Source organism: Papio anubis, chromosome X (assembly GCF_008728515.1).
Source record: "Papio anubis isolate 15944 chromosome X, Panubis1.0, whole genome shotgun sequence".
NCBI lineage: Eukaryota > Metazoa > Chordata > Mammalia > Primates > Cercopithecidae > Papio > Papio anubis.
Window position 1 is genome coordinate 132,585,989 of NC_044996.1, and position 72,089 is coordinate 132,658,077.

Sequence of the window (72,089 nt, forward strand, 5' to 3'; positions counted from 1 at the left end):
ACTATCATTTCTCATGATTCTTTGGGTAGACTAGTCTGAGCTGGGTGGTTTTCTGTTCCAGGTGGCATCGGCTGAGTTCACTAATTCTACTGTACTGAACTGGGGGCTGGGCTAGGCTGGAAGGACTGAGAAGGCTTTCTTCACATGTCAGACACCTTGGTTCTCTTCTGGTGGCCTCTCCACATCACAGCTTGGGCTTCCTCACAGCATGGTGTCTTTGACTATGCAGAGACTTCTTATGTGGCAGTAGGTTTTCAGAGGGAAAGTGAAAGTTGCCAGACGTCTTAAAGTCCAGGCCTAGAATTGGCACAGCATCATTTATGCAGACTTCTAGTAGTGACCAATCCAATTCAGGATGTCAGGCCAGATTCCAGGGGAGGTAGAATGACTTCTTGCTGGGTGGAACAGCATGTGCATACAAAGGAAAAAAAAATTGATGGCAGCCATCTGGGGAGACTATCACACAGGGATGGGAATCTCAGTGTTTGGAATTAGAAGAGAAGGGAGATTTTTCCTGCTAGTTTTTGTTGTTGTTGTTTGTTTGTTTGTTTTTGAGACAGGGTCTTACTCTGTCACCCAGGCTGGAATGCTGTGGTGCACTCTCAGCTCTCTGCAGCCTCTGCCTCCCAAGCTCAAGTAATCCTCCCACCTCAGCCTCCCAAGTAGCTAGGATCACAGGCATGCACCACCACAGCCAGCTAATCTTTGTAATTTTTTTGTAGAGACGAGGTTTCACCATGTTGGCCAGGCTGGTCTCAAACTCCTGAGCTCAAGCAATCTGTCTGCCTCAGCCTCTCAAAGTGCTGGGATTACAGGTGTGAGCCACCACACCTGGCCTGCTACTTTTTGTTTGTTTTTCTGTACTTTCAAATTCTTCAATGAGCACCGTTTTAATAGTCATACTTTTTAAGTGGTGCTGTTTGTAATCATAATTTATTAAATGCTGCCAAGTTGAATGTCTGGAATAAATCAATTAAGGGGAAGATGTCAGTATGCATTCTAAAATGCGACATTTGCTGGGAAATAATGTCTACAAGAAATTCTTGGCTTTGCCTCTCCCGAGAGTAATAAAAACTAGCCAGAATGGTAGCTGAAGAATAAGAGGAAAATATATATTTCTTGCTGTTAACTAAAAACAAATCTCTGCCTCCTTAAGTACTCTAATTCCTAGTCACGTAGCTTGGTGTGTGATTGCTTTCTGTCATATTTGTATGAAGGCTAGAGCCTTCATCCTTGAGAATAAATAGACTTACCAGCCTAGTGGCTGTGAGCATTTTTCTGCTTAAGACCTTGCTCCTGGCCAGGCGCGGTGGCTCACAATTGTAATCTCAGCACTTTGGGAGGCCGAGGCAGGAGGATCACTTGAGGTCAGGGAGTTCGTGACCAGCCTGGCCAACATGGTGAAATCTCATCTTTACTAAAAATACAAAAATTAGCCAGGTGTGGTGGCGAGCACCTGTAATCTCAGCTACTCAGGAGGTTGAAGCAGGAGAAGTGCTTGAACCTGGGAGGCAGAGGTTGCGGTGAGCTGAGATTGTGCCACTGCGCTCCAGCCTTGGCGACAGAGCAAGACTCTGTCTCAAAAATAAAAAATAAAAAAAGGCCGGGCATGGTGGCTCACGCCTGTAATCCCAGCACTTTGGGAGGCCGAGGTGGGTGGATCACGAGGTCAGGAGATCGAGACTATCCTGGCTAACATGGTGAAACCCCATCCCTACTAAAAATACAAAATATTAGCCAGGTGTGGTGGCGGGCACCTGTAGTCCCAGCTACTCGGGAGGCTGAAGCCGGAGAATGGCGTGAACCCAGGAGGCGGAGCTTGCAGTGAGCCAAGATCGCGCCACTGCACTCCAGCCTGGGCGACAGAGTGAGACTCCGCCTCAAAAAAAAAAAAAAACAACAAAAACCCTTGCTTGTTCAGAATTCAATCCAGCTAATAGTCATTCTGGGGACCAGGAGTCTCCTAAAATGTGAGGTCTGTTGACTGCTGCTCAGTAAAAGTACTTTAATCTCAGCTGAAAGGGCCTGAATATTCATTTCCTGCACTGAGCCAGGCATCAACGTCACCTACAGTCCAATTGCTCTGAAACTCACACAGATTGAGATCAGAAGAGCTCCTTTCATCCAAGTGACTTCTGTATGCAGTGACTGTGTGTCTTCTCTGATCTTCCCAGCTTTGTCTCCCACTGACTTCTCTGCCTTGGACCCTCCAACCACTTCTACCAACTCTGTCTTCCCCTGGAAGATGCCCCTGCCCCAGGGTCAAACTGTTCCGAATGACAGCATTGCCCTTTCCTTCCCTCTGCCCCTGGCGAGGCCCAATCCCCTTCCTCCAGGAAGTTTCCCTGGATCTACAGGTCAAATTTGTCTCCTCCACCCCCATGTTCGCCAGCACTTTGCTCTGCCATTCTGCCCTCAACACTGGAAATGCAAAGAGGGCTAAATCCTAAATCCCTGCCCTCAGGGAGCACTCAGTCTGGGGTAGAGAGACTCATGTAGTGTGGTGATGGCTGCCATGGAGGTCTATTTGGGGTACTATGAGAGCCTAGAGGAGGGGAATATTCAGTACAGCCTGGGCCTCCAGGAAACCACCTGAAGGAGGACAGCATGCCAGACAGAGGGTTCAGCAAGAGCAGAGGCACAGAGGCAGGAAACCACATGCAGTTTGAGGGCATAGGACACACGTTGGTTTCATAAGTCCACAGCCACATCACAGGACGCCCTAGGTTAGAGTAGGCTGCATCACTCACCTCTGTAGCATTAAGGTCCCTTGAAAGGCCAACTCTCTTGCTTTGTGATACCATTCCACTGTGGGGAGCATGCAGAGAGGGAGTTATATATTGTCCAAGCTATACCCTGGGGGCACCCTTGGGGAGTGCCAAAACCCAAGATGTTATTTGCCCTTTTCTCTCTCACACACAAGTGTACAGTGGAGTTTCCCAGAAGCTACAGGACATATGTCAAGAGACTGAATACACAGCAGATAAGGGAATCCAGCTGTCTTCCATTCAGTCAGACATTAAAGAAATGTGCAACAATGTAAAACATTGCCACTCAGGCCTGAGGCAGTGGCTCACGCTTCTAATCCCAGCACTTTGGGAGGCTGAGGCAGGAGAATTGCTTGAGCCCAGAGGTTTGAGACCAGCCTGGGCAACATAGCAAGACCCTGTCTCTACAAAAAATTTTAAAATTAGCAGGGCATGGTAATACACAGCTGTGATCCCAGCTACTTGGGAGGCTAAGGCAGCAGGAACACTTGAGCCCAAGAGGTGGAGGCTGCAGTGAGTCATGATCATGCCACTGGACTCTAGCCTGGGCAACAGGGTGAAACCATCTCAAAACAAAACAAAACAAAACGACAACAACAAAAAACATTGCCACTCTTTTCACTACATTTTTAAAGAAAAGTATAGTTTTTTAAAATAAAACTATGTCACATTAACATTCAATGGACTTATTATTGTTATATTTAAATTAATTCATCAACAAACATTTGTCAATTTCCTCAGTTTAATTTCTACTATTATAAGTTTTGAGAGATTTAGCGCCTTGAGGTGCTAAATAAAGACAGGCTCTTTGAGACACTCAGTTAATTCTAAGAGTGCAAAGGAGGGCCAAGAACAAAGTGTTGAGAATCACTGGTATGGTCGGCTCTGAAGCCAAATTCCCTTGGTTCAAATCCCAGCTCCTCTAATTACTAGCTGTGTGGTTTTGTATTCGGTTCCAAGCTTCTCTGTGCCTGTTTCCTCTTCCATAAAACTGGAATAATGATAAGAATATAGGGGGCCGGGCACAGTGGCTCACGCTTGTAATCCCAACACTTTGGGAGGCTGAGGCGGGCAGATCACTTGAGGTCAGGAGTTCAAGACCAGCCTGGCCAACACGATGAAACTCTGTCTCTACTAAAAATACAAAAAATCAGTCAGATGTGGTGGTTCATGCCTGTAGTCCCAGCTACTCAGGAGGGTGAGGAATGAGAATTGCTTCAACCCAGGAGGCAGAGGTTGCAGTGAGCCAAGATTGCGCCACTGCACTCCAGCCTGGGTGACAGAGTGAGACTCTGTCTCAAATAAATAAATAAATATTTTTAAAAATAGTGATGAGAATGCTGTCGTGAGAATCAAAGGAGTTCCTTGGGTACAGTCCTCTGAAAAGGTGGCTGGCACAGGGGTTAGCATTCAACAACTGTTAATTAACATTAATTTCTTCAACAAACTCTCACAGAGCCACGATTGTGCAGCAGGCACTGTGCTTGTCTGCAGTGATGTAAAGATGACTAATTCACTTTCATGATCCTCAAGGGACCCACAGCAGGGAGAAAGAGACCCAGATAAATAGACCACGTCTGTGCAGACTTGGCCAAGACCTGGGGGACCACACAACCAGGACCCTTGGCAAAGGAATTGAAACATCTCCAGTGAGATGCTGCTGAGAAAAATCCCTCAGTGAGTCCAGAATGTTCTGAACTAACATATTTGTCAAGAATGTTTACAGAGCTGAGACTTAATGAAAAGAGGGCTGGCTAGGAGTCCAGTTACCAGAGAGACTCCTTTTCTGACTGCCTTTAGCAACTTATTTAACAAATAGCAAACATCTGCTGTGTTCCTGGCACTCCGCTAGGATTGAGTGACATCAAGATGATTAAGATATGTCTCCTGCCTTGAAGGAGCTCCCAGAGCTGAGGAGACACACTGAGGTTGTGTACCACAAAAATGCATAAAAAGAGATGCTGAAGCCACTTAACCTCTCTGATTCCATTCTGTCCCATACTAGATGAGTATAATGCCATACAACTAGACAAATTTCTCCCAGATCTAACATCCTAGTACTCCATTCAAATGTTAGAGGTCCTCTCAGAAATCCTGTTTGGAATTTGAGTGTCATTCTGGCCACCATTAACCTTGGGGTAGTTGTGCCATGGTAAGCAATACTGTTCCCACTTTATAAATGGAGAAACTAAGACCCAAGAAGGTTAGAGATTTGCCTCTAGTGATTCCTGGCTCAAGAAATAGAAGAACTCAAGAGCAGAAAGGGCTTTAGGCCTCTTCAGAGTTCATAAGAAAGATGTTTTTCAGCATGAGATGAATGTTGCAAATTCCCATTTGAGATTTAAAATTTAAGCATGGTAGCTCACACCTGTAATCCCAGAATTTAGGAGGCCTAGGCCAGTGGATCATTTGAGCCTAGAAGTTGGAGACCAGCGTGGGCAACATGGCGAAACCTTGCATCTACAAAAAATGCAAAAATTAGCCAGGCATGGTGGCACATACCTGTAGTCCCAGCTACTCGGGAGGCTGAGGCGGGAGGATTGCTTGAGCCCAGGAGGCAGATGTTGCAGTGAGTCAAAATTGTGCTACCACATTCCAGCCTGGGCAACAGAGCAAGACTCTGTCTTAAATAAATAAGTAAATAAATAAAATTTAAGCTTGTGCCAGGTGTGATGTATCACACCTGTAAACTCAGCACTTTGAGAGGCCAAGGCAGAAGGATTGCTTGAGGCCAGGAATTCGAGACTATCCCAGGCAACATAGCAAGACCCTGTCTCTACAATTTAAAAGAGAAAAAAAATTAGCTAAGTATGGTGGTACACACCTGTAGTCCCAGCTACTTGGTAAGCTGAGGCAGGAGGATTGCTTGAGCCTAGAAGTTTGAGACCAGTCTGGGCAACACAGTGAGACCCTGTATCTATTTAAAAAAAAAAAAAAAAAAAAAAGGAAAAGAAATAAAAATAAAAATAAAATTGAAGGTCACCCAGATGGTTGTTGCTAACAATTTCCCTAGCCCTTATTCCCACATTTTCTCCCTTGTATATTGATATGGTTTAGCTGTGTCCCCTCCCAAATCTCATCTTGAATTTCCACATGTTGTGGGAGGGATCCAGTGGGAAGTCATTGAATCAGGGGGCAAGTCTTTCCTGAGCTGTTCTCATGATAGTGAATAAGTCTCACAAGAGCTGATGGTTTTATAAAGAGGAGTTCCCCTGCAAAAGTTATCTCTCTCTTTGCCTGCTGCCATCCATGTAAGATGTGACTTGCTCCTGCTTACCTTCTGCCATGATTGTGAGGCCATGTAGAACTGTAAGTCCATTAAACCTCTTTCTTTTGCAAATTTCCCAGTCTTGGGTATGTCTTTATCAGCATCGTGAAAACAGACTAATACAGTAAATTGGTACCAGTAGAGTGGGGTGCTGCTGAAAAGGTACCTGAAATGTGGAAGGGATTTTGGAACTGGGTTACAAGCAGAGATTGGAACAGTTTGGAAGGCTCAGAAGAAGACAAGAAAATGTGGGAAAGTTTGGAACTCCCTAGAGACTTGTTGAATGGCTTTGACCAAAATGGTGATAATATTATGGAAAATGAAATCCAGGCTGAGGTGGTCTCAGATGGAGATGAGGAACTTGTTGGGAACTGGAGCAAAGGTGACTCTTGTTATGTTTTAGCAAAGAGACTGGCAGCATTTTGCCCCTGCCCTAGAGATTTGTGGAACTTCGAACTTGAAAGAGATACGATTTAGGGTATCTGGTGGAAGAAATTTCTAAGCAGCAAAGCATTCAAGATGTGACTTGGGTGCTGTTAAAGGCATTCAGTTTTTTAAAGGAAGCAGAGCATAAAAGTTCAGAAAATTTGCAGCCTGACAATTTGATAGAAAAGAAAATACCATTTTCTGAGGAGAAATTTAAGCTGACTGCATAAATTTGCATAAGTAACAAGGAGTCAAATATTAATCCCCAAGACAATGGGAAAATGTCTGCAGGGCATGTCAGAGGTCTTCATGGCAGCCCCTACCATCACAAGTCCAGAGGCCTAGGAGGAAAAAATGGTTTTGTGGGCTGTGCCCAGGGTTCCCATGCTGTGCACAGCCTAGGGACTTTGTGCCCTGCATGCCAACTGCTCCAGCCATGACTGAAAGGGGCCAACGTAGAGGTTGGGCCATGGCTTCAGAGGGTGCAAGCCCCAAGCCTTGGCAGTTTCCATGTGGTATTGAGCCTGCCAGTGCACAGAAGTCAAGAATTGGGGTTTGGGAACCTCCACCTAAATTTTAGAGTATGTATGAAAATGCCTGGATGACAAGGCAGAAGTTTGCTGCAGGGGCTGGGCCCTCATGGAGAACCTCTGCTAGGGCAGTTTGGAAGGGAAATGTGGAGTCAGAGCTCCCACACAGAGTCCCTCCTGGGGCACTGCCTTGTGGAGCTGTGAGAAGAGGGCCACCGTCCTCCAGACCCCAGAATGGTAGATCCACCAACAACCTGCACTGTGTGCCCAGAAAAGCCACAGACACTCAATGCCAGGTTATGAAAGTAGCCAGGAGGGAGGGGCTGTACCCTGCAAAGCCACAGGGGTGGAGTTGCCCAAGACCATGGGAGCCTACCTCTTGCATCAGCATGAACTGGATGTGAGACATGGAGTCAAAGGAGATCGTTTTGGAGCTTTAAGATTTGACTGCCCCGCTGGATTTCAGACTTGGATGAGGCCTGTAGCCCCTTTGCTTTGGCCAATTTCTCCCATTTGGAATGGCTGTATTTACCCAATGCCTGTACCCCCATTGTCTCTAGGAAGTAACTAACTTGCTTTTGATTTTACAGGCTCATAGGCGGAAGGGACTTGCCTTGTCTCAGATGAGACTTTGGACTGTGGACTTTTGAGTTAATGCTGAAATGAGTTAAGACTTTGGGGGACTGTTGGGATATATTTCACTGTTTTGAAATGTAAGGACATGAGATTTGGGAGGGGCCGGGGTGGAATGATATGGTTTGGCTGTGTTCCCACCCAAATCTCATCTTGCATTCCCATGTGTTGTGGGAGGGAACTGGTGGGAGGTAATTGAATCATGGTATTAGGTCTTTCCCATGCTATTCTCATAATAGTGAATAAGTCTCACAAGATCTGATAGTTTTATAAAGAGGAGTTCCCCTGCACAAGTTCTCTTTCTCTTTGCCTGCTGCCATCCATGTAAGATGTGACTTGCTCCTCCTTGCCTTCCACCATGATTGCGAGGCCTCCCAGCCACATGGAACTGTAAGTCCATTAAATCTCTTTCTTTTGTAAATTTCCCAGTCTTGGGTATGTCTTTATCAGCAGCATGAAAACAGACTAATGCATATATTTTCCCTCTTAACAGAAAATCACATAGGCACACTGTACTATCAAACACAAGTTATTGCCTTAAGTATTTAGTTAATATCCTCAGATAACAATAAACACTAAGTTTATTCTCTTAGCATAACCTTAAGGGTCACACAATTAGGCATAATATTATTCAATTTTATTTTAGAATTTGGACTTCAACACCCTGTATATTATAATGGTATTGTTGGAATTGTCTGAAATTAGCTGATGTTTACAGAATTCTGCCAGAACTTGATTTTATTTCTCCCCTATATGCAGAGAAACATCTGAGCTATCACTTATACTTGTATAGGAAACATTGATTCTAATTACTTGAGTATTGTATTTCCAGCTTAAATGTCCATATAGTAGTGGCAAACATTTTGCTAGTGTAATGCTTTGGTAATCAGCCAAAAGAAATTTAGGTCAATCAAATGGAAGAGAAGCTCAACAGACGTTTCTAGGCTGTCATTTCCTTTTATGAAACCAAATGTATAAATTCGGAGAGACCTATTTGGGATTTAGTTCCAGCCCCCTAGATCATTACTGGCTCAATTCCATGACTTGTGTAAAGCCTTTTTCACCCTTCATCATCTCTACTTCTTCATCCCAAAGTAGTCAATGTTATACTTGATCAACAATGGCCTACTTTTTTTTAAGTACTAGAGGATTCTTAAGGTCAAGTCTTGAAGTTGGAAGTGCTCGATTTTTACAGCTATCTTTACGTTCTCACCTATCCATTTTTCATCATCAAGGAATGATAAGTTCCACATAAGCAAATTTTCCAGAAATTTCTGTCAATTTTTGCCTCTTTCACTGTGCCTGTATTTGCATATTTCTCTTGCTCTTGCAAATTGCTTCTAATCAGGTGCTTCCCGTTTGCAGTGGCTTGAGTAATCAGATAATCAATCTTTTTGGAATTATTCATAGAATAAGAGCAATCAAGGTCAGAGTCAAGGCCAAGTCCCAGTCAGCTTGTAGGGTGCCCAAGTTATTTTATACACACACACACACACACACACGTATAAATTTACAGACTGAATCTTGCTATGTTGCTCAGGCTGGTCTCGAACTCCTGGGCTCAAGCAATCCTCCCACTTCAACGTCCCAAAGTGCTGAAATTACAGGTGTGAGCCACTATGCCTGGCCACTATTTTACTATAATGTATAAAGTCTCAAAGTTAGACATTGTACTTGGGGAGATCATCCAAGTGGCCTGGCCATTTCAATATCAGTAAATCATCTGTTTCATTCTGCAAGTATTTATTGACCCAAGATCATGGTTTAACTTAGTCAGACTCACAAGACTGTCTCGCTCTATCAGCTCAGGCTAGCCGACCTCTTGACCCTTTCCTTGGGTGACTCATCCTAAGTTTTCTGTCTGAGGCTCAAGATGTAACTTTTCAGCCTCAGATAAAAACTGCTTTCTCCCCTCACCACAAAGCACATGTCAAGATTTTATCTTCATCCCTCCCTAGGAAAGCAAATGCAATGACACCATGCAGGATGCGTATTTGGGAAGGGAGCCTCCTGGGTAGGTAAGACAGAAGGTAAGGATGCTGAAGGATTTGCAATGGAGAACGTGGGTTTAGGGTACGAGGTCACAGTTCCATACTTCAGTGTGCATCAGATCCCTTGGGATAGTTAATAAAAATTCAGTTTCCTGGGCCCCACTCTTAGAAATTCAGATTCAGAAGGTCTAGGGTTGAAACAGAAAACTGCCATTTTAATTCATAGTCTGGGGAATGCTGATACAAGAGGTCCAAGGACTGCTCTGGGAATCGGGTTTCAAGTGGCAGTACTGCTCACAGAAGGCACAGAGTACACAAATCAAAAGCAGACAGTGATTGGGCCACCCTTGCAAGGGGGTAAGAAGCCCTTGCTCTGATTCTGAGCAGTATTTGTAAGAAAGCCAGAATAATATGCTTGCTAAAAAGAAAAACATCAAAGATGAAATTAAGGAGCCTGTAAATATGAAGTATTGTAACCTCATTTAATGAGAAAATTCTGACAACAAAGAGAGCTATCAGATTCAGTTCCAGATTTGAAATGACACTAGAGAGGGTTTGTGTGTCATCTGGGAGATGGGGTTGAAAACAAAGTACCCAACAAGGGCAAAGGGTTTGGGAGTCTTTAACACATTAATAGTACAAAAGACAAATTTGAACGGAGAATGGGAACCCTTTGATATGGGGCACATTCAGTTTAACACGGTTACTTTATGTCAAGAGATTCTTAGCTCAGAAATAATTCTCAAATGGCATATCTTTTTTGGGGATCCCTCACCCATCTCCCAGCATCAGTGGCCACTGTCTTCTGAGGGTTTAAAGTCCCTCCAGGACCCACACAGCCACCATTTCAAAGGCAGAGCCCCCATAATCCAGATGTCCCCTGCTCCTCCCACCTTTACCCCATTCAAATTCCTGTCTTTTAAGAATGGCTCTATCAGAGAAACAGCACTTGATAAATGTCCCCATGCTACATGCCAACTCCCAAAAATATGAAAAGCAAGTAACTTACTAATCCAAAGAAATGGCCTTTGATGATCATTTTAAATTTTATGGAAGCGGCTTCTTCTCCCCGACCCTCAAATTGTCCTGCCTACATAATGTTTACACTGTCTTGCAAGATAAAGAAGGTTAGTTCTAGCTAACAATCACCAACATCCATTGTTTACTCTGCACTAGGCCCTATTCTAAACCCATTAGTATACTAACTCATTTAATCCTCATATAACCCTAGGAGAGGCATATGATTATTGTCCTGAATTTACAGATAGGAAACTGAGGTGAGGAAAGTTTCCATAACTTGCCTTACAAAGGTTAGCGTGGGATGCGTATAAGGAGTGGAATTGGAATCTAAGTCCAGGTGGTGTGGCTGGAGTTCCAGCTCTTAGTCACACCATCTACTATCTTTAAGATTGAAAGTAGCTGTGGATTTTTCTAAATCAATTGTATCTACATTTTTTCTATGCCAAAGAGAATTATGATTTGCCAATTTTTCTAGACAGCTTTGATTACTCCTCTTAAACTTAGAAAAGAATCACTTTGATGTTCTACTGCCAATTTGCACAACCTCTTTGCTACCACCAGCCCAACATCATCTCCAAAGTGATCCTTACATATTCCTGCTCCATTCTGGATGGTCCAACCCAATACTCAGCCTCAAAATAAAGGTTCTAAGAGTTACTCTGCCCAGTCTCAAGCTAAGTTCCAGTTACGTTTCTCAGGCTAAAGAAAGGTCAGGCCCACTGGTAATTATGTATTGTTAATTGGATCCCTGCTGGTGTTCCTCTAGTTCCAGCCAGGCTCAGCCTTCCCCTAGGCCCTTTCTCACTGTGTACATTGGTGCCCATGAGACTGTAATAAGGGAAACCTGCAAAGCATCAGCCCTGAAAGCAGCAAGGCTGGGATATAGTTGCACTCAAGCAAATGGCCTAAACAAGGGGCTGTTGGCCATGGGGAGGATGGAAGGCTTCCTCAGATAATGCAGCCTCAACCTTCAATTTGGCTAATGCTCATCCAGATGACCAGGAAGAAAAAAATAATGGTGGCATGTGCAGAATGGCTTGACACTAGTAAGGCTGATTAAGAGTTCAGTTTAACCACTCAAAACTTAGTATGTCCCCAGAATGGTCAAAAACAGTTAGTCAAGAGCATGAATAATATTCTACTTCCCCTATCCTCAGCTCCTAATCTTTCCAGGGTAAGATGCTCTACAGGCTCAACCTTGTGAACAGATTTAAAATCAATACCACTGATGTGTTAAAACAATGTTTTTTGCACTTTTAATTTTAGATACTTGAATATACACAAAAGTGGTCAAGATAATATGAGGCCCCAGTACTTATCACCCAATCCAACAGCTGTCAGTCCTTGGCCAATCGTGCCCTATCCACACCCATATCCTCAACCACTCCCTACCAGATATCTTATTATTTCGTTGGAAAATATGTTAGTATGTATCTCTAAAACAGTGGTTCTTAACTGGTGGTGAAGTTGCTCCTCTGGGGACATTTGGCAATGTCTGGGGACATGTTTGATTGTCACGACTGTGGAAGGGGTGCTTTGGCATCTAGTGGGTAGAAGTCAGGGATGCTGCTCAATATTTTATAATGCACAGACACCCTCAGCCCCAACAAAGAACTGTCTCCAAATGTCAGTAGCACTGAGATTGAGAAATCCTGCTCTAAATGATAGACACTTTCTAAAAACACAACCACAATGCCATTATCACACATGAAAATAACAAATACTATTATATTTTAATAAAGCATGAAGTGCCCAGGACAGGAATTAGGCATTTCATGCTTATGGTTTTTATTTGAAAGCTAAAAAGATCTCCATGGGCATGTATATTAAGACCTCAAAGGAGCATTCAGCAGTTAACTCACATGGTGTCAATGAACTCGAGTCCTCAAGCTACTTTGAGAATATCAGTTATGATTCTCATTTTCAGATAAAGCCAGTGAAAGAAGGAGTTCCCCCCTTTAATGTTGCTTTGAGTACCCTCCTCTATCAATCCCACTTCTGTTCATGGAATTTTTTAAATATATAGAAGGTTACAGTGGAGGAAGAAATCAGAAATCACCCAGCTCCACATTCAGCTTTCAGGTAAGTAATCTAGGTCCAGAAGGCTTCCCTACTTTTCCAAAGAACATACAGCTGGTTTTAAAAATAAAAATAATACTAATAAAGGCATTTTTTTTTTCATTCAAAATACAGGATCTTATTTCCATTGAGGCCAATGGGTAATGCATGTGGTAAGACCCAGGACTGAGCAGGAGGGACCCCGCTGGCTGGATGAATGATTTGTGGTGGTAAGCAGTGGTTTGATGGACAGGACAATATGGGAGAAGGAGGGTCCTGAAATCCAAGAACAGTTAAGTCTTCATTCCGATGATTAATATGGTGCTCTCCAATGTTGCTGAGAAAGCAGTGGGAATGGCCAGGTTAGGGTTTGGAGAGAGAAGGGTTAGAAAAAAAAAGTCACGTCCAAAAACGAACAAGACACGGAGGAATTATCCCCACTACACAGTGGGTGATTGAGCACATGCTGTCCTACGTGGAAAAGCATCTAGCAACCTGCAAGCGCTAGGTGATCACGAAGCATTCTTGTTATTGCTGAGAATCTTTAAAAACAATAATGCTGGGAGCCAACGCAGAGAGGTTAGATCAGGTTACAAAGAGCTAATCTGCTGCTTTTAAGGAGGTGCCAATAAAGAAAGTCAGAAATAAATTATAACATCATTCCAGAAACAGAAGTGGAGACCTCAGAGTGGTGATCAGTTCTCGTTTCTCCTCTTTATTGTTTTTGACTTGTTTTGGCTATGAGGCATTGAACTCTCTATTTGGAGACAATTCGCCATTGTGCAGGTGTTGTTAGATTTTCCAAAGGGGAAGTTAAAGGACCTCAGACAATTCCCTCTCCCAGAGTTTTCTGTGGCTGGGGCTTGAGCACATGACCTAGGCTCATCCAATGAGAAAGTTGCACCTAGGACTTTGTGTGTTGAGGGAGACAGGTGTGAGACTCTTCTAGGTGGCAGTAGTGGGGTCAGGAGCCCAGAGGTGTGGGGAGGCCCAGGAGTGGTGGTGTCAGCAGTGTGGCCTTAACCAAAGCACAGTGTGAATTGTTTTGCCCTTGGTCATCAGGCCTGCCCCTGGTTCCTGTTTGTTTTCTGTGTCTGACCTTTCACTTTTCTAATGATTATATGAACTACCTATGTCCTTTCAATCAACTCCTTTTTTTGATTGGGTTATCCAGAGTTGGACTCTATGTTCTATAAATGATTCTGACAGCCAGTGTCATTGCAGAAAGATGATCCTATGGACATGTAAAATGGCTTGAGTTCTGAAAAACAATAATATAGGGCAAAGACTTGCATGGTATCTGTAATACCAGTAACAAGGTTTATTATTCTACATCCACGTGCCAAATCAGCAAATTCACAACAGTTTTCTAAATAGCGATCTTAAGAATTTATCTTGTCTTCTCTGTTTTCCTGAAATCATCAAGCCCATCTTCACAAATTAAAGTTCAGTGTCTATGTGAACAACGTCACACAATCAAGGATAAGGATGAAATCTGGTATAATCATCACATGCAGTTTGCCACTGAGTGCTATAAATACAAAATGTCTGCTAATCTGCTCACAGAGTCTATAAAAGAAAAAGGGAGAGAGAAAGAGAGAGAGAGAGTGCATGCACGTAAAGCCTCTATTCTAGACTATAAGAGTAACACCTCTGTTAACACAAGTGCCTTCCCTTATAAACACTAGGATTGGCTTTCATGCCCTGTGAGTGAAAATATATACTGGGACAATTTTGGAGAGGGCAATAATTGAGAAACAGATCACAAGATTTTTAAATAACTGGATCTAGTTGATTCAATTATTTTATTTCTAGGCATTTTCACAACTGCACAATGATATAAAAATACAATGTTTATACCAGCCAAGGGGAAAAAAAGCTAGAATCAACATAAATAGCCATCAAGAAGGAACTGGTTAAAATATATCTCCATACAGTGGAATACTGTGTAACCATGAAATGAGGAAGATGTATGTCTAATAATACACAGGGATGTCCAAAGTACATCATTAGGTTAGGAAAGAAGGCAAGTGCAGATGTATATTATGATCCTATTTTTTGAAAACAGATTTATTAGTTAAAATGCTTCCACTCACAGGGTTGCTGAGGAGCAAATCAACCGATTTCAGTTATATTTTTATAAGTATAGTATAGTAAACAATGTTCTGAAAGCTTACATAAGGTAATGTTAACATCCTTCTGAAGAATGAAACTGAGAAGGGGTAAACTGTCATTTATTTATCCTAGGCCCATATAATTTTTAGAATTATAAAAAAAATTTTTTAATGCTGTGATTGTACTAAGTAGAAAACATTGATTTGAGCCTGCAGGCTACTCAGGAAGCTCTTTCAAATGGGTAATTGTTACTTATAGTGTGATGAACGGATTATACTGATTTAGAGTGATATTTATTTGAAATACATTATGATTCTGATTTTATGGGACTAAACTATAACTTCTTGATTTTTATGATGTTTTAAGATTATCTTGGTAATTTCCATGGTGAATACTAATGGCCAAAGATTATCTCTGTGTCTCTGTTCCTTTTGTGTTGAGGAACCAATATGGATTCGAAGTTCGAATGTGTATGTGAATCCCGACCCACTTGAAATCTGAACAGAATAAACTGGTGATTCAGAGATGGTTCAATATTAAACACTGATAGTGTCTAACTAGTAATCAATTATTTTAAACTATAAAGAGGACAGCAAACTTCTATGAATAAAGCACCTTTAAAGAAAACATTTCTGGCATGGCCTTACGTAAATACAGAAAATCTCCTTAACTAAAATATTATTAGGGGCCGAGCACAGTGGGTGACTCATGCCTATAATCTCAGCACTTTGGTAGGCTGAGGTGGGCAGATCTCTTGAGATCAGGAGTTCAAGAACAGCCTGGCCAATATGGCAAACCTCATCTATACTAAAAATACAAAAAATTAGCCGGGTGTGGTGGCATGCGCCTGTTGTCCTAGCTACTCAGGAGGTTGAGGCACGAGAATCGCTTGAACTCGGGAGGCAGAGGTTGCAGTAAGCTGAGATGGCACCGCTACACTCGAGCCTGGACCACAGAGTGAGATTCCGTCTCAAAAATGAAATACAATTCAATAAAATAAAATCTCATTAGGGACCTGTTAATGACTACCTATATCACTAAACTGTTGAGGGATATTTAGCAAGACAATGAAGGGTGTGATCACCATAATGACTGCAGGTGCTCCATTTCAACTCAAGGACTTTCAGGTGATATCACCAGGTTTCAGAGTGAGCTGACCCTGTCATTGTAGTACCAGGGTTACACACCTTTTACCTTAAGTTACAACAACTAGAGAGCTCTGTCTTCCCCTTCAGGCCACCTGTGTGACATCACACCTCAGATCTGTTCTCAGAGGTGTACAGCTCTTGATAGTCAACCTAGACAGGAATGACCAGGTCTAAGAAAATGCTTCTCTTACAGGAGATTCAGGAGTGACAGATTACAGAAATGCCATTACCCTAAATAACGCATCTTGGCTCGAAGGCAGTAGCACTTCAGATACTCTATGGATGCCTTCTGAATTTAAAATCAGACAATGTGGTCACTATATCCAAATGTTTTTTAAAGAAAACCTTTAAGGTACTCCAGGTCTAAAGCCCTCACATTCTAAGGAGGCTTCAGAGACTCCTGCCTTCTTCAAGGGTCTAATTTTCAATTGTTGTGACTGAAGGCCAAAACCATTCATGTCTAGAATGGCTGCATGGGTCTTGACCCAAAGTTCAGATCAGTGAGCTAATTTCATAGTTTCTATAGCAGTCGAATTCACACAAAGTGATCTTGGCAGCCCCTCTAGTCAGCGAGTTTTCTAATCCTTCCATAGATGCACCCGCCCCCACCCCACCCCCGACATTCTGCACTGAAAGATGTAATCACAATCTACTGTAACCCTCTGAGTTGGCTTAGCAAGCTCACCCCAGAAAAAAGCTATCCCTCTTGGGCATTACTTGGAAGAATTTTCAACCATGCCAGAACCAAAGTTGTGAGCAGGTGACACTGACATGCTGAGTATTCTGGGAGTTGGCTTTGGCCTTGAAGGAAGATTACAGGGGCCACGTGGGTCCTATGCCACAATTTAAAAAGGAGTGTGGGGGATGTGTCAGGATGAACAGGGAAGAGTAGGGTGGGGAAAGTCAATTATAGCACCAGTAAGAGGGACCTTTTTATGTTCAAACAAGGTTAATGGGAGGAAGTTTGATCCCAAGGTATTTTTAAATATTCATTGAAAAATCAGTACGAATCTCTTTTTTTCCCCAAAAACTATTGTTCCACCAACTTTGTGGGTAGCCAATTACAATCTTAAAAAAATGCCCAAGTATTGAGAATTTTTTCTGGTTTCTCTATAATTAGTTGCTAGGATCAACAAAGAAGAACTTAGGAAGCTTAATTTAATTTTCAGCAGGAATCTTAATAGAATAACAACCAAAAAAAAAAAAATAACAGGGGTGGGGAGCAGAGACAACACAATAGAGAGAGTGCTTTGACCCCTCAGCATCAAACAATAAAGCAAACAAAGGCGCTTGGAGCTGGTCTGGCCCTGGCAGACAGCCATTTTTGTCTTTGAAGCTCTCAGTGATCTTGTTGAAATACATCTTCAAAAACAGGAAATTGTGTGATTTTGATTTTCTGGCAACCTCGCCCTTTCTTGTGAACTGCCAACCAGACCATGAGCTATTAACTTTGATTTACACTAAAATAGGTTGGAGGCAGAAACAAAAGTATTTCCTTCTCACTTAAATCTCAAGATTTTCAGAAGCAGTTATAAAGCTAGGTCATTTCTGCTCATTAATGTCCCCAACAAACATTCCTGAAATGAGGCCTGTATAAAGGATGGAAGTGCATTTAGCTTTAGTTTTGGTTTGCAGCTAGAATGGGGAGGAAAATTCACCTTGATGAGAGTAGAAAGTGGTGACGCTTTGCATGAAAGTTGTATACATAGCTCTTAAAATTCAGTGGGTGATGACGCATATACTACGTAATTAATAATTCCGGTAGACACTTCTGCTTTGTCAGAACACGAAAGCAAATGAACATAGAAATGGAATGGAATGTCTGTTTCTCCATCTTTACATCAGGGGAGTTGACCTAGAACAGTGGTTGACAAACCTTCTCAAAAGGACCGGATAGTAAATATTTTTTACTTTGCTGGGCAGGTGGTTTCTGCTGCAACTACTCAACACTGCCACTATAGTGTAAAAGCAGCCATAGACAATAGAGAAAAAAATGGGCATGGCTGCGTTTCAATAAAACTTTATTTACAAGCATAGGCAGCAATGTAGATTTGGCCCAGGGGTCGTAGTTTGTTGATCCTGGTCTAGATTATTACACTTCATTCTCTCTGTGAAAGTATAATTTTGAGAGACAGAAGAGAAGAAAAAACACCAGCTTGTTCTTTCTCTCTCTGTGACCACTGATTCCTTTTCCTCAACTTATATTCTAAAATGTCCTGGCCCTGGAGGGAGGAACCCTCTCTCTCCCTGTCTGCCTTTATATCGTTTTTTTTGTTTGTTTGTTTTTGTTTTTTGAGACAGAGTTTTGTTCTTGTTGCCCAGTCTGGAGTGCAATGGAGCGATCTTGGCTCACTGCAACCTCTGCCTCCTAGGTTCATGCCATTCTCCTGCCTCAGCCTCCTGAGTAGCTGGGATTACAGGTGCGTGCCACCATGACCGGCTAATTTTGTATTTTTAGTAGAGATGGGGTTTCTCCATGTCGATCTCCTGACCTCGTGATCCACCCGCCTCGGCCTCCCAAAGTGCTGGGATTACAGGCATGAGCCACTGAGCCCGGCCTCTGCCTTCATATCTTTTATCCACTGCAATCTGGTTTCTCCCTACATCACACTTGAGAAACTACCAAAGACCTTGGGTACCCTCGCGATGGTCAAAGCTTATGGTGGCCATCCAAGCCTCAACCTTCTTCATCCCTCTGAGGTCTTTGAATTTACTGAACTCTCCACAACTCTAAAATCTCTGTCCTCTTCTGTCCCTGGACTCAGCTCTCCAGCATGTCCTCCTATCTATTCAGTCTGTTGTGCTGGCTCCTTTTCCTTTATCTCTGCCAGGTTTAGCCCTTTCCAGTCCCAATCTCCGTGAGACCCATTGACCATCTCCTCTCTCATGGTATTTACTTGAGATTGCTAGCCTAACTGCACCTTCATCTGCCCATGTCCCTGAGGTGAGAGTCTTGGAGTTATCTTTAACCCCTCATTTTTGACCTGCAAACTGGTATGTTCCCACATCACCAATTTCCTCTCCCCTCTCCCACACCTTGAGTCAGTCCCTTGTCATCAGTTGGTTGTAAAATGTCCTCAGTTGCCAGTCTCCCTCCACTGAAGGACCCAGATAGTCACTTAGATGATGAAACAAAGTTCTCTTAAAAAATTGAAATCGGGCCGGGCGCAGTGGCTCACGCCTGTAATCCTAGCACTTTGGGAGGCCAAGGCAGGCAGATCACGAGGTCAGGAGATCGCGACCACCCTGGCTAACACAGTGAAATCCCATCTCTACTAAAAACACAAAAAATTAGCCAGGCATGGTGGCGGGCGCCTGTAGTCCCAGCTACTCAGGAGGCTGAGGCAGTAGAATTGCTTGAACCCAGGAGGCGGAGGTTGCAGTGAGCTGAGATCACGCCACTGCACTCCAGCCTGGGGACAGAGTGAGACTCCATCTCAAAAAAAAAAAAAAAAAAAAAAAAAAATTGGAATTGGAAGCTAATTAATGGTCATGTGTGGTGGCTCATGCCTGTAACCCCAATACTTTGGGAGGCTGAGGTGGGGAGATCACTTGAGGTTAGGAGTTCGAGACCAGCCTGGCCAATGTGGTGAAACCCTGTTTCTAATAAAAATACAAAAATTAGCCGGGTGTGGTGGCACATGCCTGTAATCCCAGCTACTCGGGAGAGTGAGATATGAGAATTGCTTCAACCCAGGAGGCAGAGATTGCAGTGAGCTAAGATCGTGCCACTGCACTACAGCCTGGGCGACAGAATGACATTCTGCCTCAAAAAAGAAAAAGAAAAAAAACCCAAAAAACTAATAAATAAAAAAGCTATTTGAAAAGAGTAGGGCAGTGGAATATAGAGAGGTGACATCCAGGGCCACTGCATGACATTGATAAGCTATAGACACATTTTCCTTCATGAAGCCCTTTCTCCATCAAAAAAAAAAATTATATATATAAAATAATACATGAAATAAAAATTATATTTTATGACTCTGGTAGTATAAAGATAATATAATCCATACTGAATTATATTAATATTTTCCCTTGCTATTTTTAAGAGAAATTGAAGTAATTTTGTGGTCCCTCAACTCTGTGCCTAAAGGAGAAGTCAGTCCTGTAGATATTGGTCAGAGGCTGATAAAAGCACAAAAATTCTTTTTCAGAAATCTAATAATGTCAAATATTTCCCATGTTAAGCTGTTTATCCTTCTTTTAAAGAAAAATATAATGTCTACCAACAAGATTAGAAATGTTGATGTGAGTATCGGAATTATAGTTATCCATATAATATAATATTTGGTGACACTATTAGATACCAAAATAAAAATGAGAAAATAAAAATTGATATGCTCTATTTGTGCTTTAATAATAAAATGAAAGTCAGCTATTACTCTTTCGGTTACCACTAGAGAACATATCAATCTGAAATAAAAGCACTCTAGATCTTCCATTCTATAAATCTCTTGAATATGTTACCTCTTATTCCGACTCATTTGATTACTTCATTGGTTCATCCAGCAAGCATTTATTAAGCACAAACCTTATGCCAGAAATTGTGCTAGGTCTGGCAATACTCTGTGTAAGCATGGTACCTTCTATTATAACTGTGACATTTACTGTTATATTAATAGGCCTATTGTGAGATCATTCATAAGTTGCCATTCCCACACAGTTGTCTCAATTATCCATGACAACAAAGATAAGCCATAAGCCATGGTTACAATAATGTGAAAGTGATTAGAACTTCACCTTAAAAGGTATTTTGTGGATCCTTAGTGGGGTTGAGGAAGGTGGGATTACAAGGAAAGGGTACTGGTATGTCTTGTTAATGATTAGGCTTGAATGGCACATCAATTCCATTCAATAAGAGCAGGAAAGAGGAACAATGTATTAGGCTTGAGTTTCTCAAACAAGGGGTTTTGAGAAACATAGGGCATTATTAATTTTATATTAAGGCAACCTATTAAGGATCTGAGGCAACTTCTTGTCTTGAGCTTGTTGTTAAAGGTTCAAACTCATAATTCAATGTATGACCTTGTATAATGAGTTTAGTTTTCAAATTTAGAATCTCTCCCTCTCTTTCTCAAGATTGCTGGGAGGAACATATGGCCATGTATATAATGTGCCTGGCACAAAGGGAACACTCATTGAATGTCAGCTCTTCATTTGCTGGAGCCAATCCAACATGTAACATCAACAGTTGACTCAGATGTACTCTGGGATAAATGGTTGTGCAATTGTCTGTCTTATACAGGCCATGGGCACACAGTGCACAAAGGAGATTACTTTGGTTAAGAAAGCCCTAGCTAATCAAACAGTTACCATAGACCACGGTGTGTCAATCTCAACACTGTTGGCATTGGGAGCCAGATAATTCTTTGTGGTGGGGCTGTCCTGTGCATTGTAGGATGTTTAGCGGCATCCCTGGCTTCTACCCACAAGATGCCAGTAGCACCTCCATCCCTAGCTATAAAAACCAAAAATACCTCCAGACATTGCCAACTGTCTACTGGTGGGGGGTGGGGGAGTGGAATTACCTCCAGTTGAGAACATCAACTTAGATGATAACCTTCAGTCCTGGAGACCTGGTAGCTTGTCCTGAGAATCAAAGGAAAGAAGGTGAGTGAAAATGAAATTACCTGGTGGCTTGTAAAGTCCAAACCCTGGAATTCTCAGTGCTGCATGCACTTTTCTATCATCTGGGGAGATTTCACCATCCTGAGACCCAGGCCAAACTCCAACACAGTTAATCAGAAACTCAGTGGGTAGGATGGAGGCAGCAGTGTGTTTTGAAATTTCCTGAGTGATTCCAGGAGACGCCAGGGTGAGGCCCCTCTGCTCTAAGCTGAGATGTAATTCTCAGGACTGGGTGGTAGACTTTGCCATTTGATGAGAGGGTCTGAGCCTATGTCTCTACATGTATGCACAGCATTAATTCACATATAGCAAACACAGCATTTGCTGACGGCACACCATGTGCCAGTCATGGTGCTGAGTGCTGGAGAAGCAAAGTTGACAAAGAACTGCCCTTGAAGGAATTATAATCTGATTGGAGAGAGTCTTGAAAAGCCCATTGAGAACGGCCCTGATAGAGTCTGCACAGAGAAGATCATAGGTGAGCGTATTTGTGCAGAGTACATCAGATAAGCCTTTCTGAAAGACATGAATGTTTTAATTTACTATTAAACAGCTGGAGCCTAGAATTTGCTGCTTCATTTGAGTATAAACTTTTGCTAACAGTCTAAGAATTGGAGAAAAGACTGAAATGTAAATGAACATGAAGCCCTCAAACATCTGGAGGATTATCAGTAGAGAAACTTCCATCTCCTGTGCTACCAGCCCTGTCTGATAAATGAGCAATTTGATTGGCTATTAGAGCGTAAATCACTAATTCAGGCTACAGAGTATGGATGTATATAATCTTTAACCCAGTGATCACATCTTAGATTTCTAGATGTTTTCAAAATGAACAATTGCTTTCCAACATTTTATTATTAGAAATTTCAAATACACAGAAAAGTTGAAAGAATTTCATGGAAAACATTCATGTTCCCACCACCTAGATTCCATCATTGACATTTGGCCATACTGTTGTTGCTTATCACATATCCAGCCATCTGTTTGTCCCTCTGTCTGTCTATGAATCCAAGGGGTGCATTTCTTTCAGTTAGTTCTCAATGACAGCAATAAAAGAGCAAGGGTTGCTTTGAAAATTGGTGTTATTTCTACATTTGTTATGAAGCATTATCCTTACTTGTCAGTCGATTCACATAGGGTGGAGTAGGGTGTTGGGGGGTAAGAGGGGGTTATGCCTCCAGTTATTAGAAACCAATTCTCTAAATTACTGTACTTATTCTAATAACTCTTGAGAAATCGCCTTTAAATTTGCTTAAACATTTCCTGTGGTCTTTGTAGATAACCTCCAGTGGGGGAAAAAAAAAAAAATTGAAGTGACCATGTTTGCCCTAAAGGCTTTGGTTAGTTCACAAAACCTGTTTCCTCAGCGGAGAGTTGCTTCAAATAGACTTCCTCCCTTTACAAAGGCTTAATGATTTGTGTATTGAGTTGTTTCTTTCTGAGAGACATCTCACAAATACTCCAGCTGGGAAAAAGAGATAAATTGCTCCATCCGAAAGTTTAAAAGAAGAATTTTTTCAGGGTTTTGTAACTTGGACACTTGGTGTTCTGAAAAGAATGTCTTTGTGCCTATTTAAAATTGCAGAATCCTTTTCAGGTTGTTTCTAGGCGGTTATGCCAAAGAAGTAGCTCTGTAATCCCCATTTGTCTTCACCTGACATCAAATTCCGCTTTGCGATGGAGAATTGTTCCTTGATTTGACATTCTTTTAAAGAAAAATGAGCCGGCATTGAATTCTTAGCTGAATACCAGTAGTTGGTGTATGTGTGTATGTGTTTCCAATTATAGACAGAACCTGGTATAGTACTTTCAGCTGAAATCTTTGATGAAGCATATGAAAATTACATTGATCCAGATGGGATAGAAAGCTGTAAGACTGGTTGCACAAAGCCCTCTGCAAGATTTGTCTTCTTTCTTAATGTTACACATCTTAAGCTCGAAAGAGAGGGAAACCTGAGGCAATCATGGCTTAAAATTGCCCAAGATGTCTCATTGGCTAATTTGGGTACCAAGTAGATTGTGGGGAAATGGGGACAGCTGGTAGTATTTAGTTTCAGTAATTAGGGATTCTCTTTAGGTTATAGAGAACTCTTAGAAATAAAGGTGAGCTGCCTTGTCAGGGGAAGATGGCTTCCAACCCAGCCGTGGAAATAATCGGGCTGGGCACGATGGCTCACGCCTGTAACCCCAGCACTTTGGGAGGCTGAGGCGGGTGGATTGCTTAGCCCAGGAGTTCCAGACCAGCCTGGGCAACATAGTGAGACCTCATCTCTGCAAAAACTAAACAAAATTGGCTGGGAGCAGTGGCTCATGCCTGTAATGCTAGCACTTTGGGAGGCCGAGGCGGGCAGACTGCCTGAGCTCAGGAGTTTGAGACCAGCCTGGGCAACATGGTGAAACACTGTCTCTACTAAAATACCAAAAAAAAAAAAAAAAAAAATCAGCCAGGCGTGGTGGCGTGCGCCTGTAGTCCCAGCTACTCGGGAGGCTGAGGCAGGAGAATTGCTTGAACCCAGGAGGCAGAGATTGCAGTAAGCCGAGATCGCGCCACTGCACTCCAGCCTGGGCGACAGAGTGAGACTCTGTCTGTAAAAATAAATAAATAAAATAAAATAAAATAAAATTAGCCGGGCATGGTGGGACACGCCTGTAGTCCCAGCTACTTGGGAGGCTGAGGTGGGAGGATCCTTTGAGCATGGGAATTTGAGGCTACAGTGAGCAGTGATTGCACCATTGCAGCCCAGCCTGGGTGACAGAGCAAGACCCCATCTCAAAAAAAAAAAAAAAAGAAAGAAAAGAAATGATCACATCATGAGAAATCTAGACATAAAGTCTTTAACTTTGTATATCCACTACAGAATCATGCAATACCCAGTGTGAGAGAATGAAGTAGGATAGGAGAAAATTACCTGCCGCTGCTGGGAGTCAACAATTTTCTTAGATAAAACATAAAAGCACAATGCATTGATAAAAAGGATGCAGCTGGGCGTGTTGGAAGCACACAGGGCATGGGAGGGAGCCTGGGCCCCACCCGCAGGGGTGATGGCCATTCCACCCGAAGGGGCAGGAGTGGCTGGAACGAGCCTGGGGGAAGGTCCTAAGCCCCGTTCACTTGGCCTCCATTCCTTAGGGCAGGGTCCTCTGGCACTCCCCACTCCCGGGTCCTTGCTTCCTTCACCAGGATGAGGAGCTGGAAAATCGTGGGGACAGAGGCCTCAGAGAGCCACCCAATCAGTCCACAGCAGCCATGGACAGTCCCTGAGCGGGAGGGTGTGCCGGCCGGGGGCGTGGCCCTATGCCGCACGCCACCTGCATGCGCACTGAGCCGACCAATCAGCGAGGAGCGCGGGCCGCCAGGCCGGCTGCTCTCGCGAGAACCCAGGAACCAGGCAGTGAGCTTTCGTGGTGCCAGCCTCTTCAGGTCCTCTGAGGGAGCAAGATCAGGGATCCCTCAGGCGAGGTGCCTTCGGTGGATATGCGGGGAAGGCGGGCATGAGGCTCTTTGGGGAAGAGGATGTGAAGGGCGGGGCAGCCAGGCTGACCTGCGAGGAAATGGGCACAGCAGGGAGCTGGAGCTGCCTGAGTGGTCCCCAGGGCCCAGGAGGGTCCCGGAGGCCTGTACATGTGTGCAGCGTTTGTGAGAGGGAGGTTGGGGGGGTCGACATGGGTCCGTCTTGTCTGGCCGCCCATCAGGACGGGATACTTGGGGTGACCAGGGGTTCCCTGGGCGTTCAGGCTAGCTAGTGGGCAGTCCCTGCCCCTGTCAGAAACAGTTGCACACCGGCTCAATCCATGGAGATGGTTGGGGAGATCCTGTGTCACCCCGCGGCCCTCCTGACTACATGGGGTCGCTGGGGAACCCAGGGGCACGGCCAAGCTCTGTCCCAAGGGCACTGCAGGAATCCCGCAGAGGCCGCGGAATTCTGCGAGCTCTGCAGCCAGCCCCAGGGAAGCGCTGGACGGGCCAGGACAGGAAAGGATGATGGCATCTTCTCCGCGTCCCCTCCTGCCCCCACAGGGGACTCGGGGCGCCCTTGAACCCGCGATCCTGATGGCTTTCATTTAACACGCCTCGTTTCCTTAGTTTCCTTAGTGTGTCTTTGTACTCACCAGGTTCAGAGGCTGCCTCTAGCTTCCCAGGACAGCCAGCCATGCAGCCCGTGGGCAGGAAGCGCAGCAGGATGGCTGCCAAGGACCAGTTGGAGGCTCAAGTTACGGTCGCCCAGGAAATGGAGCTTGCGGGTAAACACAGTCCAAGGGGATCTGGAAGAAGGTGCACGCCTGACGGTCTGCCTGCTTTCTGCGCTGGGGGCACACGGGCAGCCCAAGGCCCCCGACCCCTTCGTGGCTTTGGAGTCCACCGTGCGTGTGCTAAGATGCCCCAGGTTTTCAACGCAGGCTCAAGGGCCTTAGGCTTCCCGTGGGAGGCTCCCCCTCATAGCAGGGTTACAAATGCTCTCAAAGCAGCTCTTCTCCATGGGTGCTGTCCTGACATCCAAGGGGTCTGACCTGTGAACGTTGTTTACTGGGACTTGAACCCGAAGGGCTTCCAAATCTACAAAGTCTACAAATAGTACGTTTCTCTACAAAAAAAAAAAAAAAAGAAAAAGAAAAAAAAATGTCCACAACAGCGTATTCCTCTAAAAAAGTTTGTCTTTTTTATTTTAATGCAGGAAAGGCTCCAGTAAGTTATGAGCATGGGGAAAGAAAACCTGTTACAGAGACAAAGAAGGGAGATGTAACTGATGAGCATCAGGAAAGAGAACCTTTTGCTGAAACAGATGAACACGTGGGGTAAAGTGTTTAAGTCACTTTTGCCTGTTGGATAAGGTCTTTAGGAAAAGTCAGCTTTGGATCATGTCATCACTGTTCTGTTCTATGCAGAACATTTCACATAAAACATTTCTTCCCAACAAACATGGCATTTTGTGTAGCATTATGTTAAAATTTTGTTGCAACTTTTTTTTACAGGGTTGATACCAAGGAGCTAGAAGATATTGCAGGTATATTTTACGAGCTATTTGTGGTTTATGAAAATTGTTTTTAACCATACAACTGTTACAGTAGGTTATATGAATTAGTGGATGACAAGACGGTCTTAAATGCCTTCTTCTCATATATAGCATTTAATGTAATCTGATAATTTTTCTTACTTACCTTTTTAATTGTTCATGCAGAATGTGAGGATGCTTCTAATAATGGCAAGAGGGATGGCTTTTCTTTCGTACACGTGGAAATTTAATTGTTTGGGGGATATTAGAGGACATTGGAGGAGAAACAGCTCTATTCATTCCTTTCAGTGTACACACATTAAGTCATATATCAGGTTTTTTTTAGCTTTTACTTTAGGTTTGGTGGTACATATGCAGGTTTGTTACATAGATAAATTGCGTGTCACAGGGGTTTGGTATACAGATTATTTTGTCACCCAGATTATAAGCATAGTACCTGATGGGTGGTTTTCAATCCTCACCCTCCTCCTACCCTCCACCCTCAAGTAGGCCCAGGTGTGTGTTGTTCCCCTCTTCCTGTCTGTATGTACTCAAAGTTTTTAACATGAGCTTTTCATGTTCGTAATTTAGCTATTGTCACAACTTTCTGATTTTGTTTTCTTTAAAGTACCAGGGAAAATTGAATTATCTAAAATGATGATTTTCTATTATTATTCCAGTAATAAATTGTGTAGTAGAAAAGGAAAGACAACCTTTCTACCCAGTGAGAAACATGTAATTGGATCCAAAAACTCATAAACTTTATATTGCCATGTGAAATATTAGTTGCACTGTTATAGGACCATATCTTCAAAAAAGTTTGAGAAAATTTCTGTAGAGACGATGGAGACAATACTCTTATTTTTAAAAAGCTTACTTTAGGCCGGGCACGGTGGCTCAAGCCTGTAATCCCAGCACTTTGGGAGGCCGAGACGGGCGGATCACAAGGTCAGGAGATCGAGACCATCCTGGCTAACACGGTGAAACCCCATCTCTACTAAAAAAATACAAAAAACTAGCCGGGCGTGGTGGCGGCGCCTGTAGTCCCAGCTACTTGGGAGGCTGAGGCAGGAGACTGGCGTGAACCCGGGAGGCAGAGCTTGCAGTGAGCTGAGATCCCGCCACTGCACTCCAGCCTGGGCGACAGAGCGAGACTCCGTCTCAAAAAAAATAAAAAAATAAAAAAAAAATAAAAAAAAAATAAAAAGCTCACTTTAATTTTCAGCTCTTCTATAGTGATAATTCATACAAGCAGTATATTTGGAAAACTTTGCTCTGCTTGGTGGTGACAAAGAGCTGGTTTTGTGAGCTTCCTAATACATTGAGCGTTATAGATGGATACCATATGTAAAAAATATTTGTATTATGGTGCAGCTCTTCTATGATTGCCAAAAACTATTCTTATCAATTGATGGTAGATCTCTGATGTGAAACCATGTTTGGGAAAGCATTCCTTGCAGTATTACAGTTTTCTGAAACACCACACTATGGGTAAAAATGTCAGATAGAAAGCTCTCAGAAAATATTTCAAACGTGTTTTTGAATGTATTTCTTTATCTGTTTAAACCTAAATGTTTATACCCATGGACATTGCTTCTTTTATTAAAATACAGTTAATAGCATCAACCACGAGATTGATTAAAAATATTTTGCTTATTGTGTATTATTTCTACCCTTTTGATGGTCTTATTAAATAAGATACTTTTTTGTGCTTTACATAATGAGTTGTGACAGTATTTCACAGAAATATGTCCTTTGATTTGTGGGACATTTTATAAATGTAGAAATTAAAGTCTGTGGCTGGGCGCGGTGGCTCACGCCTGTAATCCCAGCACTTTGGGAGGCCGAGGCGGGCGGATCACGAGGTCAGGAGATGGAGAACATCCTGGCTAACACGGTGAAACTCCGTCTCCACTAAAAATACAAAAATTAGCCAGGCATAGTGGAGGGCGCCTGTAGTCCCAGCTACTCGGAGGCTAAGGCAGGAGAATGGCGTGAACCCAGGAGGCGGAGGTTGCAGTAAGCCGAGATTGTGCCACTGCACTCCAGCCTGGGTGACAGAGCGAGACTCCATCTCAAAAAAAAAAAAAAAAAAAAAAAGAAATTAAAGTCTGTGTTTGTAACCCTTTCTGCACACTTGAAAAATAGAAACTTGCCGGGCGCAGGTGGCTCACGCCTGTAATCCCAGCACATTGGGAGGCCGAGGCGGGCGGATCACGAGGTCAGGAGATGGAGACCATCCTGGCTAACACGGTGAAACCGTCTCTACTAAAAATACAAAAAAATTAGCCGGGCGTGGTGGCGGACGCCTGTAGTCCCAGCTACTAGGAAGACTGAGGCAGGAGAATGGCATGAACCCGGGAGGTGGAGCTTGCAGTGAGCCGAGATCGCGCCACTGCACTCCAGCTTGGGCGACAGAGGGATACTCCGTCCCAGAAAAAAAAAAAGAAAAGAAACTGTTTTAATTATTTGCTTTTTTTCATCATCCGTCAATTAAGTGATTTGCTGTTATACCAATTGAAATTGGAATACTAATATTAATACCTGAAAGGTTTTACATGAAGTGAGTAAATCTTGCTTTGTAAATTGATCTTTGCATTTTACATTTTAAATGTCCTTCTGATATTGCTGAACCATCAAGTCACATATTGATTTCAATATATGCAAAGAAACTACTTTTCAACATGAACTTTTAATGCATATTCATTTACTATCTAGCTGACATTAAAGAGGATCTTGCTGCAAAGAGAAAAAGGAGTGAAAAGATTGCAAAAGCTTGCAGTGAAATAAAGAATAGAGTTAAAAACGTTTTGAGAACAATGCAACTAAAAAGGTATGATTGTTGGCTTTTTTGCATCATGATATTTATATCATTGGCATCTACATATTGGCATCTCTAGTGAAGAACATATTTTACTTGATTGTTCCCTAAGCAGGTAAGTTTCTTTAGTTTTATAACCTCAGTTTAACAGAATTGAGAGATATTAGAAGCCAATGAAGATGACCTCTTTTTGCCTTCCAGATAAAAATAGTCTTCCTGGGGCCGGGCGCGGTGGCTCAAGCCTGTAATCCTAGCACTTTGGGAGGCCGAAACGGGTGGATCACGAGGTCAGGAGATCGAGACCATCCTGGCTAACACGGTGAAACCCCGTCTCTACTAAAAAATACAAAAAACTAGCCGGGCGAGGTGGTGGGCGCCTGTAGTCCCAGCTACTCGGGAGGCTGAGGCAGGAGAACTGGCGTGAACCCGGGAGGCGGAGCTTACAGTGAGCTGAGATCCGGCCACTGCACTCCAGCCTGGGCCACAGAGCGAGACTCTGTCTCAAAAAAAAAAAAAAAAAATAGTCTTCCTGTAAAATTAATGTTTAGCCATTTCTAGAAATATGGTAGCTGAATATAAGATAAATGTCTTCAATGTTTAGTCTGTAGATTCTTAACAATATTCAATTATGTAGAAAGGGATAACCTTATGTTGTAAATAAGTTATTAGTTAAACTGTTTTCACTATTCCTTTTATGAAATCATTGTTGTGCCAAAGTGGAGAAATAGTTAAGTGAAGTATTTCTTTTGGGAAATCTTACGGGATGAATGGCTACAATATTCTCGAACCTACTTATGAGAACCCATATGTTATTTAGTAAGAAGAAATGAAAAGTAAACTGCTCTTGGAGAAAATGATTATTTCTGGGAAATTTATAGTGCAGTAAACCCTCCTTAGTCTTCAACACGTAAAGAATATAAGATAGCTGCTCTAGTAGTCAGTTAGGAAAGGATCCTTTCAGAATGAGAGTAACTCATTTCACCTTTTCCCAAAAAGATTTCAGCTGCTATTACTCCCTTGCTACTTTATAGTATAAACTATGTCAAGTCAGTTTTGGTTTGAATAGGATTAATTTTTTATCTCTCTATGATGTATGACCTTGTTACTTATTATGTGTTATAGGCAGAAACGTGATTACAGAATTTCTCTGAAGTTGCCGAATGTCCTTGAAGAGTTCACCACAGATGAGCAGAAAGATGAGGAAGGAGAAGGAGAAAAGGAAGAACAAATTGTTGGTATCAGGCTTAGCTTTATGATTTACCTATTGTATCAATGTCTCAGGGAGTAATAGTTCATGCAGAAATCCAGCGAAGAAGGAAGAGAGCATGAGCCCAAAGAGGGGGCCCGTTAGTGGACTCATGTACCAGGGGAATATAATTGCCATGCAGCATTAGGGGTCCAACTGAGGTCAGCATCATAGCGATTAAGAAGTTAAAGTGAGCCCAGTTGGCATATTTGTACAAGAACAGCTGTAGGGTTGGAATTTCCCGGGTTGGGGTGTAGCCAAGCATGTTGATAGAGGGAGAGTTGGGCAGGGCATAGACACAGGGATGGGGTTATGATGACTAGCTGTGGAATTTCAGCTGGGACTGAGTTACCTGAGCACATGGGGGTGGGACATTGGGCAGTGAAAAGTGCTCCATTCAATAGGCATCAGGTCCTGACAGACTCCTGAGCTGTAGTACTGAAGTGAGTGACCTACAGTGGCAGGAAGGTAGTGGCTATATGTTGGGAAGATGGAGAAACAGCTGATTGCAGTGGTCAAGGGCTGGGACTCTGGAGCCCCACTGCTTTTGATCCAATTCCAGTTTGACCATTGCTAGCTCAGGAACCATGGGCAAATTATTTATCTCTGTGCTAAAGTTTCTTTATATACGAAAGGAGACATGGTAAGAGTACCTACTTCAGAGTTGTTTGGAGGATTAAAGGGTTCCTATGTAACAGGTTTATTTAAATTTTTCAGGATGCGATCTGGCTCATGGTTGCTGTTTATCAATGCTATTATTAGTATTATGTAGGTATTATGGTCATTGGGAACGACAAAATTTAGGGGATGACTGTGTGTGCCACGTAGTGGAGACGAGAACACTGTTGTTGGAGATTAGGTCAAGGTGCAGAAAAACAGTCATTAATGGAAGGTTCATCTATGTACATATTGAAATGACCAAGATTTAATACGTGTTTAAAATCTTAATAAGAAAGAATGTTTCTTAGTTAATTTCTGTATAGATCTTACCTATCTGTGGTCAACAAATTATAGGGAAGGTCATCAAATACTCTTCATTTGAAATCAAGAATTGGGACGTGCATGTTGAGTATGTACAAGAAAGAAAATTCTTTACTCCATTACTGATTAAAAAGGTTATCGTTTTAGCACATGAGTGGTGAACACAATTGTTTCAAATTTGGTCATAAACGTTGTCTAAAATAAAGTGTTCACAGGTATTGATTTAAAGAGTATTTCTTTAATGCAGAATTATGTTTTGTAAGTATTAAAATTTACCCAATTTTAATCACTTTTTTGTTTTGTGCTTCTAGAAGATATTTCAAGAGCAACAAAAGAGGTGGCAACAAGATAAGAAAGGAACTGAAAGAGATTGAGCCATCACACGAGCAATTCACAAAGGTCTGTTCTATTTGGTAACACAATATATTCTTATAAAATACAACACATGCACAAAAATAGAAGACAGTCTGCTTGTTTCTGAATGTATGGAAAGATATTTTGGTTATAAATTTTGAATTACCATTTTCACTTTGAATGTATTGTTCCAGATTTAACATAATTGGTAAATGCAGTAACATAAAACAGTATTTTTAGGATTCATGAATAGTTTTGTGGGAGTTATTTAGAACAGGAAAAGGTAAATTGGAAATTTTATCTAGAAATATACCTCTTGTGTATAAAAAATTGATACTTTATGAACACATTAATGAAGACTTTATTTTCAGTTTTTAGGAGATCAGCGACAAATCTTTGGAAGGCAGAAAGTCCATAAGTCCTTTTTAGATGTCTTTTTCACTTGTGTTGTTTCAAGAGTTTTAGTTAAATAGGAAGTAGGCAAATGTAACTACTGAGTATCTCTTTTATTTTCTGCTGTAATGTAGGAGTGTTTTATGGCATATTCACTTTCAAAATTATTAGTGACTAGTAATGGTTTTACATAACAATTTGTAATAATAAGGGATGGTTCAGATGTACAACAGAATGGGAAAGCCAGCAGATTATTAACACGTTGTGAATTGTGAATTATCTGCTGTCGTACAGCACATTAGCAAATTGTCATCGGACAATGACCTCTTCTTCATGTAGATGTATATTATTTAGGAAACAATGGAATTCCTTTCTGTGAGGTAAGGTATTCTTTTTAACAATCTTGTGAAAAGACATGTTCATATGTCACTCCTCTACACTAACTGAGATGTGTTAAATAAACTGGGAAAGAGTTTGAAAATAAAATTTTTGAGCAACTTGAGGATTATCTATACACAACACAGTTATTTATATAGAAGTCACAAGTGGAGAACATGTTACTATAATGTTCCCCAGAAACCATTTATTAATTGGTATGAACTTGAGACTAGAAAAGTTTTCCTGTCAATGTTAATGCTACATGTTACCACTTAGGGTAGGAACTTTGGTGTCATCTTGGACTCTTCTGAGTCCATTATCTTTCCCATGCAGTTATCATGAGGCAAGTTTTACCTCTGCAATGGTCCTTAAATTTCTTTTTTTAAATTGCCACTGAGGCTACCCTAGTTCAAGACCTCATTCTTCCTTGCTTGTACTATTAAACTCTTTTCTGAGTTCTCTCTTCTCTTCTGAGCCACCTTTCATTGATCAGAAATACTATCTTCCTAAAACCCTTCCCTTCCAAAAATGCTTCTAGCCCTTCCCTCTTCCCAGCCTGTCAGTGGCACCCACATGTCAGTTCTTAGATATTCAGAGACTCTCCCCTTTACATGACCCCCTCTTAGGCTTGTTTTGCCGCCTTCTGTCTTTCTTCTTGCCTCTCCGGGTTGACAGCCTTCTCTGAACGTCCTCTCCATTAATCTCATGCTTTGTTCATGCTCTTCCCTCACAATGCTTTTTAAATCTCTTTTTTTCTTGTTTTTGACCGATTGAAATCTTTTGCCAACTAAGTTGACATCAGTCTCCATTTTTGGCTACATGTCCGAGTGAGTTGCCCTTCCATAGCAGTTAAATAAGTTTTGTTATCAAGTTTTTTTTATTTGTGCATTTCCTCATGTCACAGGAATATGAAAGAGATTGTGTGTTCATTTTTTACATCTTCCTCAGCATTAACATACCACATTTTAGGGAGTAGGAACTGTTGAACTGTTTGCTGAGGGAATAGTATATATTTCAAACATAGTTATGTTTTCTCTAACTTGATGAGGTCATATCACAGACCATTGTATCCCTTCAGTGGAAACCATGTTATATGGACTATTAGTGATAACAAATGGGTCACTACCTGGTGAAAAAATACGGTATTTCATGATGTAAGACTACCAGTCTTTTTCTGTTTTTGCTCCATCTTGACCATAACATGTTTATCAAACCATTTTCTTCAAGCAAAGTACATGACTGTTGGACGTGCTATAATAATATTTCACTGAAATCTGGTATTAAAATATTTAAGTATTTGGAGCTCCATGTATTGATTACAGTTTTTAAATTTGAAATAAGGGGGCGGGGCACAGAGGCTCACACCTGTAATTCCAGCACTTTAGGAGGCCGAGGCGGGCAGATCACGAGGTCAGATCGAGACCATCCTGGCTAACACGGTGAAACCCCATCTCTACTAAAAACACAAAAAATTAGCCAGGCATGGTGGCGGGCGCCTGTAGTCCCAGTTACTCGGGAGGCTGAGGCAGAAGAATGGCGTGAACCCGGGAGGCGGAGCTTGCAGTGAGCCGAGATCGTGCCACTGCACTCCATCCAGCTTGGGCAACAGAGCGAGACTCTGTCTCAAAAAATAATAATAATAATAAGTAACCAGCATCCTTTGAATACTAAAAGCTGTTTCCTTTTGACATTTAATTTACTCTGTTTAAAACGTGAGACGTAAAGTGATGGTTTGTCAGTGAACTAGACTTTTTGTTTTAAGAGTATCAAGGACTTGGAAGAATATGATGAAAGCCCTCTTTTTGGTGAAGAGAGTCAACTTAAAAAATAAATCACCCTAGCTGGGTGCAGTGGCTCACGCCTGTATTCCCAGCACTTTGGGAGGCCGACGCGGGTGGATCACGAGGTCAGGCGATGGAGACCATCCTGGCCAACATGGTGAAACCCCGTCTCTACTAAAAAAAAAAAAAAACTAGCCGGGCGAGGTGGCGGGCACCTGTAGTCCCAGCTACTCGGGAGGCTGAGGCAGGAGAATGGCGTGAACTCGCAAGGCGGAGCTTACAGTGAGCTGAGATCCGGCCACTGCACTCCAGCCCGGGCACAGAGCGAGACTCCGTCTCAAAAATAAAAATAAAAATAAAAATAAAGTAAAAAATAAAAAATAAATAAATCGCCCTGTTCCAAAATAATATTGTGGTAATTGTAAGTAGTGCATATTTAATCTTAAAAACTCAGGATTGATGTAAGCACTGGAATATTTTATTTGTAGAAATGTGTATCACAATTACTTAAATTTATTTTTTTGAAACAGCTGCAGCAATAATTGCCACTTATTCATATGTATCTTCAACCTCTGTTATTCTGATGACTGACAAAAGAACTTGAACCTATGTTATATGATACAAGCATAACTTGAGCTACACTAAACCACATGACAGTGTTTACTTAATTCTTGTATAAATTAGTATATTTCCTCTATCATTAGCCTGTTTGTTAAATGCTGGACCACATTTCTATGATCTGTTTAAAGAACCCTAGACAGTTCTGTGAGAAAGCAGCAATTGCACAGTTATATACAGAGTCAATTAAATTTTAACGTTAAAGATAATTTAGTTTTAGGTTTGGCCTCTGTGGTTCTGTATCAGTTCCAAAAATGTGGAAAGCATGGGCATGGAAAAGCACATTTTTCTCTAATAAAATAAGACAAAACCTTATTTTATCTGTGCATTCTTTATATTTAATCATTAGGTTAAAGAAGCAATTCCAATGAAAGCTTGACTTCAAAAAATAGATATACTCTATGGCCTTTCAAAATTATTAAAAGTACCTTAACGTCTGTGTTCTTGAAAAAATTAAACTACTATAAATGATTGAGACAACTGAGCAAGATATATTAATATCAGTGCTGAGCCACTGGTTTGTGGGTATGTCATTTCCAAAGACATCAAATTGCCATGTAGTTTGTTTTGGTCCACCATTCAATGATACCTCCCCTTAGCATTGAATGAAAGTATTTTGTTAACATTTATGTATGCTTACAATTATTTCACATCTGTGGCAAGGTGAATTATGTAGGGTGCTTTGTTTTTCAAGTTTAGTATTTGTGGAGTATGCGGAAGTTTAAGTATATATGCATCTAAAAACTTAAGTGATGAATTCTCCTACCTTTCGTTTTGTAATGTGCGGTTTTTACATGTAACAACATACAAAATGTTCATTTGAAACACTTTATTTAGTAAATATGAAATTCAGAATATATTTGGAGTAAGTCAGTTAAATGTATTCTTTTGCTGAGTTTCTGAAATTCCATTCATGAATCCTTCAGAACACAATACTCCCATTGGGAGGAGAGGAGCGACTTCCTCTCATTTTCCCTTGTGCTTTTTATTTTAATTGGCCCCTATATACCACTCTTGTCTTTTCTAGGTTTTCCAAGTTTAAGGAAAAAAAAAAGTTCATTCAGATTCTGGTTTTCTGCCTGCAATCACTTATACAGGAATAAGTGAGTCCCTATGGGGAGCATTTAATTCCTAAAGCTTGCATTTTCATAAAGGATTTTCCTTTTACCCAAAGCGTGTGTTGGTGTATAAGTCTAAGTACTACTTCAGGTTTCTAAGAAAATCCTTATTTGAGATCTGCAGAGGTCCATATGAGAGTTCTATTATACATACTGGGCTATGTAACCATTTATTCTATAGTGGAAGGATGAGAATTAGGACAAAATGTACTTAGTGATGAAACAGTTGATATTTATGCCACCCCTTACTACCTCAAATGAGTAATGGTGTACTTTAAGTCACTTTGGCAGATATTCTGAAGGGAAGAAAGTTTTTGTCCTTAAAAGTTATTAGGGGTGTGTGTATGTGTGTGTGTATAAATGTGTGTGTGTGTGTGTATATATGTGTGTGTGTGTGTTTATATGTATATATGCATATACATGTATCTATACATAAATAATATGCATATACGTATATGTGAATATGTGTACACACACACACATATATATGACTTTATTTTTTAGAATTGTTTTTAGTTCACAACAAATTGATCTGAAGGTCTAGAGATTTCTCATTTACCCCCTGCTCTCCCACCATAGCACTCCCCACTATCCATATCCCCCACCAGAGTGGTGCCTTTCTTATAACCCATGAACTTACATTGACACATCATTATCACCCCAAGTCCATAGATTACTTCAGGGTTCACTCTTGGTTCCTTTTTTTTAGTGACTATTTTTTTCACATCACCTGTGCTATAGTCCCTGTTTTATTTCTCATAAAGAGAACATTTAATTTATACTTTTTTGTGACCATGAAATTTTAGGTTAGAATATCAGGAACAAGTTACACTAAAACAAATGTAAAGATTCACTTTTCTCCCGAAAATGGTAAGACAGATAACATTTATTTATATATGCTTGAAACGTTGTAGTTAGTGCTTTTAAATTCTAGACTAAAGCACATATTTTCTTTTGTTCCATAATAAACACCCCGTTTGAAGAATAGCTGATATCTAGAGCATCATATCTTGTAATATTGTCTCACTCAATAGCTGAATGTTGAAATGTACAGTCACAAAGCACTAAATATATCCTTAGAACAATGATGTACTGAACAAAATTCAGAGTTCAAATGCAAAGACAGCTCCCAAGAAAGTTTTCCCACAGACCAGAGGCAAGTCCTTTCCTTCAGCAACTGAAACCCAGGAGAAGCAGAGTCTCTTGCCTCTGCCTCTTGGAGAGGGGTTCTCCTGATACCAGAGGGAAAGGGCCATCTCATCTCCCTGACGTTAGTTAAAATTTCATCTTGGATTGATAGGTTCATATCTTTGTAAAGATATCTAAATTAAGGTGATTCAGTCAAATCACAAATACTTGACTCACTCCTTAGGAGGAGCTTAACTCTGCCCTGAATTTCTGTGCACACACCTGATTTTATTGCACTCACAGTACAAAAGCTCTGAGATGTAAAATTGAACCAGAACTGGACAGCGCATTGCATTCTTATTCAGGTGAATCAGGGCTCTCTCAGCGCTGCTCACCCAAAACACATTGAAATCAATTCTTTTTATTCTTATTTATTTGTAAAACTGACAGTGATGTATCTATGTCAGAGGGTTACTATGAGTGTCAGAGGAAACGATGGTGAGAAGGTTAGACACATGGTACATGTTGAATAAATGTTAGCTATTAGTTACCAATATCTTCATGATTTTTATTGATATGTAATAGTTGTAAATATATATGGGGTAAATGTGATATTTTGATTCATGAATATGTAAAGATCAAATCAGGGTAGTTGGGATTTTCATCATCTCAAACTTTGATCACTTTTTGTGTCAAGAACTTTGCAAATTTTGTCTAGGTATTTTGAAATACGGGATAACTAGTTACTCGAGTGTGCCATTGAACACTAGAACTTATTTCTTCTCTCTAACCGTATGTTTATACCCATTGTCCAGCATTTCTTTTTCCCTGACATCCCTCCTACCATTTCCAGCCTCTGGTAACCACCATTCTACTCACTACCTCCCTGAGATCAATTGTGTCCAGGAATGAATAGCAAGTAAGTGGTAAAGATGGACTAGTTGATAGTTAATAACCATGACTGGTCTATTCTTTGTCTGCTACACTTTCTTTCATCTATGTGTGGCAAGTGCCTACTTACTCTTTTAAGATCTGTGTCAAAGACCACCTAATTCTTTACCTTTTCTGGAATCCGTTAGTTCTCAAACAAAATTGTGCCCCTTTTCCTCTCTTTTAGTGGTTTTGTACCTCTCAAATCCCGTATTGTGGCTGTTATTTACTTCACTGTTACCCTTCAGAGTAAAAATTTTATCATAGTCCCAGTTTTATTTTTGGAACCTGGTGTGTTCCCAGCCATACAAGAGGTGCACAATACACATGTACTAAATAAATGAATGACTGGTTATTTGAAAGAACACTGAATACACAACAATTCTCCAATCTCTGTGTTTATGTAAACACAAGAATTAATTTTATTTGCCTAATTCAAACATTATCTTTAAATTTATTCAAACTTCCCATTTTCCATGAATTAACCAGACATCCTTTGTTGCTAGATTTTCACTAATTAACCAGTTAAATATATTTTGCCTTATATCATTTAAAAGAGCACGTCAAACAAAATCAGACAGCTGGCCGGGCGCGGTGGCTCACACCTGTAAACCCAGCACTTTGGGAGGCCGAGGTGGGCGGATCACGAGGTCAGGAGATCGAGACCATCCTGGCTAATATGGTGAAACCCTGTCTCTACTAAAAATACGAAAAAAAAGTTAGCCGGGCGTGGTGGCGGCTGCCTGTAGTCCCAGCTACTCGGGAGGCTGAGGCAGGAGAATGGCGTGAACCTGGGAGGCGGAGCTTGCAGTGAGCCGAGATGGCGCCACCGCACTCCAGCCTGGGCAACAGAGTGAGACTCCGTCTCAAAAAAAAAAAAAAAAAAAAAAAAAAGACAGCTTCGGTAGTTCACGTCTCTTGAGCTCACGATTTTAAGGAGTGAAGTTCACCCCGCCACTTGCCTACCTGTCTCAGTACTCACACACTTTCATTGATGTCCTGCTAATGTACATGAAATCAAATATCCATACCTGCTTTTAAGTGTGCCCTAGTCAACAAACAGGTCACTTGGTTATCATTGTCTTCCATCCAGGATCAAGACAAAATAAGTGCCAGAGAAAGATGTCCTATAGAGAGTCTCACAATGTACTAGTCACACATAAACAAATTAATTACTGGAGCACACATTCCTATCTTTTAGAAAGAGAAGACCTGTTAATAGGAGTTGAGAGTGAAGAAAATCAATTCTCATTGAACCGATAAATGTCCCTTCTGGATAGTTTACATTGCCATTAAAGCAAAAAGTTGCCATTTTATCTGTCAGCTACTTATTTCTTGCATGAGCTCTTCTGGCTTTTTAAATCGTATCTTTTGGCTGGGCAGTGGCTTATGCCTCTAATCCCAGTACTTTGGGAGGCCGAGGCGGGCGAATCACTTGAGGTCAGGAGTTTGAGACTAGCCTGGCCAACACGGTGAAACCCTGTCTCTACCCAAAATATAAAAAATTAGCTGGGTGTGGTGGCACACGCCTATAATCCCTGGGGTGGCTGAGGCAGAAGAATCGCTTGAACCCAGGAGGCGGAGGTCACAGTGAGCTGAGACCGTGCCACTGCACTCCAGCCTGGGCGACAGAGTGACACTCCGTCTCAAAAAAATAAATAAAAATAAATAAATCATATTTTTGGTCATTTGCCAAGTGCTTGGCTGTTGGGTACACACGAAATAAATTATCCAGTAAAAAACATCTCGAATCTTTCCAGCTATTTTTGATCAGGTACACCTGTAAATCTTAAAAAGCCTGTAAAGAAATACCTGACTAGTACATTGGATACAAGACATAAGACAATAGTAACTGAAGTTCTGAAAGTTAACTTAGGAAATTGCAATCGTTAGGGGGTAAAATCCTTAAAGCCTTAAAATTCTACTAGGTGGCAACCGCTGTTTATACACACATGCATTTCCCTCTTCATATTTGGAAAACTGATGGTCGTGTTTCCTTTTTAGGGTGGAAGAAAAAATTCTCCATTGAGAGAAGGGAAGGAAAATACAGGAAAAAGAACCATTCTTTGAAGGCACCTATTGTCCAATTCATGAGGAAGAGCTTGTAGTTCTGAGTTGCACAAGCATGCTTTAGTTGTTTTTCTGTAGGATACTAGAGGACGTTAAATGTTTCACGATAGCTGTGTCCTCAGACCCAGTGTAGGAGATGGGTAAAAAAATGTTGATTGGATAAATGTGTTACTTTGCTAGTTCATACCTCTCTGAACCTATCTTGAAGCTGCTGTGGGGAAAATTTCTCCATCTTTTCTTTGTTCTGTCACCATTCAATCTATTCATCTATTGCTTGAGAATGTTTTTGCAATAACAAATCTTTGAGGTTTGGAAACCAGCTGTGATTAGTTTAAGAACTCTTGGTCCTACCCAATTTCAGCCTGTGCTGGGGTGTCTATTTCCTTTGTAAATTAAGGCTGCCTCCCCCTCTGCTGATTACTGGGGCTGATTGGTTGTGCCCTGCATTTCACTGGAGCCCCTGTCTGTTCTTTGGCTCACCTTCCCCGCCCTTCCTTATTTGTAAAGCCCTGAAGGAGGCAAGTTTCCTTTGAATGTCATTAACACTTTGTAATTAGCTAGGAAGCCAAGGAGAATACCAAATGTCCCTTTCCCACCACGGGGCAGACTGTTTTGTTTTCTCTTCTGAACCCCAAGCAGGAACTGGCTAAGATATGATGGCCCCTCCACACGAAGAGTGACTGATTTCATTGGGAAGTGAAATTTGCATGACACCATCAGAAGCTCTTGACCCGTCAGACTCAGAACTCAGCAAGCTTTTCTTTCCCATTAATCCATGGTTAATGCCTTTGTGCTGCATAGTTTATTCAGTCCACAGCTCCCTCCTCAAACATAAACCACTAAAGGACCATGGATTCACAGGAATTACAATAGACTACTGAGAGGCAGAGAGCGGAAAGCCCTGGGCTTTGGTGTCAAGCAGACCCAGGTTCAGGAGGAAGCAGGGATAACATATACTTTTTTTTTTAAGTCAGGTTGTGAGGTATAATTTACATATAGTAAATTTCCCCCTAAGGCGTGGCATTTGGAATTGCACTTTTCTATAATCCGTGAAGGAAATTGCACTGAGTTCAGAGCCAGGAAACATGGGTCTTGCTCCCATCCCCCCAGCCATTGTCAATGAATAGCTCTGAACTCTGCATCATCTGTAAAATGTGTGAGTTGAACTAGGTGACAGTGAGGTCCCCTCTGCATTATAAGAAGTCTGTTGTTTTATATTTAAAATGAATGGAACAAACAAAATAACTTGTCTTCCCAAAATATATTCAAGAATCTCATGATTGAAGTTCACTGTTGAAATAACTAAGCTGCTTCTACAGTTCAAACTTATTTTTACAGTTGCTGCTGGAAGAATTTCTAAGCATATTGGGATAAACAGTTCCCACTTACTGATCCTAAACTAACCAGTGTCCCTTGCTCCCCCCACCCCAGGTCACCCTAGTCCTCCAGTCAGCTGAGGCAGTGGGAACAGGAAATCAAGTCTCTCAGAAAGTTCAGGCTGCCTTGAATGGCTGCCAGATTACCCTGGAGGAGAAGCTCCAGAGGCAGGCGGGAAAGGCTCCCCTCCTCTAGTTACAGAAACTCTCTCCTTACACTCCTCTCTTAAAACTACCTAAACTTAAATGCAAAAACATTTCTGCAGAGAGGAAAGTGCCCAACATTCTCTGGTTATGGATTGGGGGCCCTGTTTCATCAGTTTTTGATCAAGGCATTTTGGCTTGATTGAACTTTCAGATTGCTCTAGCCTTGTCTCTCCTCCCCCAAACCAAACAAATGAGTGCTTGGAATGAGTGAAGCACACACATTCCTGGATCCAGATTGATATCTGGAACTGGAATGTGACATTTACCAGTGTAATGTGCTGAGATTTAAGTTTGTGGAGAGTATTCTTCCCAGGTAAACCTCTGTGGCCTCACTCCTGCAGTTGGGGGAGAAAAATGTGGCAGCCACTTTCTGGCCTTTCTCCTGCAGGTGAGCACAAAAGCTTAAGACATACATACCTGCAGGGGATGTAGGAGAGTGTCCAGTGGAAAGATGACCTCATTCTCTAATACCTGACCATTCATGGCAGCCTCTGTTTCTCTGAAGTCCTGTTGGAAGTTGATTTCCATGGGGCCTTTGTAAGTGTGACTGAGAAAACCATGCTAAAGTCTATATTCAGTCCAGTTTGCAGGAGCTGTTTGGAATCCGGGCTGCATTGTTAGGATGATGCCTGTTGGCTCTTTAGCCTGTTCTATTATTTCTAAATCACACGTGTTGACTTCTAACATACTAATAATTTTTGTTTTTATTGTGTTTGCCACCTGTCTCCTCTCATTAGAATGTAAGAGATGCATGTCTCTTTTCTTCATTATTGTATCCCCAGTGCCTAGCACTGTGCCTGGGACCTAGTAAGAGCTTAATTAATATTTGCTGAATGACTTAATGAACAAGTGAATGAATGATCCCTAGTAGAATCCCCTCGAACAGATTTTCATTTTTGAACCAAATCCTTGAATAGATTCATATCAATATTTACTGAGTCTATGATGTGAGTTAAACAAAAAGTACAGAATAAAGAAATAGGATAAGAATGTGTCAACTGGCTAATTTCTCCAGGGAAGTAATAACTGAGCACCAAAAAATAAGCTACATGAAGCACTACTCAGGAATAAAAATAAATGAAATATTGACGCTTAAGACAACATGATGACTCTTAAAATTATTATGTTGCATGAAAGAGGCTAGACTCAAAAGATCTACTGGGTGATTTCATTTATATAAAATTGAGTCTATAAAATATAATCTGTAGTCACAGAAAGTAGATCAGTAGTTGCCCGGGTACTGGGAGTGGAGAGAGAGGGATTACCAACAGGCATGAGGAAAGTTTTAGGGATGATAGATAAGTTGATCATCTTGATTGTGGCGACAGTTTTACAAATGTGTGTGTACATCAAAACTCACCGCATTGCACATTTTAAACAGATGCAGTTTATTGTATGTCAGTAATGCCTCAATAAAGCTGAAGACTGCAAAAAGAGTACATTTTAATGCATCAATCAAGAACTACCCTTTGAGTGCCCAACAGACAATCAAACTATTTATTTTGATTTTTGCTTTCCTTTTCTGTACCTCATCAGTATCTCAGCAGAATTAATTAAGTAGGCACTCAATGAACTGGTGTTATGAAGTACATTTATGCTTGTTGTGATACATCTTAGGGTTTTATTTCAGAAGCAAAAGTACCATCACCATGATCCATAGACCTTTTACTTTGTAATGAGCTTCTCCATCTCTATTTTCCCCAGGATAATTGTTTTTGCATTGTTTTATTATTTATTCAACAAGCATTTATTGTACTTTTTGTTTATGAATTCTTTTTCAATTTCCTCTGATCTCTTTAAAATTCTGATCCTGTCTTGCGAGATGCTAAGTGCTCAACTCCCACCCTTCCAACTCCAATCCTCTTCTCTTAATAAGCTTATCTTAATATCTAGCAAGCAGGTTTTCTCTCCCAACATTAAGTCACTGGTAAAATGATGAAGAACACCAGACCCATGAAGGAAGATGAGGGGGAACTTCCAAGGCTGTTTACTAAGAAAGCAAACCTCTGTCATTGAGATCCTGTAGGTTTGCCCCAAGTAGGGGTTACAATCTAAAAAGAGTGTCAGTTTTCACTGGCTTTCCTCTTGTTTTCCACCTAGCTAATGAACTTGCTTCAGCTCAGGGTGAAGGGATATGCCAGAAGCAGGAAGAAGTGCTTAAAGTGAGAAGATACATGAAATGTTGATCTTTGCTTCACATAAACCCATGTCATTTTTCTGTTTGGCATTCTTTCTGTGTAGGCTTCACCTTTTCTCCAGATGGTGCAGTCAGTTGTGTTTGGGCCATTCTCACATGCATTGTGGTTTCCTAGTTCACGCTCATGGTTGTTTCATGACCTGATATGCCAGTGAACTATCTTCCTTTTTAGATATACTTGGGCCACATTTTCATCACCCCTACATCCTTACTTTTTCAATATTATATGTGAAATCATCTCTCTCCAGTGAGCCTAGCGAAGTCATCAGTATTTAAGGAGACAGCGTAAGCTCTACACTCTAGAGTCCCAGGTCGTAGGTTTGAGTCCTGGCCTTGAAATCTTCTAGACATCAGGATTGCTGATGACTCTCAGAGCCACAGTTTTTCTATGTGCAAAACAGAGCTGATAATACCAACCTGCATTTCTTAAAACATAGAATTTTATTGATGCCAACTCATATTTTTTATTTTATTTTAAAATGAATGTATTTCCTGCAGACCAACCCATATTTTATCCAAACCTCAAGAATAACCCGTGTCCAATGCTGAGGAATGGCTGAGCAGAGGTTTCCACTCAGTCTCACTGGTAGAATGAGTTCAGTTGCTTGGCTTTGGGAAGATCCTAACTTCTTAATTTCAGCAGTAGTTTTATTTGTGCTTTTGGTTTTGGTGTTTTCTTTCTTTCTTTCCTCTTCCACTTGGATGTGTTACCAAACCTAAATGGTCTTGTTGGAGAGAGAGATAAATCTCAGATGTTGTACTGCTGTTGATCTAATTACACAGAAGACCTCCGGGGCCTGGTAGGCATTTTGTTAATTGTCTTTAAGACAATGGGGAAGTCTGGTGGTTTCCTTGGAAATACCCAAGTTCAGATATTTAGGTCATTGATTTTCTGCAGCTTTCTTACAGGAAATTAAACCTGTATCCAAGTGATTGAAGTCATGTATTCAAGTCAGCTTTTGCATCCCTCCAATCACTAACTAATAACCTAACTAGTACTTTATGGTTGTCAACCACTAACTAATAACCTAACTAGTACTTTATGATTGTGAGTACTGCAGTCCAGGTTGAATTGGCTTTGTAGATAAAATGGCTTTCTATGTTTATTCCTACAAAGATCTCTCTCTCTCTCTCTCTCTCTTTTTCTCATATTTTTATAGAATGGTATACAACTATGATCCACTGAAGATAGCAAGAGTGACTCTTATGATCTCCTGTACTATGATCTGTGCATCTTTTCATTGTTGAAAAGAAAATTCTTAAGCCACATTGAGAGGATGGAGCAAGCTCCATTTCCTGACAATCCAGACTCTCTCCTAATTGTGGCCAGACAAGGGACAGAGAAGACTACTCTTTATCCTGGTTACCAGACCCGCTCCCAGCACCCATGATGTCATGCCAATCAACTTTTATTTTTACACATACATACATACACATATGAACACACAGAGTTCTAAATTATTTTCAAACACCAATCAACCTTCATAAATGACCACCCACATAGGAGTTCAGAAAGTCCTCTTTTGCAACAGAAAGATCACCCACTAGTGGACGTGACAGCAGATTGAGATCAGAAGGAATGGAAAACTCATTAGCTGCCTATTGAATTCAAAGGAAAACAGGTACTTCCCTCTGATGTACAGGCGTAGGAGATCAGTTAGTTCCCTTTCATGTGTAAACACCAACTGGTCTTGTGCTCATGGTAAGACTGGAAACAGGCACAGGGCATCCTCCTGTTCTCCCCTAGGGGCGAGGAAGAGAGAACAATTTGGATGAAATGTGGAAAGAGTGAAGGGAGGAGAAAAAAGGAAAGACTGACAATGAGTGTACTGGAAGGGACATGATGGGTCACTTAAGAGAATGCCCTATATTGAGGATATGGAGTGTGAAACAGGAAAACTGCTGGCATGGTAAACAGCTGGCTAAGCCCCCTGAACTGGGTGGATATGACATTTGCTTTTGTCTAGTTGTCCAGCACTGCTCAGTGAATCATAGGGACCTCCAAGGCATTGTAAACTGCTTCCGGTCATGCAGGGTGTTCACACCTTCCCTTCATATGGAACCCGTAGGCCCATTCTTTATCAGCTATGGGGAAAGGAAGTTGTTTGTCATGACTTCAGATATACTCCAGACTTCTCTTTCCTCTGAAATTCTGTAATTCCAAGATTCCAGATAGGTTGTGGCATGGAAATCAGCATGAAGGAGCCCACAGAGCTACCAGGAAGGAGAATAGGGAGGAGTCGTTGGGAAGAGACAAATGGTACCAGGGCTACTTGAGGCTGTGTTTACACAACAAAACAATTGGCTAAAAAGGGAAAGACTCATTCAGTTAAAAGCCTATTACTGTGTTTACTTGACATCAAATCCCTGCTTTGATTGACTTCCCTTCCCTTCTGCTGAGCAGTTGTTGGACTGAATTGATCCACTGTGGCTTCAGCATAGAGAAAGCTTCAAAGCAGAATTTGTGTAGGGAGTCAAGTCATGGAAATGTGATGCCCAAAATACTATGAAATCAGGAGATGAGTGAGAATTGGAACAGTTTGTGGAAGGTCGAAAGCAAAACTGAAAATAGGAGTCTTAACTCCAGGGCTGGTTCTCCGGTCTCATTTTAGTACATCCTGATCATGTCCAGGTTAAAGTGCAGATTGGCCTCATAATTTTAGAATCCTTGAAAGCTGGCAAATCCTGTTCCAGGGAATTATCCATTTCAGGTAAACAAGCTGTTATTCTCCCAGGGGTATTTCCTTTCAAATTACTCTTATCTTTTCCCTTGGCCAAAGGGCAGAACAGCAGTAACACTAAAGCAAAGTGACACAGGAGCATGGAATCAGCAGCCCAGGCCTTCTCTCAGTGCCCTTGGTGCACTCAGTACCCAAGGTTCTTCAGTCCCTGCCCTCTCTTGCTAATCCATCTTCTCCACCTATTCCTGGACTGGGTCTCCCTGTCTATGTTTCTGGTCTAGGGCTTCTTTCCTAATCCTGCTAGAAGAGTGATAGTTCAAAAATGACCATAATAGTCACACTATGCTATTATTATTATGAATCATCAGAGCCCTTCATTCCCTTGCTCTAAACCTTCCATTAGCTGCACATTGCATGAGAAAAAGATCCCAGTGATATAAGACCAATGGGTGGGGCCTCACCAGCCTTCTTTATTGCTCACACGCCATGACCGCCCATCAGTCAATGTAGGTCTCCTCTCCTTCCCTGCGACACAGTGAGCAGTCTCCCACTCCACCAGGGCCTTTGCACTTTGCCTCTCAGCCTGAGACTTTTTGTCTTGGGCATGGTGGTGCACGCCTGTGGTCCCAGCTACTCGGAGGGTGAGGCGGGAAGATCCTTTGAGCCCAAGAGTTTGAGGCTGCAGTGAGCCATGATCACACCACTGCACTCCAGCCTGGGTAACAGAGGGAGACCCTGTCTCTAAAAAAAAAATAAACACATAAAGAAAATTAAGATCAACAAGAAAGAAAGTTTAAAATGCAAGATCAAGCATTTTTCTTTGCTATTAGGAGATGTGGAACATCCAACCGATTTGAAAGAAAGAAAAAAACTTTCCAACATGCCACAGATTTGAAGAGCATCTCTTGCCTGGCACAAAGTATAAAAATGTCCTGAGCTGCCTGTGTCTGAAAGTCTGGGGTGGGGAGGTGGGGCATTGAGGGAAAGGTGGCTGCCAAGATCTGTTGAGAGCCTACCCTGCACACTTAGTCTCACCTGGTTTGAAAAATTCCCCTTCAGTCTCCTCGGTGAGCACCCTTCATTAGCAAGAAAAGGGAACTAGCCCAGATTTCTCCGTGGGCCACAAGAATCTGTCTGGTGAGAGGGTATTCATCTTCATCTGCAAGAGACCGTAACTCAATTTGACCTTAAAGAGACTTCCCTCCCACTCACCTCCCCACCCCAGGATTCTTTTTTGCCTTTGTTTCAGTACTATCAAGCACATATCCTAGAAAAATTTAAAAACATAAAAATCAAAACAAATCATAAACAGACTCTAAAAGCATAAGGCGTAAAGAAGCTAAGCTGCATTTGGATGTGTACATTCAATTGAACATAATTTTAGAATCTTCTCCCTTGGATCACGGAAATAAACATTGTCTATCTAAGCTATGGGATGCGATGTCAAAATTTTTGTAGGATTCACCTTGAGATTTGCTTCCATCTGTTAACAATAGGGAAGAAAGGGAGGAAAACAGAAAGAATGTGGCTCTGTTGTCCCAGCCCCCGGGGTTGCAGTTTTGCTCCTCTGCCACCCCTGCCTTGCTCTGTGGTCTCAGAAAAGTTACTGACCTTTCTGTGCCTTAGTTTCCTCTCTGTAAGATGGGCACAATGATACTGAGACCTCAGAGTGCTTTTGTGAGGACTAAACACAACCTATGACAAAAGATGTCATTCTGGCTGGGTGCAGTGCTCACACCTGTAATCCCAGCACTTTGGGAGGCCGAGGTGGGAGGGTCACTTGAGTCCAGGAATTCAAGACCAGCCTGGGCAACATACTGGGATCCTGTGTCTACAAAAAGTAAAAAATTAGCCAGGCGTAGCGGCGCACCCAGGGTCCCAGCTACTCGGGAGGCTGAGACAGGAGAATCACTTAAGCCCAGGAGGTCGAGTCTGCAGTGAATTAGGATCTTATAATTGCTCTCCAACCTGGGTGACAGAGTGAGACCCTGTCTCTAATTTTTTTTTTTTAAAGTCATTCTTAGGAGAGAGAAGGAAGTTCTCTTGATTACTACAATCAATTGATAAGAGGGATTGTAAAATCATGGAGTCATTACATCTGAAATGGACCTTAGATTCCAACTCCTCATTTTAAGAATAAGGAAACTGAGGCTGGAACATATGAGTGACACATAGCATTTAGACACAAAGTTGGGTTGTTTCTATACAGACTGAAGCTTTTAGGATGTTGAGAAAACATGTTTTCAACAGTATATTTTTATAACACGTGTCCTTTCTACTGATTAATTTAGTAACATAAAAGAAATGCTTTATAGAATGATTTTTATATATAGTTCACTACACATTTTTTCAGAAAAAGATACATATTTGAGTGAAAAGACAAATTGGTGTTTTAGAGTTTCTTTTAGAGCATTCCAGCTTGTTGCCAGACTAAACTGGATGGATTAAAAATGGTCTTAAAAAAAAAAAACTCATCCAATCAGTTACTGCTTTGTGATTATAAGTTTGTACAATCTTTTTGAAGTTTTTCTCACCAATATATTTAAAATGAAAAATAGTTAAACTTTCTGAGTGAGTAATTCCATTCCTGGAAATATATCCTACAGAATTTCTTGCATCAGTGTACGTGATTCAGAACAAGGATATTCACTGTAGCATTACAAATGTTCCATAACGTAAAATACCCTTCAAACATCTCTCTTTTCTTTTTTTTCTTTTTCTTTTTTTTTTTTTGAGACAGAGTCTCGCTGTGTTGCCCAGGCTGGAGTGTAAGTGCTGTGGTCTCAGCTCACTGCAACCTCTGCCTCCTGGGTCAAGTGATTCTTGTGCCTCAGCTTCCCGAGTAGCTGGAATTACAGTCACGTGCCACCATGCCCAGCTAATTTTTTTTTTTTTTTTTTTTGTATTTTTAGTAGATATGTAGAGATGGGGTTTTGTCATGTTGGCCAGGCTGGTCTCGAACTCCTGGCCTCAAGTGATCTGCCCACCTTGACCTCCCAAAGTGCTAGGATTATAGGCATGAGCCACTGTACCCAGTCAAACATCTCATTTAAAAAATCTTTTTGTGAGTACGTAGTAGCAAACATCTCATTTTAATCGATGTTTAGCATTCCATTTTGTTTACCATAACTTATCTGACCAATGTCCTTTCATATTTCAAACTTTCTCTTACTACAGTTGAATACTATGAAAATTCTTACAGGTGCAGAACAGATTATCTGAACAGGGAAAAATAATGAAGAGTTGTATATCTTATATTAGAACACATACAATGGCACCCCAAGAGTGAAAGAAATGGCACAATTAGTGAGTTAATAAAAAATCGCTGCACACTGCATGATATCCTCAAATAACAGAGAGAGTAGCCCCAAGGCATTGAAAACCACTAATGAATAAAGGAATCATCCTAGGATTGGCCAAGAGTCATTCTAGCTGCAGATCTGTCAGAAGCTGATTCTGTGGTGATTTGTGGAGAGAAACCTGTACCCTACAACACTGGTTTTTAAACTACCCCAGTGACAAGCACATATAGAGAATTTACTGTGTATGAAAATTCTGATGTTCTTTGCCCAGGATACACAAAAAGGAAATATAATGTCAGGTGGGGGGGGATTGTTGGATTCTATTTTCTTTCTTCCTTTCTTTCTTTCTTCCTTTCTTTCTTCCTTCCTTCCTTCCTTCCTTCCTTCCTTCCTTCCTTCCTTCCTTCCTTTCCTTCCTTCCTTCCTTCCTTCCTTTCCTTCCTTCCTTCCTTCTTCTTTCCTTCTTTTCTTTCTTTCTTTCTCTTTCTTTCTTTTTCTTTCTCTTTCTTTCTCCTTCCTTCCTTCCTTTCTTCCTTCCTTCCTTCCTTCCTTCCTTCCTTCCTTCCTTCCTGTCTTTATTTCTCTCTTTCTTTCCTTCCTTCCTTCCTTCCTTCCTTCCTTCTTCTTTCTTTTCTTTCTTTCTTTGTCTTGCTCTATTGCCTAGGCTGGAATGTAGTGGTGTGATCATAGCTCACTGCAATCTCAAACTCCTGGGTTAAAGTGATCCTCTCTCTTCAGCCTCCAGAGTTGTTGGGAGAACAGGCCACCATGCCACCATGCCTAGCTAATTTTCATTATTATTATTACTGTTATTATTATTATTTGTAGAGACGGAGTCTCACTATGTTGTCCAGGCTGGTCTCAAACTCCTGGCCTCAGGCAATCCTGCCACCTTGGCCTTTCAAAGTGCTGGGATTAGAGGTTTGAGCCACTGTGCCCAGCAAGGTTCTAATAAGACAAATGGAACTGAGGATGACTAGTAATAGTAAACCTTTCTTTTCATCATAGACCTTTGTTTATGTCCCCAGAATTGAATCCATAGTATACCCTGGTGATAGTGTTTCTAGGTCCTGAACCTGAGTAGCAAAATAAGTGTAAAGCTGTATTTTAGAATGGAATTCTTGGGTATAATCAGTGATATTGTAAATTAAGGGAGAAAACAGAAATAGATGGGTCATTTGGCCTATACTGTGTCAACTGCTCCCTCACTGTGCCGTAGAAAAACATGCCAGCATAGAGAATCTCAATGGGGGGAAAGGATGCAGATCGTTGGAAGCCCAAAGTGTGTGGAAATACTCAAAATGATTTTTGACATGTACACGCTAAGTCAAACTTATCAAGTCAATTAATCAATTCATCCATTGGAGAGATATTTTATACCAATATCTCTGTACCAGTTTAGATATAACATAGAGTAGTAGAAAGGACTTTTAAACAAAGGATCATTTTTTACATCAGTCATAAAAATAAAAATTTAAGCAGAATCTATACTGTCCTATAGTTTTTAGAAGAAAGGATTTACAGCTGATGGCTTTAAGAGAGTGTTTCTCCTTCCTTGTCTCTCTTTGTTTGGTTGTCATGGGAGTCTGTGTTTATGGGGAAATTCTGAATGTATTTGCTATAAGGAGCTATTTCTGATTTCTCTCTCTCTCTCTCTTTTATTTTTATTTTTATTATTTTTTTTTTAGAGAGATAGCTCTGTGGCCCAGGCTGGAGTGCAATCGTGTGATTGTGGCTCACTGCAGCCTCGAACTCCTGGGCTCAATTCATCCTCCCACCTCAGCCTCCCAAGTAGCTGGGACTATAAGCATGTGTCACCACAAGCAGATGGGGGTCTCACTATGTGGCTCAGGCTGGTCTCAAACTCCTGGCCTCAAGCGATCCCTCTGCCTTGGCTTCCCAAAATGCTGGGATTACAGGGGTAAGCCACTGAGCCCGGCCCCAGTGATCTTCAGAAGTAAAAATGTCTGAGACGGGGTGGGCTTACTGAATGTAAGTTAAGCAAAAGCACATTTTAATAAATTAGATGCAGTCAGATACTTTTTAGAGATGTATTCAAAGCACTGTCTGTATAAGGCTTCGGGTGGAACATTTTAATTCTGTTCAAATGACTCTTACAATTTGGAAGTCTACCTGAAGCCCTTACCATTTTGGAAAACACGCAAATAATAACTTCCTAACCTACTCAGGGAGGCTAGGGAAAGGTGAAAGTGTGTGAAAATAGTTGTCTGATGGTCCAAGAAGTGGGTTATTCAGAGAACTAAGCCTACTTCCTAAGTACAGGTAAAGACAAAGGAAGCAATTCTTAAATCCCACTTTGCTAAATCCAGACAATACTGCAGAGAAGCACATGGCTGTGAAGTTGAAAGTCCTTACTCCACTCTGAGAAACTTACTTAATCTCTCTGGCTGTCAGTTTCCTCATTTGTAAAACGGAAGACAAAAATCTCTATTTTAGAGATGACTGAAAGGATTATGAGATACAGTGTGTGGCCAGTGTTAGTCTGAAGTAGCTGGTCAATAAGAGGGACCAAGACTGGGCGCGGTGGCTCACGCCTGTGGTCCCAGCACTTTGGGAGGTCAAGGCCGGTGGATCACTTGAGCTCAGGAGTTCGAGACCATCCTAGTCAAATGGTGAAACCCCGTCTCTACCAAGAATGCAAAAATTAGCCGGGTGTGGTGGCACATGCTTGTAATCCCAGCTACTTAGGAGGCTGAGGCATGAGAGTCGCTTGAACCCTGGAGGTGGAGGTTGCAGTGAGCTGAGATCACACCACTGCACTCCAGCCTGAGTGACAGAGTGAAGGACCTATTTATTTATGCCCAACTTCTGTGCATCATCCGGGTCCAATTCCCACCAGCCCCTAAACAGCTTTGCTCCTCAGCATGGCCAATGAAAAACTTGGATGTCGCTGAATGTGTGGTTGTACACAATTCCAGTCCATCTCTGCTTTATCAAATCACTCTGAGCACTGGTCAGAATGGTGGAAATTCATGATTATTTGCCATGATAGACTGGCCAGTTAGGAAACAGATGACCAATTCAATATCTTAGATGTTTTGTAATATACTACCATGCATACTGCACTTTGTCAGATGCTCTGGAATACATGCAAAAGTTAAATATAGTAGAAAGCAGACCAAAAAGAAAATAGTCATACAACAACAATAAGATGTGATTTGGGCCCTGAAATGAAGGAGAAAGACTGGCATTTATTATTTCCTAGTGTTTTGTTTTTTGTCTGTTTATTTTATTTTGAGACAAGGTCTCACTCTGTCACCCAGGTTGAGTGCAGTAGCATGATCACGACTCACTGCAGCCTTGGCCCCCTTAGGCTTGAGCAGTCCTCCCACCTCAGCCTCCCAAGTAGCCGGCACCGCAGGTGTACACCACCACACCAGGCATTTTTTTTTTTTTTTTTTTTCAGTGGAGATGAGGCTTTGCTATGTTGACCAGGCTGGTCTTGAACTCTTGGGCTGAAAAGATCCTCCCACCTCGGCTCCCAAAGTGCTGGGATTACAGGCATGTGCCACCACATCTGGCCTGGTCCCTAGAGTTTTAACATAACATGTGAGGATTCACCTGACCAGTTCTTTTTTTGTTTTGTTTTTTAGTCCCATCAAAGATACTAATGTTATTTACACAGTTCTATTAATAATAATAATAGCTAAATGCATTCAGTGCTTACTGTGGGCCAGGCATTGTACTAGATGCTTTGCAAGCAGGACCTCAGTAGTGCTCCCAACAGCACTTTGAGACTAGTATCATTATTCCCATTTTAGAGACGAGAAAATTGAGCCTTGAAGAAGTGGACTCACATAACTCTATACAGCCAGGAAGCAGGAATACTGCCATTGGAATCCAGATTTGACTCCAACTCCCACTTTCTTTTCCCTATATCACTTCACACCAAGAGAAAGGAAATGCTTAGGATGTTGGGACTGGAAGGTACTTGCCATCTCGTCTAGCCTCCTCTCTCTAAGGTTGGGGAGGAAATACTTTTTCTAGGCTGAGACAGAAAGTGGTACCTGACTTAGTCCATGAAAGGCAATGAATGATAGGAGATAGGTGTTCCAAGGAGGCCTGCCAATGGTGATAAAAGAAAAACTTTAGCCAAATTAAATGTAAAGGAGTTTAATTGAGCAATGAACAATTCCCAAATCCGGTGGCCCCCAGAATCATAGCAGATTCACAGAGACTCCAGTACAGCCACATGATGGAAGAAGATTTATAGACCAAAAAAAAAGGGGGAAATTACATACAGAAATGGGAAATGAGGTACAGAATGGCTGGGCTGGTTACAGCTTGGTGTATGCCTTATTTGAACACGGTTTGAACACTCAGCAGTGTATGAATAGTTGAAGTATGGCCGCTGGGGTTGGCCAAGACTTAGCTATTGTTACAGGTGCATACTACTAAGTTAGATTTTCAATTTTGTCTACCTATTAAGCTAGGCTATAGTTCGTCCACAAGGACTCAAATGTAGAAGTATAGAGTTCTTCTCAGGCCATATTTAGTTTGTTTTAACCATGGTTTTCCCCCTTTAAAATGCTGAGAACTGCAGAGCAGTATTTCCAGAGTATCCGGAGTATGTCAAAGACTAGTCAATATGAATGGCCTGACGAGAGTGATATTCTATCCTACCATGAGCTTGCATTAGAGAGAAGGCCTCAGAGTTTAATCCAGGCTGTGAAAGGCCAGGATAATATACAACTAAGTGAGGCAATGGAATACCTTCCCCTTAATGAATGGATTTCCTAAGAAGTCTTCAGCATGAACTTCATCCAGAAGAAGTGAAGACGCAAGAAGATAATGTGCTAGTTGCCACCACAAGTCCCTGCAGTGTCCCCTGCCTGGGCCGTGTACTCCATCATAACAGGTGAAGATCCTGCCTTTCTTACATTTCCCAGGTAAGATGATCAAAGTTTAAACTTTGAAACTGTCTTCCATCCCCCTGCAAAAGGAACTCGGTAGCCACAAAGGAGGAAATGTCATGTCATTTACCAGCCTCTAAAGCCTGCCCCAAATCAGTAATTCACCAAACCTGAGATTAAGGGGAACAAAGTAGGTCTGTTCTCTTTTTCCTTTTTTTTTTTTTTTTTACTTCCTTGTACACTGTGTCCCACCATGAGAAATAAGTGTGTAGTTTCACTTCCAGTGTGGTCAACGAGCAGAATGCTAAGATCATGGCATTGAGAGAGAACCCATGCCTGGGGGAAGAGCCCAGAATGCCACCTACTGTGATGAAAACAGCCAGCACTCACAATAGTGAGGGGCCATTCGATATGGGTGCACCTATCCACAGTGCCTTCAGTAGGAGGGAAGCAATCTGCCTTTTATAGCCATTTAATCACTGAAGCAATGCAAAAGTCAATAGATATTTACTGAAGATTCTCACCAGTGTCAAAGACTTGAGATTTGAACTTGAGATACCTTTGAGAATACAAAGCTTACATTTGATCCCTGCCCTGGAATGCTTAGAATCTAACAGAGAGATAAGAAACCAAACCTGGAAGCTTAAGCAATGACAGGGAATGAATGGAGTAGCACAGATTTGCACTGCTAGAAGAGTAGAATCCCCAATATTTAGTATGGCACAGTGGTAAGGAAATTGAAAACATGGGATTTAGTCTATATTTCCCAAGTGCAAAATGGAATAAGTTTGTAAAACTATGCAATGTTTCTGGTCCAGATTTTTTAAAGTTATAACACAAGCAAGATATCTAAAGTCGCTTCCAATAATTTTTTTTTAAAAAAACAAAAACCTTGTGAATGTGTGAGACTGAGGGGAAGAAGATAGGAAAGCCCTGGAGCCCTGTGTGGCTGGTGCAGACACTACCAGAAGGATTGTCATGGGGAACTAGGCAAGGAGAGAAGAAGGCAGGAAGAGAAGCTTCTTCATTCAGGAGAACCCTGAATGCCGGGTGCAAATGATAGCGTACATGCGGGTGGGCAGTGTTTCCTGGGCTTTCAAGCATTCCTTCCCTTTGATGAGTCACCTGTTTCTGTACCTTCTATTCCTCGATCACGAATTTACATCCATTCTGTCTAATCAAAATAGTTAACATTGATGGAGTATTTTATAGTATCAGGCACTGTTCTGTGGGCTTCATATGTTGCCTTACTTAATTCTTACACCAAGAATATGGCATATGTATTACTACTCTCTCTGTTAAAGTTGAGAACACTGAGGCACAGAGATGTTAATTAACTTAGTCAAAGCCACACAGTTTGTAAATAGCCCAATCTGAATTTGAACTCTCACGGTGTGATAAGGAAACCCAACCTCTGTCTGCTAACCTGAAAGACCTTTTTGCCAAAAAAATCTAGATTTTTGAGTATTTATCCAATGAGACATCCAAGAAGTCTCTTCAATTTTTCACTGTATCTCACATGTGTGAACCTAGCCACAGTATGACTTATCTGTAGAAGGATAAGGGCAAGTTAGCGTGCCTCCTGTCAAGGTAAAAATGTTGTTTCCCAATTCCCTGGCCAACCTTCCAGGCAAATTTGCTGCAAAAAGTTTTCGTGGTGTTTGTAGAAAAGTTGTATAATAAGAAAGACACGAACGGAATTCCTTTTTTAAAGGACTATGCTGGCTTTTGTAGCCCCTGGCTGTGTAGTGACAACAAATGCATGCTAAGGGGCAGTCCCTGGTGAGTACTTATCTCTTTAAGCTGTTTTAATCTCCAGACAAGTCAAGAACCTACAGAGGGGTAAGGGACATGTGACATATTCAATCACATTATCTATGAAAAGATATTCCTGCAATTTTTTTTTAAAAAGCTTTATCGTGTTTACAGGGGCAAGCGTCCCATTCTTCTCTCTATACCAATTTCACTGTGCAGTAGAGGTCATTCATTTGTGTAATATGGAGGAACCAAGAACGCTGCTTCCTCATTACAGCACAAGAGACAGCAGCCCCCAGTTGTTAGGAAACAGTGCTGAGCTTCACAACAGGAAGTACGATCCGTGGCCAGTAAATAACGCTGCCTTCCTTTCCCTTTCAGTAAGCCTCGAAACTTCCTTATCCTCAGTTCCAAATCCTTTTACAGATGTTTACCTGGGAATTTGGATTTTTCTCCCCTTCTCTTAGCTCTTTTAAGGAGCCAGACAGTGTCATTGATCTCTCGCTTCATGTTAATAGTAAGCTAAGGGGAAAGTCACGATATGTCTGTTGTTCTCAGGAAAACCTTGAAAACACAGGGAAGAAAGCCCACTGTCTGACTATACCCATCTTTTTCTCTAAATATTTTGAGTTGGACTCTATCAACATCACTTTGCCCTTGAGTTGGAATTTCCCTTTGAATGTACCTTGACACACCCTGTTCAAAACCAAACCAGGCAGCCTGAATCAGGCAACAGTATTTTGTATGTAAGTTTCTGCAAACATAGTCAGAGGTGTAAGAAGAGCACTGTAAATATCTGCTTTAGTTCAGCAACTACAATCCATGCCAGATAAATGGGGGGAAAAATACTAATTCATCTGTGACTATACATTCATGAGAAGAGGAGTAAAGGAGTTTCTGAAAAACTGTGCAGCTAATAACATTTCATTCCTACATCCAAGAATGTGCCATTACTCCAGAATTTCTATTGACAGGTATGTCTGTTTTCTATTGCTGCTGTAACCAATTATCACAAACGAAGTGGCTTAAAACAACACACACATTTTTTAAACTTTTATTTTAGGTTCAGGGATACACGTGCAGGTTTGTCCTATAGATAAACTACATGTTGCAGGGGTTTGGTATGCAGATTATTTTGTCACTCACGTAATCACCTTAGTAGCCATAGGTAGTTTTTCAATCCTCACTCCCCGCTACCCTCCACTCTCAAGTAGGCCCCAGAGTCTATTGTTCCCTTGTTTGTGTCCATGACCACACATGTTTTTTTGTTGTTGTTTTTTGTTGTTGTTTTGTTTTCTTTTGAGATGGAGTTTCGCTCTTGTTGCCCAGGCTGGGGTACAGTGGCGTGATCTCGGCTCACTGCAACCTCTGCCTTCCAGGTTCAAGCAATTCTCCTGCCTCAGCCTCCCAAGAAGCTGGGATTACAAGCATGCGCCACCATGCCTGGCTAATTTGCATTTTTAGTAGAGACAGGGTTTCACCATGTTGGTCAGGCTGGTCTTGAACTCCCGACCTCTGGTGATACGCCCACCTTGGCCTCCCAAAGTGCTGAGATTACAGGCGTGAGCCACCACGCCCGGCCCACACATGTTTTTTATCTTACAGTTTTGTAGATCAGAAGTCTGACATGAATCTCACTGGACTAAGAACAAGGTGTCGGTGGGACTGCATTCCTGTCTGCGGGCTGTTGGTGAGAATCCATTTCCTCACCTTCTCCAGCTTCTAGAGGTTTCTACGTTCCTTGGCTTAGGACTCCCTCCCTTTATCTTCAAAGCCAGCAGTGCCCGGCCAAGTCCTTCTCAGGCTGCCATCCCGCTGGTCCTCCCTTGCATAGTCCCATCTTCCTTTTTCGCTTTTAAGGACTCTTGTGATTACATTAGGTCCACCCTAAAACTTCAGGACAGTCACCCTATTTTAAAGTAATCTGCTTAGCAACCTTAATTCCATCTGCCACCTAAATTCCCCTTTCCCATGTGATGTACAGGACATGGACCCCGTCCTGAATTGGAGAGTGATAATTCTCTCCACCACAGTAGGCAAATAGCCACATATTTTTTCTAGTAGCATAAAGTTTGTTCTCTTCTTTACTGCAAGGAGGCTCTCATATTTTTTTTTTTTTTTTGAGTCTTGCTCTGTCACGCAGGCTGGTGTGCAGTGGCCGCATCTCAGCTCTCTGCGGATCTCAGCTCACTGCAAGCTCCGCCTCCCGGGTTCACGCCCTTCTCCTGCCCCAGCCTCCCGAGTAGCTGGGACTACAGGCGCCCGCCACCTCGCCCGGCTTGTTTTTTGTAGTTTTAGTAGAGAGGGGGTTTCACTGTGTTCACCAGGATGGTCTCGATCTCCTGACCTTGTGATCCGCCCGTCTCGGCCTCCCAAAGTGCTGGGATTACAGGCTTGAGCCACCGCGCCCGGCCTGAGGCTCTCATATTTACTAGGAATTCAATTGCAAGAAAGAACTTTTTTAGGATACATGAAGTAATATGAACAATAGCTGTCCTTTATTAAGTATTATTATACCAGGCAATTTATTCTGCATTCATTTGTTTTTCGAATTCTTACTAGAACCTTGCAAGATAGGCAGGGCAGGTGATAAGATTCTCATCTATACATGGAAAATCTGAGGCTCAGAAAGATGAAGGCTCACTCGAGTTATTATTATTATTATCATTATTTTTTGTAAAGACGAAGTCTCACTACATTGCCCAGGCTGGTTTTGAATTCCTGGGCTCAAATGATCCTCATGCCTTGGCCTCCCAAAGGGTTGGGGTTACAGGCGTGAGCCACCGCACCCGGCCTCATTCAGCTATTGAAGTCACATTGGATCCCCATCAGTCATGAAAGTGACACTTTCTCCTGCCTTCTCAACTGCCAGCCCTCACCTGTGGGGCGCTACCCCTAGGACTCTTGTCCTCTTCTTTTGTCTTTAAGTGAAACCCACCTGCCTTGTGAGCCCTTGAGCTAAACAGCTGGAATATGGAATCATAAGTCTGGGATTGCTGGGGAGTGTGGGCCCATTGAGAATTTTGTAGAAGACCACATTAGAAAAGCATGGATCCTACATTTTGGCCTTCTTTGTGTTGAGAAAGCAAATCCTTGTGGGGGAACTGAAGTTAAGCTTTGAGTATGGAAGATGGACCCTGAGAGTACATTTTTGGAACCCTACCTGGAAGCCTATAGGTCAACATTGTCATTTCTTCAGACATCAAGGGACACCCTGCTTTTAGAGAGCACTGCTTTGAGCTTTGTGTTCAGTCTCCGTCCCCAGGTCACATCATGATCTTCTCCTAGGACAGAGCTGTGACTGGTGTCAAACTGCTCCATTTCCCTGCAGCTGTTTGGCTTGGGTGGGGGAAATGGGTCCTCGCTCTACAAGTCAAGCCTCTCCTACAATGAGGGTCAGTACCCCTAGGGTGAGGAAAGAGCATAGATGATCGCCACCAACAAAATTAATAACCGGCAAATGATATGAATGATTTTCTACCTGGATACTGGCATGATTCAAGTTTTGGGTATTTTCTTGTGTTTTCAATCTGGGAACAAAGGCACTCTTTTTGTGAGTTCTTTGCTGTAAAATCGAATAGTTCAACTAGCTGCCACATAGTGAAAGAAAGATCGGTGGGGTTTCTTCCTAATGAGCCCCAGTTGAAAAGCCCCCCAACTAACACGCTCACACAATTTCCCCAGTATTAGAGTACTTCTCTTCATTGTTTTTAGAAACCAGGACATTTCCTAATTCTAAGCATCCACATCTTAAATAGTCAGCTCACTACCCTGCAGTACTTTCCCTTTCCTATCAAAGTCAAATTGGGTGGAACTCTGTATCACTTTCCCAGATTTCCCTCTCCAGCCCATTTCCCTACCTAGAAATGCACTTCTGATTCTCCTGGACTCATAGTAACTGTGGCCCCAGTGAGGCCCCAGGTGGAGAGAACTATGCCTGTCCTCCACAATCTTGGGGCACTATTTGCAAACCACTCTGATTACATGCATCTCACAGTGGTATTTATGCATCAGCCTTTCCAAGTAGATAACGTACTATGTCAGGACTTATTTATCCCTCCCGCTTGGTTTAGCCAGGGCCCTGTATAGAACGGGTGCTCAATAAGGTTGGTTAAAAGATCAGCGAGATTAGCTCAAGCAGAGATTTGTTAGAAAAGAGCATGTTATTCAATGCAATATGGTCCCCTGGATTGTCTCTTGGAATAGAAAAAGCACATTAAATAGAAAACTGGCAAAACTGAAATTAAGTCTGGAGTTTAGGTAATAGTATTGCACCCGTGTCAGTTTCTTAGTTTTGACGAATGTACGGTAGAAATGTAAGATGTTACCATTGGCAGAAGCTGGGTGTATGGCAATTCTTTGTACTATCTTTACAACTTTTCTGCGAATTTAAAATTATCCCAAAGTAAAATGTTTACTCAAACAAAAAAGGCTTGCTATTTTGCTTCAAAGAAATTGCAGTGTTTTAAGATGAGTCGTACAATAAGAAAAATGAACTAAGCTTTTCTCTGCCCCTCCCTGCTCCTCCTATATCCTGGGATTGGCTCACTCCGGAGAGCTACAGAGTGGCCCCATCAGTGGGCATCCACTTATATACTCCACATCTGGAAGTGGAGGCCGCTAAAAAGTACAAATGTCGCCGGCTGGGCTCGGTGGCTCACGCCCGTAATCTCAACACTTTGGGAGACTGAGGCGGGTGGATCACGAGGTCAGGAGATCGAGACCATCCTGGCTAACATGGTGAAACCCCATCTCTACAAAAAATACAAAAAAATTAGCCGGGCGTGGTGGCAGGCACCTGTAGTCTCAGCTGCTGGGGAGCCTGAGGCAGGAGAATGACATGAACGGAGTTTGCAGTGAGCTGAGTTTGCAGTGAGCCAAGAACGCACCACTGCACTCCAGCCTGGGCGACAGAGCAAGACACCGTCTCAAGAAAAAAAAAAAAGGTACAAATGTCTTAGCCATTCAAAGTGGCAGCAATAAGGGCCATTTGAATTAAAAGTGAAAAGGATTTTTTTTTCTTTGTTTTCCTGGAATCTCCCTTGGTGTTTGCCAAGCCAAGATCACCACCGCATACAGAAACCCTGGGCCAGCCGGTGACAGCTGGGTTGCCCCAGGCAGTCCCCAAAACCCTCGACTCTGCTGAGACACACACAGGTTGCCCAGCAGCTCTTGGGTCATAGGAGCCTTATCCTTGAGACACTACAGTAAGCTCTGAGACTTGTTGAAGAAGAGGGCGTTTGCCTTCCCTATTCCCATCTCCAAGACCAGGAGGTTATTATCTGGCTAGAGCTGATATTGGCTGATCTTTCTTTCCCTCAGATGGTTGATGGCTTATCTGGGTGGTGGGAAATCTTTCTAGTAACTGATGAGAGTGTTCCACCTCTGAACAAAAGAGACCAGCAACAATTCCCAGTGTGATATACAACCGTCTGGGCCATTGGTTGGTAATCCAGAACATTCCATTTGCCTTTGCTGAGCGCATTTAGGAAGATCACAACTGTTAGAAGGTGACTGACCATTTTTCCCGATGGCAACAAGTCTTGACTGGAGAAGGAATATTTTGGCAAATGCCTACAAATCTAAAATCAGATATCTACCTCCCATTCACCATCCCGTCCTCACATCTTCCACCTGGTGCTACTGAATACAAACCAAATGGTCTAAAGTCTTCAGTTGTAAAGAAGCCCTGCATAGCTGCAGAGCTCTAGGCCCACTGGAACTGGTTTTGCCTCCAGAAGAGTAATGGTAACTGTTATAGCCTTTGTCCACTTTAGAGATACGATTTTATTTTTTTCTTATTATCACTGGTACCATTTTCCTCTGAGAAGAGACTGAGTTTGCAAAAAGATCTGGGGAGCCCAGTTCTCCTAAGCTCAGTCAGATCACAGTGTGAGGTCTTTGCCTTTTCCTCCTGAGCTATCTTCTGAGTCCCCAGGAGATACATTCACATGACGCAGTGTCAGTCAAGGTTGTTGACACCAAGAAGTTCTGGCAAGCTGGTAAGTATGTGCAAATGTAAACAGCAAGAGAAGGGAGGTTTTCCCTGGAGTATCTCTGCTGTCTCTGAACTGGCTCTGCAATCTGCCCCCACAAATTCACAGCCCTCCTTCCTTGAAGACGGCTGAAGCAGAGGCTTTAAACAGTGGACAGTGACAGCTCCTTATAGAGGAAAAGCCCCTGCATGCCACATGCTATTTGCTATTTTTATTTCACAGCCAAGGATGAAAGCTTTCATTTGCAGACACAGACCGAGTCACCCCTGTGGCCAAGATTAACATGCAGACATCTCAGTTTGCAATCTGGTGGGGAAGGAGAAGCTTCCTCAATTATTTATGCGGCAGTAACCCTTGTCCACTTCTCACCTCCCAGAGTTTCAGGCACAGGTACACCTTTTCTCTTGCATATGTCAGGTAGTCTCAACTGTCTCTTCAATCTAGGAACTTTACCCAGCCCTGGCACAAGCTGTACTAACCCCTAGTCTGAGACATCTGGCTTTTGCCCAGATAATTACATGCCTAACGTTGTAATTCAGGCTTGGCACTACTATTTCATAATGTTTTCTTTTTCTAAGCTGGAGCTTTCCAAGGGAGGGGAGTAGGACAATGGAGAAATGAAGAAAGAAAAATGCAAGCGTTAACCCTGAGGTTTCTTTCTCAGTTGCATTCAGCAAACTAGCAGAGGTACATAGACTTTTGATACCCAAAATGTGGTCTGTGAACTGGCAACCTCAGCATCACCTGGGAGCTTATTAGAGCCTCAGTTCCCACCTAGACCTCTTGAATCAGAATCCGCACTTTAACAAGATTCCCAAGTGACTCAGGTACATATTAAAGTTGGAGATGCATCCTGAATTTGTCACATCAGTGTGAAAGGTGCTGAGCATAGGGCAGATGCTCATGAACTGACCACACAGCGGGGAGTCAACTCTAGGCGACTTCCATGCCACCCCTTTCTAAATGTTAGTGACTATTACTGCTGCCACAAGCTGATATGTGAATGGTGTTGGACAATTCATTTTGTACTCATAAGAAAATCAGTATCAATTGATTGCAAAGGGAAAAAATGCTAGACTTCAAATTCCTACTGCAGCAACCCATTTCCAAGTGTGAGTGTCGAGATGGGAGAAAAGAGGGCTTGTCTTGGGTCAGGAGAGCTGGGTTTCATTCCCAGTGGTCCCCTAGCCAGCTGGGGGACCCTGAGCAGTCATCTCCTTCTTTAGTGCCTCAGTTTCTTCATCTGCACAGAGGGAGAATGGAGACTAGACTTAATGATCTTTACAATCATGACCTACAACATAGCATGGACCCTCCACCCTCCCATTTCTTCTCTAATCCTTTTATCCTATTTCACTTTTCTCTAAAATGCTTACCAATACACTTGCCATATTATATATTTGTTTTTTGTTTTTTTTTTTTTTGCACTAGAATGCAAGCTTCATGAGCCACTGCATCCAGCCTGAACATATTTTTAAATGTGCTGTATGCATCACATCCCCTTTCCTTGTTTATCATTCTCTGAGAAATAAATATTCTCCAGGGGTTCCATATTTTAAAAGGAAACTAATTTTTCCTCATCCCCCCAAAAATTTGAGGAAAGCTGGGTGAAGGCATTCATAGGCAGATAAGTAACAACTTATTTCCAAAAGCTAGATACAAAGGCTGCAGGCCTACAAAATGTTGTCTTTTATAGACTCCTCACTTTTATAAGATGCAAAAAAAAGAAAAAAAATCAGAGGAATAGCTTGAAACAAATGGTTACAACTGTGGAAACACAGGAATGGCCAAAAAAGGCAAAATTCCACTGTAATAGTGTCATATGCTTTTCCTCATTGGTTCCTCCTATTTAAACCCTTAGCATGTCTCTCCATCTTCTCTTACCTTCTCAAGCTACATTTCAGATGGCCCCAACTCCCTGATTTGTTTTCACATATCATTTAGGAGCTAGCAGCACAAAACCTTCTGAAAAGTCATTCAGATGATCATTTGCCTGGCACGCTTTTTTTTAGTCAGGACTCAAATGAATTGAAAAGTTGCAAACATATTATTTGCAGGCAATGTGCTCAGACCCCCTTGCCTCGATAGTGGGCTGTATGAAACAGTGGTGGTGCGCCATCATCCACCATTTCTGGCGCCAAGTTGTCTCATGTCCAGCTGAAATGTTAGTCATCTTATAGAGCTGCTTCCAAGATGCTATTACATGTAAGTCCCAGCAGGTTTTTCCTCTCAGTACTAGCTTTTTGTGAACGTCTTGAGACCGGGAGAAAATCTCTGTGCCAACAAGAGCTCAGTAAAAACCTCCATCCCAGAAATTACCCTGATATATGCAAATGTGGCAGCATGAGAGGCAAGTGGGTTGGCAAAGGGCCACGTGGATTCACATGCCCCTACCTTCTATTTCCCTTTGTTCAACTGTGCTGCTCGCACAGGGTGGTGGGTTCTCTCTCTCTCTTTTTCTTTTTTCTTTTCTCCTTACCCTTAGTCTGTCTTTTCTTTCTTTCTTTCTTTCTTTCTTTCTTTCTTTCTTTCTTTCTTTCTTTCTTTCTTTCTTTCTTTCTTTGTTTGTTTGTTTGTTTCTTTCGGCAGTTGAACTTAGAGTGGTGAGACATTTTGTTTCAAAAGAGAGTTGCCAACAGAAAGGGATTGCTCATTGCTCATCTAACTTCAGGGCTCTCTTTTTGTAGAATGCTTCTGCCCACTCACTGTTTCATATGAGAAAGCATTTAAATTCAAAACTCACAAAGTCAGAACTGAAAGTATGTGGCTTTCAGTTCTCCTTAACCATTTTCCCTTCTTTAAAAACTAAGGAACCCTATTTGGAGATGTGCGTGCCTGCCAGGAATGAGGACTGGGGCTCTAGGGTGCTGTGCTGGAACCCATGATGACATGGCTGGCCTATTCATCATAGACCTTTAGAAATGGAAAGAACCAGAAAAGGGCCTGGAAAGAACCTAATTCAATTATTAGGAAGAACCGAATTCATTACTTTTAATGGCAAAAACTGCAATTACTTTTGCCTCAATTTAATACATCATTTTACAAATGAGAAAATCAAAGCCAGAGAGAATGACCTGTCCAAAGTCACATGGCTAACTAGACCCTGTATCACATGTAGACCCTTGTATCTTGACTGCATTTGGGTGTAGTTACCAATGCATGTTTGAACTTGGATCTACAACTCCTAGCAAAGTCAGAGAATCATGCAATGAAAGAAAGAAAGAAAGAAAGGAAAGAAAGAAAGAAAGAGAGAGAGAGAGAGAGAGAGAGAGAAAGAAAGAAAGAAAGAAAGAAAGAAAGAAAGAAAGAAAGAAAGAAAGAGAAAGAAAGAGAGAAAGAGAGAGGAGCTAACAGTAAGTCCCTGCATCTTCACTTAGTTTTCAAGAAGGCAGCATAAACCAGGATCTAGACCCAAAGCAGAGTTCTTGATCGTTTTTACATGAAGAAACTCATGTGATTCCCCACCAATTCTATGCAACCACAGTTAAAGTGATTTATCTTCAACATCTGACAACCTAAAGAACTGAAGTAGAGATGAGGTAGGGAAGCTGAGTTACCAGGAAAATTTTTGTCATGGAGGTAAGGTTCCTGGGTCATCATGAATTAGATGAAAAAGCTCCTTGTAACTGGCCATGAAGAAGGCATCAGTGACTTTACTAGGTGAAAATGTGGACTAGTGTTAGGATTTTCAAAACAAGCTGATATCAGCCACATGTAAGACCAAAGCAATAGTCACAAAGAAATCCAAAGGACAGCCTCTGTGCTGAGAATTAATAGATCCTTTTCAGCAATTTTTATGATAAATTGTTGACAAGATAAAGACTATGATGAAAAGACATGAGAAAAAAACAATTTGTAAGTAAGACTGAAGTACAGGTGGAAAAGGTGATTAATGGGGTCATCTTTTTGCCCCTGGCCTTTCTAGCAGCCAATGGGTCAGGGCTGGACCCTTTATCCATCCAATCAAGAGGCCATAATGTTCCTTTCTGGAGCAGCAGAGAACTCAAGGATGCTACAAAGGAGTGAAAAGAGAAAGCAAAGCAAGCTTCAAAGGACAAAGTCGGCAAAGTCTGCAAAGATTGAAACGGTCTACGAATATGTGGCCAGATTCTTACTAGATGGACGTCAGAGGCCCTTCAATTTATACTAAAATATATTTAAAATATTGCCACATCCTGTGGCCGGGCGCAGTGGCTCATGCCTGTAATCCCAGCATTTTGGGAGGCCAAGGCAGGTGGATCACAAGGTCAGGAGTTCAAGACCAGCCTGGCCAGCATGGTGAAACCCCGACTCTACTAATAATACAAAAAATTAGTCGGGCATAGTGGCATATGCCTGTAGTCCCAGCTACTCGGGAGGCTGAGGCAGGAGAATTGCTTGAACCCGGCAGGCGGAGATTGTGGTGAGCCGAGATCGCGCCACTGCACTCCAGCCTGAGCAATAGAGCGAGACTCTGTCTCAAAAAAAAAAACAATTGCAACACCCAAATATTTGGTTGAAAGGTCAATGCAGTGTCTCCTCCCAGGCAAAAGAAAATCAAGAGAATGAACCAAGCAATAAATGAGCAACTAGTTTCTGAAGCACTACTGTGTGGCCAGTCCTATAAGAGATGAAAAAAATGGCCTAATTTCTATCCTCTCAAACTAAATGTTGAGAAGCATTTAGAAAACAAAGCAAATAAGCCCCCAAATGGATGACTGAAATCAGCCAGAGATTTTTGCTTGTGCATCTCAGACTCCCCGGGGCCTACAGAGTTATAACAGGGACTAAGATATTCAATATCAAAAATGTATTTTTCCCAGCCAGGCATGATGGCTCATGCCTGTAATCCCAGCACTTTGGGAGGCCGAGGCGGGTGGATCACTTAAGATCAAGAGTTTGAGGCTATCCTGGCCAACATGGTGAAACCCTGTCTCTAATAAAAATACAAAAATCAGTTGGGCGTGGTGGCAGGTGCCTATAATCCCAGATACTCAGGAGGCTGAGGCAGGAGAACCACTTGAACTCGGGGGACAGAGATTGCAGTGAGCTGAGATCACAACACTGTACTCCAGCCTGGGCAACAGAGCAAGACTGCCTCAAAAGAAAAGGAAAAAAAAAATTACATGAATGCCGTTCCTTAGCTTTCCTATTCAATACATTTTTAATTTCTAAAAAGTAATTATGATATCTTTTGGGAGGACATAAAAATTCAGAGTGTAAGAAGAGGAGTCACGTTTTAAAAATTAAGAACCATTGATATAAGCAATATAAATGGAAAATTCAGAGGAGGAGAGATTAAGGGATTTTCATAGAGGAGAAAGATCACAAAAGGCTTAATCCCTGACCAGGAGGATTTTCAATTCTTTAGCTAATTTATTTATGGCATCCTCTGATCACAGTTTCAGTTGGTTTCATAATGGTGGCTTAGTTTGCAGAACATATGAATAAAGCTAAGGTTTGGAGGAAGTAAGAATCATCAAAATCTGTACAAAGGGTTTTTGTTTCCAGTTCAAAGGAGAAAAAAATATGATTTTTCCCAACTCTATTGAATTATTTATTCATATAATATATATATAGATATACAGAATTTGGAATGAGAAATATCTTTACAACTTCTGGGCCTTAATTTTCCAGTTCTGAGATGAGCAAAACATTGTCATATTCATCCCAGAGACCAGAAGTATAGTTTAATTGAATCAATCCTCATGTTTATGAGGTTCTTTGAAATGTTTTGTTATAATAGGCCATAGAAATGCAAATGATTAACAGGAAGTAAGAGAGAACTACCGCCACCTCACCACTATAGCAGCTGAAGGCAGATTTTTTCAATACATCTTCCAACTCATAAAAAAAGAGAAAGGAAGACCTTAGTGATGTACAATCTTCTAAACTTCTCCCAAATGTAATCCCAATAGTATAAGTATAGTCACACATCACTTAACAACGGGGCTATGTTCTGAGCAATGCATTGTTAGGTGATTTCATCATTGTTCGATTATAGAGGTACTTACACACACCTAGTTGGTATAGCCTCCTGCACTCCTAGGCTAGATAGTATAACCTATTGCTCCTAGGCTACAAACCTGTACAGCATGTTCCTGTACTGAATACTGTAGGCAATTGTAATACAATGGTGAGTATTTGTATATCTAAACATAGAAAAAGTATAGTAAATATATGGTATAAAAGATAAAAAATGGTTCACCTGTACAGGGCACTTACCACAAATGGAGCTTGCAAAACTGGAAGTTGCTTTGGGTGAGTCAGTGAGTGGTGAGTGAATGTGAAGGCACAGGGCATGACTGTGTACTACAGTAGCATTTATAAACACTGTACACTTAGGCTACATTAAATTTATATTAAAATATTTTTCTTTCTTCAATAATAAGTTAACCTTAGCTTACTGTAATGCTTTTACTTTACACACCTTTGAATTTTTTTCGGCTTTTTGACTCTTTTGTAATAACAGCTTAAAATACACATTGTACAGCAGTACAGAAATGTTTTGTTTCTTTATATCCTTATTCTGTAAACATTTTTCTATTTTCAAACTTTTTATTTTATTTTTGTGTGTGTTTTTAGACAAACACAGACATTAGCCTAGGCCTACACAGGGTCAGGATTGTCAATTTCACTGTCTTCCACCTCCACAGCTTGTCCTACTGAAAGCTTTTCAGGGGAAGTAACAGGCATGGAGCTGTCATCTCCTATGATAACAATGCCTTCTTCTGGGTACCTCCTGAAGGACCTGCGTGAGGTTGTTTTACACTTAGCTATATATATATATATGTAGGAGTATACTCTAAAATAACTATAATGGTGGGGTGCAGTGGCTCATACCTGTAATCCCAGGGCTTTGGGAGGCTGAGGTGAGAGGGTCACTTGAAGCCAGGAGTTCCAGATCAGTCTGAGCAACGTAGTGAGACCTCTTCTCTACAAAAAATATGAAAATTAGCCGAGCATGATGGTGCACATGTGTAGTCCCACTACCTGGGAGGCTGAGGTAGGAGGATCACTTGAGCCTGGGATGTCAAGGCTGCAGTGAGCCATGATTGTACCACTGCACTGCAGCCTGGGCGACAGACTTAGGATCTTGTAAAATTCAAATCTAACATTATCCTAAGTAGAAGATGCATCCCTTCAGGATAAGTCAGGAGAAGACTCATTCCACAAATACTACCGCTACCATTCCTGGTTGTCTGAGATACAAAGGTAAATAAAATGCAGCTTTGATCTCTCTCAGAGCTCACACCTGGCTTAAATTTAAACATCTTTAAAGTAGGGAAGTAAAGGAAAAAGGAAAAAAAAAACCTTCAAAATCAGGGAAAGGAAAGCCAAAAGCACTTTATGTTTTCTCATTCTAGATGAGATTTTAAAAAATCATTGTATTTTATTTTTCTTTTAAAAAGAATCACATTCGGGAATTAGTACAGGGAGAACTCTAATAACAAGTTTGTGGATTTAACCTCACATTCTATAAAAGAGCTGGAACAAATGCATTTAAATCAGTGATATTTGAGTTGATGTCTTGAAATTTATTATCAGTCTTTCTGGAAATGATTTTCTTACTCTTTAGGGTTCTGGATTTTTATTTGCATGTCTCTGTTCAGCTTGTAACTGCTACAAAGATCAGGAAGAGGAAACAGGACTGCATGGCCCAGCCCTCTTCATATCTGAGAAATGGCTGAGTCTGCTCCTGAGACGCGCACATGCTTCTAGAATATTATGGGCTTGTCAAGCCAGTCCCAAAGCAACAATGGCACTGCAGTTTCAAATGCCAAATTCAATGTCATTTTTGGGTTTTACTTCATAGCCAAACCAAAGAACAGACACTCAAACAGATAACATTTCTTGCCTGCTATTTTCCACCCTTTCTTAGCCAGTCCTTAGAGGGATATACAGGCAGGCATTTCTGCTCTGTCTGGAAAAAATCAGCAGTGCAGAATATGACAAAAAGTTTCACTTCCTTTTTAGCCTTTATTGAGCAGAAAAGAGCAATTTGAAAATGCTGTCGCTGGGGAGTAGAGAGTCACTTCCTGGCCGCTTTTGTCAAGAGGGCCCCTGCTGCTTGGCACATCTTCAAATAGAATCAAGAGGCACACTTGATTATACCTTTCGTGAAAACATTTAAATAATGTGAGGGTTTTGATTTAACATCCTTTCCCGCACATCCCAGGGACTTTCATAGCCGAAATGATGATGCAGCCTTACTTAAAATGTACCTCTCTAAGGTATTCAGAGCTGTTTTAAGGATTCCCCCCATGGGCAAGCTACTTAAATGGCTCCAACAACTCAGAAATATAAGCTAAAATTGCACCAGAACACGCATGTAGTGTCTTCTTAGCAATAATATTGTACCTGGCACAAATAATATATATTAGGTTGGCTGTTGCTTAAAAAAAAAATGCCACAAATGTTTAGAAGGAAAATAAAAGGCACTTATGAAATAGTGGTAATCAAATATGAGAAGTTGATACCACAAGACATTTGCTCTCAGATCTTCTTAATGTAATTCACAATATCCACTGGCAGTATGAGCCCCCAGTGGCATCCACTACTCCTTTCCTTTTGATAAATGCAATGGTCTCTTGGCTTTTAAAAAGATAAATCTTGGGTATAACACTGAGCATAAGATAGTAATAAAGGTATTTTATACTGTTTTGCCACTGATGACCAAAAAGAAAGTGAGATGAATTGAATTGGGAAAGATACAGCTGTTGAACGTTGAATGAGCAAAGCACCCGGCAGGAAGTGTGTAGGTGAAACCAAACAGTTGGTTCAGAGGTGAAATCTGCATCTGACTGACGGGTTGCAGTTTTCCTTCCTAAGAGCAGTTGGGCTGGTTGTTTTTTCCTCCAATAGGCACAGAAAAGATCAGAGTCGGTCAGAGAGCTGACTTACTCCTTTTCGAAGCCTTTGGTTTGGCTGTTGGTAAACTGGAAATTGAGTTAACGAAATCTATTGAATTACCAACGAATTCTATCTCACTCTTGTTCTCTTTGAGAATTGGGTAACTTATTGAGTATTTCTGACCCACTTTTCCAGAAGCTGAGTGATGCTGATGGATGTCAATATGGCTTTGAACGATGCTTCTTCCAAGCTTTATAGTCTCTGGGATAGGATTGCAAATAAAGCCAGAGGCCCTCTGTGTTTCATTTTTGTGACATTCACAGTATCCTACACACAATAGATGCTTCATAAATGAGTGTTGAATGAATTAAGTCGGTTCATGGTCCACCTATCCCACCCTCTCAATGTAAATACATATAAATAAACAAATAAATAAAAATTAGGATAGATAACAAGCCCATGTAAAACCCAGAAA

General features: G+C 41.7%; 1 protein-coding gene across 6 annotated transcripts; it reads left to right on the forward strand.

Moving 5' to 3' along the window:
- The first annotated feature begins 8,020 nt into the window (after positions 1 to 8,020).
- On the forward strand, positions 8,021 to 42,967 carry FAM9C (family with sequence similarity 9 member C). 6 transcript variants are annotated; one of them, XM_031660533.1, is made up of 9 exons: positions 8,027 to 12,718; positions 12,830 to 12,924; positions 25,699 to 25,827; positions 26,259 to 26,379; positions 26,557 to 26,588; positions 29,295 to 29,409; positions 30,520 to 30,628; positions 31,936 to 32,023; positions 40,329 to 42,967. In XM_031660533.1, the coding sequence occupies exons 2-8, from the start codon at positions 12,912 to 12,914 to the stop codon at positions 31,996 to 31,998; spliced, it is 582 nt and encodes a 193-aa protein (XP_031516393.1). In that variant the 5' UTR covers positions 8,027 to 12,718; positions 12,830 to 12,911; the 3' UTR covers positions 31,999 to 32,023; positions 40,329 to 42,967. The 6 variants fall into 6 exon arrangements, with proteins under 6 accessions (XP_031516394.1, XP_031516393.1, XP_031516392.1 ...); XM_031660532.1 differs by lacking the exon at positions 40,329 to 42,967 and adding an exon at positions 32,357 to 34,104; XM_031660531.1 differs by lacking the exon at positions 40,329 to 42,967 and adding an exon at positions 32,350 to 34,104 and having other exon boundaries at positions 8,028 to 12,718.
- The last annotated feature ends 29,122 nt before the right edge of the window (positions 42,968 to 72,089 follow it).

Coding starts and splice junctions, on each gene's coding strand:
- FAM9C (XM_031660533.1), top strand. Junction 29,410..30,519: donor AGAACAATGCAACTAAAAAG/GTATGATTGTTG, acceptor TATGTGTTATAG/GCAGAAACGTGATTACAGAA. Junction 30,629..31,935: donor GAGAAAAGGAAGAACAAATT/GTTGGTATCAGG, acceptor TTGTGCTTCTAG/AAGATATTTCAAGAGCAACA.